At 37.5% G+C, this 72,089-nt stretch overlaps 3 protein-coding genes and 1 non-coding gene across 6 annotated transcripts; 2 read left to right on the top strand and 2 right to left on the bottom strand.

The window, feature by feature from the left end:
• Positions 1–7,255: 7,255 nt before the first annotated feature.
• LOC133804378 (uncharacterized) lies at positions 7,256–10,519 on the top strand. Its single transcript, XM_062242545.1, has 11 exons — positions 7,256–7,583; positions 7,850–7,907; positions 8,065–8,175; positions 8,369–8,506; positions 8,779–8,848; positions 8,930–8,985; positions 9,110–9,235; positions 9,340–9,479; positions 9,722–9,794; positions 9,886–9,960; positions 10,049–10,519. Exons 1-11 carry the CDS (start codon positions 7,447–7,449, stop codon positions 10,364–10,366), a joined length of 1,302 nt encoding a protein of 433 aa, XP_062098529.1. The 5' UTR covers positions 7,256–7,446; the 3' UTR covers positions 10,367–10,519.
• A 744-nt stretch (positions 10,520–11,263) lies between these two features.
• LOC133803896 (pentatricopeptide repeat-containing protein At5g42310, chloroplastic-like) lies at positions 11,264–14,530 on the bottom strand. Its single transcript, XM_062242042.1, has 5 exons — positions 12,621–14,530; positions 12,367–12,519; positions 12,015–12,086; positions 11,678–11,901; positions 11,264–11,522 (listed from the first exon to the last, which is right to left on the bottom strand). The coding sequence occupies exons 1-4, from the start codon at positions 14,379–14,381 to the stop codon at positions 11,794–11,796; spliced, it is 2,094 nt and encodes a 697-aa protein (XP_062098026.1). The 5' UTR covers positions 14,382–14,530; the 3' UTR covers positions 11,264–11,522; positions 11,678–11,793.
• A 28,331-nt stretch (positions 14,531–42,861) lies between these two features.
• On the bottom strand, positions 42,862–46,997 carry LOC133803874 (uncharacterized). Of its 3 annotated transcripts, XM_062242015.1 has the most exons (8): positions 46,551–46,997; positions 46,188–46,277; positions 45,970–46,050; positions 45,593–45,724; positions 45,069–45,287; positions 44,580–44,672; positions 44,142–44,299; positions 42,862–43,000 (listed from the first exon to the last, which is right to left on the bottom strand). In XM_062242015.1, the coding sequence occupies exons 1-8, from the start codon at positions 46,767–46,769 to the stop codon at positions 42,877–42,879; spliced, it is 1,116 nt and encodes a 371-aa protein (XP_062097999.1). In that variant the 5' UTR covers positions 46,770–46,997; the 3' UTR covers positions 42,862–42,876. The 3 variants fall into 3 exon arrangements, with proteins under 3 accessions (XP_062097999.1, XP_062098000.1, XP_062098001.1); XM_062242016.1 differs by lacking the exon at positions 42,862–43,000 and having other exon boundaries at positions 43,898–44,299; positions 46,551–46,996; XM_062242017.1 differs by lacking the exon at positions 42,862–43,000 and having other exon boundaries at positions 44,145–44,299; positions 44,556–44,672.
• An 11,436-nt stretch (positions 46,998–58,433) lies between these two features.
• Positions 58,434–58,540, top strand: LOC133807739 (small nucleolar RNA R71). Its single transcript, XR_009879636.1, has one exon. It is a non-coding gene; the product is annotated as a small nucleolar RNA R71 (small nucleolar RNA).
• Positions 58,541–72,089: the final 13,549 nt, after the last annotated feature.

Genomic DNA, 72,089 nt, shown 5'->3' with positions numbered 1-72,089 from the left:
GTTTCCAACGGTCGGATCACTATTCACCAACGATCATAACTGCTAGTTTTTGTCCTATAAATACTTGTTCCTTCAACCATTTACTTGCAACAACTTCTTCATCTCTTACCCTTTTAGATAAAATTCATCATTTAATCATGAATTTTCTTTATTGCTTATAACTTTAGTGATTGTTTGCTGTACTTTACATCATTCTATGGGTATTATACTAATGAAATGCTCATGGATATTATAGTTGCGTATTCATTAGTTATTATTCTACTTTACTTAATAGCTCAATTTATAATATTTGAATTCATATTAATATAACTAGTATAATCTTGTATAACAATTGAATTTATATTAATATAATTATTAAATATGTAGTCTTATATTATAGATTATTATAATAATGATATTTTATAATATTTGAATTTATATTAATATAATTAGTAAATATCTATTTTTAATTAGTTTTAAATGTATATTCCGTTAAATATTTAGAATATTCTGTTAAAGTTAACAAAACAAAAAAAATAGTTAAAACCAAGAATTTCTGTATCTACATACTTTTATATAAATATATATCTCTTCCATATAATAAGTGTGTAGATAATAGAAATTCTTGGTTTTAACGATTTTTTATTTTTTTTCGTTAACTTTAACGGAATATTCTTATATAACAGAATATTTTTATATTTAACGGTAGATTATAAACATGATTTAAACTTAAATCAAATTTAATAAATAAATAATTAAACAAATTAAAATAGGATATTTTTGAGATATTTTATAATGACAATTATTTAAAAATAATAAAACCATACGTTTTATAACTTAAATACAATTTAATTAAACTTAAACTTCACGTATTAAAATAATATCATATTAAACATATAACATAATATAATCTACTGAGCCACTAACAATGTTTGTTTTTCTTCGCAGATTCTTAGTATTTCAAGGAAGCTAGCTCATGGAGAGGTGACCATGAGAGTTGGAAGTGGACAGGAGATATCGGCAGCTGAAGTTGGAAAAACTCGCCAAGATTTTGATAATAATAAATTTATTGTGTTGGAAAATATTTATTTTATTCCTAGATTTACTAGAAATTTAGTTTCCTTATCAAAATTGCATGAACAAGGTTTTAATGTTTCTTTTAATAATAATTTGATTGTCATTTCGAAATATGGTTTTAACATTTGTTTTGCAAAGTATGAAGGTGGCCTTTACAGGTTAGAGTCCAATGTTGAGCATGTTTATAATTCTGAATTATTTAAAAATGCAAATCCTAGATCTATTAAAAGACAAAATACAAATTCTGATATTGAAACATATCTGTGGCATTTGAGATTGGGACATATCTTTTAATAAAAATTCCCAAATTCATCTATGCGGTCTCAATCTCATATTGGTATGAGAGAAACGAGATTGAGATAATGAACTTAAATAGTTCACAGTAAAATAAAGTTATGGAATCTTTAGATTAATTACTGCTAGTACGATTCACTAGTATTATGAATACATGTGACCTAGATTCAGGTTACTAGTGTAGTATGACACTTTAGTGGAGGTACTTTGCATGTTGAGAGTATGTAGAACTGGACCAGATGTGATTTAATAATACTTGTTTAAATACTGCTTTGTAGTATTATAAAACACATCAACTGATAATCATATACAAACTGATCTTAATCCTGAAGTTACTATGAACTCAGATTTATGTCAATTGATCATTTGATTCATGCGTTACAGTTTGTCAGAATGATCAGGCTAAGAACTATTGTTTTGGGGACTTAATGATGTATATGGCTGGGAACATAGCTAAATTGTGCTATTTTTCCAAACGGTTCCAAATCATTCCCAATTGATTTTGTAACCCCCAAGACACATTATTGGGGTTAAAATCATATCTCTAACAGTCATTTCACATATGGCTTTAAGAAATTCAACTCAAAATTGTGTAACAACAAATCTACACAATAATGGGCAATATTTGGAAGTTACGAATTTGTAACTGAATTTGTAACACCAAATATGTTACATATTTGGATATTCACATGTATGTAAATATTGTAACTCTCTTTTATATGTTACAATATGTGACACTCTTTGTCACATTTATTTAATCTAAAACATTATATTATAAAATAATATAACATTACATTGTATTATAAAATAATATAACATATAAAACGTTATCAACACGATTCTCTAATTATCATTGTTTTGTTTGTAGAATCAAAACTGATCATGAGTCTAGCCATCATCTTTCGTTGAATCTAAACTTGATATTCAGTCTTCAACCATCATACTGTGTTGGTATCAAAATTCATCTTCAAGTCTCTAGTCATCATAATTCATTGAGGTAAAAATATTTTTTCGCAAAGGTATGTTTATATGATTATCATACTATATGTTTTGATAGTAAAAAAAAATTGTATATGTGAGTTGTTATTTCACCAATGTGATATTATTAGATGTTTTAATGTCTTGTTATCATAAATATGATTATATTCATATATATGTGTTCTTACTATCTCACATATTTTATATTGATTTCACTATAGTATTCATTTTATAGTTAGTTATAATGTTTACATTAGAAATTGTAAAGTCCAATATCTATGACATGTTGAAAAGAAAAAGAAAAATATTTATTATAGATCTTTAATAAAATCTTGCAAATATCCTGAAGATTATGCTATTATCTCTTTTAATATGAAAATAGTTTTTATTTCTATAATAAAGAGAGAGAAAATATATTTTATTTTGAGGTTTTTTCTTAAATACATATTTTTTTCAGTTTTTTTTTTTACTTTTTTACAGTTCTTAATTTAAAAAAAAAACGGATTTAAGAAAAACAAATAACTGCATCAACTTAAAAACAACTTGAAAATAACACAAAAAAGACAAAAGACAATGAAACGAAATTAAGTATCTTATGTAAAAATATCTTTTATTTTTGTAATTATTATTGTTCAAGGTGAATTTCATCATTCATATATATTTTATTTTCATTTTATTTTCTTTTCTTCAATTTTTATACTTTTGAGATGGATATTTAATAATAAAGCAAAATTTTGTTTATTTTTATTATCAATCAATGGAGGGGCTGCATGCCTTATATTTTATCTAACCACTTTTTTTTTTTTTCAGTCTAACCCATTTTTTTAAGTTGTAAAACCCATTTTTGATATTATAATTTTTTGTAATGTCTTTTTGTAAAAAAAAATTACTACCAATATTTTTGTTTACTATTTTTATTCATTTTTTTATTATCTTTATTGAGTTTAATCATTTGAATAATAAAATTTACAGCTTAAGTACTCCTTACTAATTTATCACTTATTTTTTATTAAAAAAACTTTATAGTAAACAAATTCATTTACGTAAGGTTATAAATTAAAAACAATTATCACTTTACTATTTTGTATTTTATTTAAATTATTACTAATATATTTTATATTTTAAATAATGTAAAAATATTATTATATTTAACAAACAATGTAAAAATATCTGCTAATTAAACTCAATTTTAATTTATAACCTTTTAACACTATTTACAAGTTTTTCCGAACAAAAAAATATATATAATCCCTCAATATTCATATATTACTTTTATTTTATAATTTTGAGAATGGATATTTATACATTTAATAATAGACTCAATTTTTTTTTTTTTCTGTTTTATATATATACTAGGTCTAAATAAGGGGACACGTTTGTTTAGTTTTATTTAGAAAATTTATTAATTATTTTTATTGAGTTTTTATGATTATCATATAAATCTAAATTAAATAAACAATATTATATATAAATGAATGACATAAACATATAAAAAAAATTTAACTAAAACACTGTTTATGGTTTTTAAATAATACGATAACATTTTAGATCACAAACTACTATATTTAAGACACAAAACATTTATGATATTATTCAAATCACACTTCAATGATTAGAAAATAAACTTTTTTATTCCTGATAGAAGATTTAAAAAAAAAATACGATAAAATTTTAGATCACAAACTACCCTATTTAATATACAAAACATTCATAATATTATTCAAATCACACATCAATGATTGGAGAAGAAACATATTTATTATTGATAGAAGATAAATGTTATTCTAATTTCTTATTTAATTACACATCCATACTATTTATACACACACGATACTTATATATAATATATTTATTATTTATTATGTATTATATATTATATATTATTGTAATAATAATATATTATAACATGTAAATTTATACTAATATAATTATTAAATATCTAGTTTTGTATTAAATATTTTTATAATAATATTTAAATTTATATTAATATAATTACTAAATATTTATTCTAGTCAAATTTTATAAAAATTAGGATGAAATATTATATGTTATATATTATTATAATAATATTTTATAACATTTGAATTTATATTAATATAATTAATAAACATCTAATTATATTTTAAAATATTTTAATTTATATTAATATAATTAATAAATATTTATTTTTAATTGGCTTTAAAAGTATATTCCGTTAAATATTTGAAATATTTTGTTAAAGTTAACAAAAGAAACTGTTAAAACTAAGAATTTATGATATCTACACATTCTATATATTTTTATATAGAAGAGATAAAAGAAAGAAAAAAAAAAGCCTTCATAAATATTATTTTATCACATTTCATGTTTTTTTTAAAGTAATACCCAACATTTAATTCAAGAAAGATCCAAATCAATACAATAGCTACTTCATAAGCCAAAAGGACAAATTACAACCCCAAAAAAAGAGCAAATAGCATCAAAAATTACTAAAGTGGCATATAGAACGACAAACACACTAAAATTTATGATCGTCAACACAAATCACACCATATGAGATAGTAGGTAATGAAACAAACTAGATACTTACTACCAATCTCACATTGGAAAACAATCCAAAAAAAACCCTTCCCTAGGCTCTAATCCACAAACTTCATGAACACCGATGTCATACACCGCTAGACCACGAACCCCAGAGTAAGGAGTCTCTGAAACAAAGCCTAGATTTGGACACCGAGGAGGAAGGCGTCCATATTGCCGAAGCCGAGAAGAAGAAATGCCTAAATCACTACCACGAGATCCAACCCTCTCGGCTAAAACACGGGCGGTGCAAGAACTGGTAGCACTCCAGCCAAGAGGAAGAGAAAAGCTAAAAAAAGCTAAGCTAAGCTAAGGCTTTATGGGAATAGAAAAAGATTACGAAAAAAAAACATTCGTGTCAATGCAGTAATTTCTCTCTTCGTTTTGATAGTCTTGCAATACCTACGACCACAAATTAAGTATTACTTTTCAAAATGAGATATTAAATCCTATTTAGAAACTCAAAAAAGACAAAAGAAAATTATGTGAGATTCACCTTTCGTGGTATGAAGTAGTCTGATTTTTATTTTTGTAAAACAAGCTAAACAAAATTAAATGTTATATGATATTTTTAATAGAGTTTGCAAAAATATAGCTTTTTTTCAAAAAAAGTTAAACTATGATTTTTTTTTTAAAAAAATCACTTTTATGCGTTTAGTTTCTAATATTTTTGTATAAAAGTTTGTTTATGTCATAGTTTTACTCTTAATCAAGTTTTATTCATTTGGAAGGGTATGTTTATAATTTGATTATTTTTTTAGCTTATTTGATTTTTTTATATTAATTTTATATAACTATTTTTATATTAAAAATTTTCATGGTTGTTTTGCAAATTTTTTATTAATTTTTTTTTTTGTAATATGAGTTGTGTATATTATTTTTTTATTTATTATAAACATTTTTTTTTCTTTTTTTTAGATTGTACGTTTTTTTTCAAATCCTGAGTAAGGTAACCAGTTACTTAATTTATTTTTCACAATAAAAAAAAATCCTACAGCTAGGTTAAATAACATTTATCCAGAGAGGTAACCAGTTACTTGTTTGATTTTTCATAGTTATGTAAAAAATAGTCTTAGAGGTTAATAACATGTATCAGGAGGGGTAACCAGTTACCCTAAGAGGGGTGACGAGTCACTCATATTAGAAATGAAAATAAACATCAAATTTGAAGGAAAAAAAAGGAAGAGTAAGTACGATTTAGTAACATAGGTAACCAGTTATCATAAAGAATCTAAAAATATACACACATCAGAACGTGAAGATAACCAGTTACCTCCAGAAATATACACACAAAGAACGTGAAGGTAACCAGTTACCACAGATATGAAGATAGAAAAAAAAAATCTGACCAAGAACCAACCTCCTCCCTCGCCTCCGACTATCACCAGAACCCCCCATCCCCTGCGCGCAAAACCCCGTCGCAACCCCAGCCATCCCCGTCGTTTTGCGCAACTCCAAGCACCACGAATCGCACTCAGCCCAGATGCCACCCTTCACCCTCGCCTCTGACCACCACCAGCACATCCCTCGCCTTAGCCAATCCCCGTCGTTTTGGATTTGGGGGCTCGCGAATGGAATCGCGTAGAGATGCGCGGATTGGGGCTATGTTCGTCGATGGTGCGACTAGTGTTCTTGGCTGGGTTTCACGGAGGTGCACGCCTAAGGTAAATCCTAGGTGGTGAGGGTGGGTAGCCGGAGATGATGGTGGTGATGGTGAGGCAGGCGAGTGGAGGACAATGAGGTGGCGGCTAGGGCAAAATGAAAGAGAAGAGGTGGCTTGGCTAAAGACATGATATGGACTCAAGTTTCGGATGAGGAGTTTTTGCTATGTTAAATACCATAATACCCCTCCTTTTGCTCATGTTTTTTTTGTTTAATTTTGAGTTCCAATATGTGATTAGTTTTCTCATAAACTGAGTTTTTGTTAATTAAATTTTTCCATACAAATTACGGAAAATTTAATTCTCATATTTTTACACATTGATGGCTAAAAAGCCATATTTTTTTAAAAATTCCCAAACATAAATTATCTTCAGCCCATATCAAAGTTCCAATTCCAGTAACTGTCTTATAATTAATAGCAGCATCCACTTTCATATCATGGCTAGATATTTTTATGCAAAAAGAAGAAATAAAAAATAGAAAAGTGGCAATCGGAACATATGGTTTGTGGCCCAACAAGTAGGGGCCCATGGGCCTGTAATGGTCTGATTCCATTATCCAAAAGGGAAGAATAGTCAGTGAGAATGGGCCCAACCCAACCACAATCCCTTTCGTGGACCCCTCAGTTTGAAATAACTGGAGCTATCGAGACCGTTGAACGTGGAAACATCGAAGCACAGGAAGAGAGAGAAAGGTCCTCTCTCCAGACATCGAAGCATAAAGCCTGAAACTTGGAAAGAATGATGGAAAGCATACTAACTTCCACAACTAAATGGATCGACACGCCGTGGGGATACTGTAATGAACATGGAGATAGGACAAGTATAGAAACAATAGCATAAGCAACCAAAATTTCAAACCATAACCTTCTTTCTAGTTCTTCTTCGAGTCTCTGATATGGGTCGTCTCCGTTTTCTCCTATACGCTTCTGGGTTGTCTTTGGGTCTGTGTTTTTTGGTTTCCTTACAAGCTTTTTGGGTTGTCGATGCTAAACCCGATCTCACCCACATCAACCACGATCTCTACCATTCCAGGTAAATCTTATAATCAAAGCTTTGTTTTAACTTTATAATTTTTGCGGAGAGCGACCAATTTTGAGTGAATTGTTTTGATTCGGAAGCTTAATGTAATGTTGATTTCGCTTAGCACTACTTCGAATCTTGGAGTTCTCTATCAATGCTATCAAATTGATTTTACTGTTCTGTTCTGATTATTGTGTAGTCATTAAGCTTAACACAAATTTACTTTGGGTCTAGTTCTCAGGGAGGAACTGAGGTTCTAATATGGGATTTTTTTGCAGAGATGATTTGATGAAAGAGATAAAGGGTTTAGTGCATCGTCATCCAGACAAACTCAGTGTATGTTGTCTAATCTATAAATTGTATTTGAATTAGTAGCTATATATTTGAATCAGGTTCTAATTGTTTTTACCAAGAGAGTAGTCCAAAAAGTCTGAGATTCGAGTTCATCGTGGCCACCTACATAGCAATTCTAATTGTTCATATGCTAAAACAGTTAAAAACAGTTACATCTAGAAACAAAGGGTACCAGGCTGAGGTTGCAGTTGTGACATACGGCCGGAGAAGGGAGGAGAGTGATGAAAGATTAATGTATCGAATCCTTCTTGTAAGTATTCCAACAGTTCATTATCCATATATGTACGTGTGTGTATGTATATATATATATATATATATATATACTTAACGGACTCTAGAGAAATTGATAAGAATTTACATCTGGGGTTAGTTGTGGGTACTGTGTAGATAATCTCAGATTTGTATTGGCTGTTGTTTTTGACAGATGATTCCTTGTCTTCCAGAGTTTTGGACAGCATGGAAGGGAGCTTATTACATCTGAACTTGCATTGAGGATTCTCTCAGTCTTGAGTGGGGAACACTTTCTACCTAACATGGATTCAGACTTTTTAAATAGTACTCTTGATAAGCTCATTATTAAGGTAACTTCTCTTCTACTTTTATAACTTAGAAAAGTCTTTTCCCATACTTAGAATCTAGGTAGCTGCAATTTTTTTGTTTTAGTTCTCCCTGGTGATGTAAATTGTATGCCAAAAAATCGGCTGATATTTGATCATCCATTCTTTACAATGATAAGCAGAGGAAACATAAATCAATAAAGTAGCCTTTTGTTATAAATTGTAGCTATTTTAGTTTTGTATTTGTTTAAGTAACTTTGTTACTGTTTGAACTCTGATCTCTAATGATATATCAGGTAGTGCCGATGGAAAACATGAACGGTCGTGAACTAGTTGAATCGGGAGATCTTTGTGAGAGAAGAAACGGTGAGCTAGTTTGTTGTAGTCACAGTGAGAAATATTATTCTGTGGATGAATAGAATTTTGAGGTTTTCTTCTTTGTGGCAGGAAGAGGTGTTGATCTCAACCGAAATTGGAGCGTAGACTGGGGCAAAAAAGAAGAGGTCTGCTAAGCTTGTTGTATTTCTAAATCCTTTTTGTTTGCTTTGCTATTTCAAGACCTAGAATAAGCATTAGATCGTATGCTCAAAACCGTTTGATTTCATCTTTAATGTTTTACCATCATAGGATTTTGATCCATACGAGGAAAATCCTGGAATTGCACCATTTAGCGAGCCTGAAACTCAAATAATGCGGAAACTTGCCTTGTCATTTGATCCACATATATGGATTAATGTGCATTCCGGAATGGAGGTAACTGATTATGATTTATGTCTGTACTACCATCTGTTTTGTTTTCCATTTGTGTAAATATTGCATTATCACATCTCCAATTGCTTCTTTTTTCCTTCTTCCAGGCATTGTTTATGCCTTATGACCATAAAAACAGAACGCCTGATGGAGTCTTGTCAGAGCGAATGAAGTTGTTACTTGAGAAAGTGAACCTTCTTCATTGCCACCAACGTTGCATGATTGGGTCTGGTGGAGGCTCCGTTGGGTAATAATACTTGCCATTAGTAACAATCTTGATGGTTGGAGTAGCATTTCACCAATATTAGAGTACTGACTTAAAAGACTATTGAATATTCATTAATAAACGTAATTCATTATGTGGTTGGCCACATGTTGGCAATGCTGCATTGATAACAATAATAATCACAATGCATTCATTATTTTTGTGTCCTTGGTTCATTTTTAAGTTAGAACATAATGGGGGTTATCTTATGTCCCATATTATAGGTACCTGGCTCATGGAACAGCAACTGATTTTATGTATGACATTGTAAAGGTGCCCATGGCTTTTACCTTTGAGGTTTGTCAAGTTGTTTATCTTTTTAAATTTATTTAAATTTGGCACATTTCTCATTGAGCTGACCATCTTCATTCTTTTCGTCAACTGACAGATATACGGCGATGAAGCTGCTTCAACTAAAGATTGCTTTAAAATGTTTAATCCCACCGATTTCGGTACATTCAATGTATGCTCTACATTAAATCTCTAGACTTTTTGTTCTTTATTAGGAGTTGAGAAGAGGTTTAACAATGGGGATTGTTTTTGAGTTTCAGAGAGTTCTCAATGACTGGTCTGCAGCATTTTTCACAATCTTCAAATTAGGGCCACACCAGCTTGGTGAAGTCCCTTACAAGGCTTCTGCATCCAAATTGGAAAAGTGGGTATCTATAGATGAGTATCTTGACGGGTATTTAATGGAGAGGAGTAGTAGATATGGGAAGAAGAAGGAGGTCTTTGAGCTTGGGATGCAAGAGATAAGAACATATTTTAGGCTATTTTTGTTATCTTCTGTGCTTTTAATGTTCATGTTCTGTTCTAGAATATCTAAAGGCAAGTGTAGTAGACCAATTGTTTCTGCTATTCCTATCTGACATCATTTATATAGTGGTGGTCTAACATTCGATTTTTGAAAGAATGTGATTGGTTGTCTTTTTTTGTTGTTGTTGTTGTACACTACACACCACCACAGGAACAATTATTGGGCCGTTTGTGTAATTATTTATTTTTTAACCTTGGATCTAACATTTCAGCTTGTCACAACTAATTGTTCCAATCCTCTATTCCAATAGACAAATTTGAGCTTCTATGCTTTCTAGTATGCCTTATCAAAAGAATATGACAACCTTTAATTATTGAAAAAGTATGATTTTCTCCAAACATTGAACAATCCCATTAACAGCCTCCTCTCTCATGCTCTCTCTCTCTAAGATGGCACCACCTCTCCACGGTGGCAGAGCACCATCTCAATGTTGTCCCATTAACATCGTCCTCGTCATTAACATCGCCATTTTTCACCACTATTGAAGCACCATATCAAAGCACAATCATTTTTTTTTTTTAATTTAAAGATTCAAAATCAAATCTAAAACTTAGATTCCCAAAAATATTCACTTAAAACGTTATAAGATTTTGAAGATGTATCATTTATTAATTTTGCTTACATTCTTTTTTAGATCTATAATTTTGAAAATCTACATAATTTTGAATAAAATGATGCTTTAGCGATGCTCGGACAATTTTTTAATGTAAAAAACGATGCAACGATGATGCTTTTGAAGATCTACAAAATTTTGAATAAAACAATGCTTGGACGATTTTTTTTAATATAAAAAATGATGCTCCGACGATGCTTCTGCGATACTCTCATTTTTTCAATATATTGAAGAAATAAAACAATAGTCTAGCAATAGCGATGCTTTCGTGTTGCTCCCATAAAAACTTGATTTTTGACGCTAAAAAAAAGTTTTAAAATAACTATGAAATAGACATTGACAATAGGAAATTGTAATTATGTTTTGCTTTATAGTACAAGAATGAATGTTGTTTTCAATACAAAAAAAAGAGAAGTTATAAATAATAAATAGTGCATCATTATTATACATAAGAAAAATAATTTTACTTGCAAATCTACATAAACAAGCCAGAATTTGTGCAGGGTAGAGCTAAAGTTTTTCTAACTCATCTATAATTTTCCATCTTCATCTTCAGTTCCTTTCCAAGTTAACAAGCTGACCAGGTTATCATATCCTGAACAAGCATCAAACAAGAAAAGAGTTTCCTTTGTAATCTCAAAAAAAAAGGAGGGGGGGGTTAAGAAAGAACATGAAATCTCACGTTGTTATCCCATGAAATCTTGCCGAGAACATGAAATTTTATATGGTTATGCATATAAGCTAGCTTACCACGCACGGTGTATGTAATGGTTTCGGTTGATGTCCTTGTTATAGTTGACTAAAACAGATAACATATGTTATCCCACATAGTTGTATAGCTCAATTCTGCTGATTCTGCTCAATTGTTATTTCAGCGACTGTTTCATGTATTTAAGAGCAGATCGTAACATTTCTCTGGCTTTCCTATCAGGGTTGCACCCTGATGAAATCATTTCTTCAAACACAGCTGGAACCTGAAATTCAAGACCATGAAAATTGTTTTTACAATACAACATGCTAAAATGATCAAATAAACACAATGGCTAGCTACACTGTTACAAAGGAAAATAGAAGAACTCATCTTTACCTTATCAAATTTTTCAACACGAATCAAAGTTTTCATTAGGGTAGTATAAGTCACAACATCTGGTTTCAAGCCCTGCAGTTATAAAGAACCAAGTGAAGTTTTATCAAGGCAGTCAAACAAATTTGAACAATGAAAATGAATTTTTTTTTTGCTTTTGAAACGAGATCCCCGCTTAACCCTTCAATATTTGGGAACCAGAAAATTACAGTAATTGCTATGTAACTGTCCAGGATTCCTGGACTCGAACCTCACAAATTATGGAAACAAACTATATGCGTAACCATCTGAACTAATAAGAACAATGAAAATGAGCATGGAAAAAAAAATTGAACGATATTAAGCAATGAGTTACATTATCCTTCATGTATTGAAGTACGGCAAAGGCTTCAGCATCCCTTCTATCCTCACCAAATCCATTGATCAGTGAATTGAGAGCTAAAATACTGGGTTTTAGGCCGTCCCCTCTCATGCCCCTGAAGGCATTCAGTGCTTGCTCAGACAAACCCTGCCAAAAATTTACAATAAAGGTTAAAAATTCACCATATCACATCCAACACACACACACACACACATATATATATACATATCTAAAGGCTAGGAGCATACTCTCTGTGCATAAGCGTTGATCAAGGCATTATACATAGTTGAGGATGGTTTCAAGCCTGAAGACTTCATTACTTCTAAGCAGTCAACAGCATCATTGAATCTCCCCGACCTTCCATATATATCGACAAGTGTTGTGTAAGTAACTACATTTGGAAGAACACCCTGACTTTGCATCCTCCCCAACAAGCCATTGACATCACTCCATCTCTCTTGCTCTCCATAAGAGTTGATCAGAATGTTATATGTTGTGGCGCAAGGCAAGCAGCCACTCTCTTGCATTTCCTCGAACAGCTTCTCTGCTCTGTCATGGTGCCCCGCCTTGCAGTGAGAGTCTATGAGTGTATTCCAAGTAACGGTATCAGGCTTGATTCCCTCTGCAAGCATCCTTTCAAACGTAGCCATTGCGTGATCAAGGCAATTAAACTTGCCAAAAGTATCAATCATCACATTGTAAAAATGCCTATCTGGTTTCACACCACTACTCTCCATCTCCCTTAAAACTTGGAAGGTCTTTTGCCACTCCCCTCGATCGCGATAACTAGCTAAGATCCTACTGAAGACATAAGAATTAGGCTGCACATTGCTCGCTTCCATCTCTTTTAACACAATTCTGGCGCTTTCCCATCTACCCGCATTGGCGTATGCATCGATAAGAAGGCTGTAAGTGCGTTCATCTGGTGAAACTCCATTCTTTTCCATCTCTGAAACAATGGTCTCAGCGTCTTTCAAAGAACCTGCTTTTACATACCCTTTAAGGAGTGCATTATAAGCTCGAGTCCTTGGCTGCAATCCACCTTCTTTAATCTCCTCAAACAAAGCTTCAGCTTCCACTATCCTACCTGAGTTCCCCAAAGCTGATATAACAGCAGTCAATGTAGCTGTTTTGGCTACCAACCCTGTGGCCTGAACTACTGATAGAAAATGCATAGCCTGGTTAGGATCACCAGCTTTAGCAAAACCCACAATTATGTCATTCAATAGATGCCCATCAAGCTCAATCTTATCACACTCAATCTCCCTATAAAGCTTTTGCAAAATAGGGGAATCAATCTTGTTTTTGCGAGTTAGGGATTGGATTACCAAGCTGTAATTAACGAAATCCGAAGGAAACCCGTCTTGGCGCATCTTAGCTATTAAATTCAGTGCCTTTTCTAGGTCATCGTTCCGAGCACAAGCTCCAATTAGAGCGTTGTACGTTAATGGCGTCAGGTTTTGCCTCTGCGAAAGCAAGAAAGCCTCGTAGAGTTTCTCGGACCGACCCAACGCGTGGATGAGTATCGAGTAGAGAAGCTCGTAGGAGTAGCAGAGGTTGTGCTTTTGAAGCCATGAAACGACGGCGTATGCTAGACCAATAGACGAGGAATTTGAGCAAAGTGATTTGAGAAGACTATGCCAGACAGTGGCAGGCACTGCCCGGTAAGACTCGGCCAGCTGGAACTCCACCGGGTCAAGCGATGTCGGAGACTCCAAATCCGAACCCGAATCAGAATCAGCTGGGGTATCATTAAGGAAGTTCAATAGGGGAGAGAAATCATACCGGCCGTTACGAAACGGAACGGCGTCGTTTTGGTCGTCCGAGCGTCGTTTTGAAGAAGAGTAGTAGGGTTCACCGGAAGAGGCGGTGGTGGTTGCGAGTGCTGCGGCGGTGGTTGTGGTTGTAGTGGTCGTTGAGAGGAGTAGAGGTTGGAGTTGGAATATGTAATGGTGGTGGAATTGAATAGAAGGGAATCTTGCCGAGAGTGGTGGCGGCAGAAGAAGCATGATGTGAAAATAAGAGTGAGACTACTGAGACTGAGCTTTGGGAAAAGGAAAAAAAGAAGAGTTTATCGGTTTCGATTTTTGCTGAAGCAGAGTTCACTCGTTCAGGAATAGAAAGGAGATGGGCACAGATTTCTTGCTGTGAACTCGATCGCATCCAATCACACTGCCGATATTATGGGAGTTACTGCAGAAAAAAGATCCCAAAGTTTGTACTCTTTTTTTTTTTTTTTTTTTTTTGAAAAGTTAAAAACTTCCCATTTTTAGGGGTAGTTAACTAAAATTAGACATTAAATATATTTAGTTGAACTTTACACATTATTATCATGAGATTTCCCAAATTACCCTTATTTGAGCACATGATTCTAAGTATTGTTGTAATATGTATTATATGTGTCATATTATAGTTAAATTGGAAATACATTCTAATTGTAGTGTGTTTAAGGAGAAAAAAAAGCATGTAATTGAAGGGGTAAAATGGGTACATCAATTAAAAATTTGGGTACTAAAATAAAAGTTAAAAATAATAGGTAAAAATTAAAGTGGATCATTTAAAATAGGTACAGGATCTAATTTCCACTTTTTTTTTTTGTGTTTGGGCTGTTATTATGTTTGGATTGCACTACCAAATTTAACCATTAAATATTTTTTTACCCTTTAAAATTTTTTTTAATTTTTTAGTTCTTCTTTATAGGTAATTCTTTTTACAACACATTTTTTGTGACGGGCCTACACCTAGTAGTCATTTTCGACACGTAAATAATTATAATTTCAAAAAAAAAATTATAATGATGTACATTGTAGTATTTAAAATATTCTCTAAAATTTCAGAAAATTTAACAGACTTAAAATAAGGTTCAAACTATTTGTTGCATGTGTACTAATTTTTTTTTATACGAGTATAAAACAACTTGTTTGAACCCGGTTTTTGGTACTGTAAATTATTTGAAATGTTGCAGAATATTCTAAATAACTACAATATATAATGTATATTATTATATAAAAAATAAAATTATAACTATTGTACCGAAAATAGAAATGTGTTGTAAGTTTAGCATAAAAAGTTTGTTGTACCCAAGATTTTTCCCTTTTTTACACATGAAATGTTGAAAAAATTACATCAAAGAATGAGAAAATACAACCAAACAACACAATATTGCAAGAGTGAACTAAGAATAACCCTAGAGAAAATTGAAGATTACAAACTTCATAATTGTATCCCCGTTTCTTCCAAAGTGTACGAATCCACACTCTAAGTCCATGGGCCGATTTCCTAGGAGCCAAAGCCCAGATCAGGCCCATTCGGCGAAGGGATAACGTATATTGGCAGCCCAAGTCTTGGCAAGGCCCAAAGGGCATCCGAGAGAGTATGCTGGGACCATCGTCGGGGCAGGTTGTATAAACCCGAGACCGCGTACCGGGATGTCCCCTGAGGTACGGTAAAGGAGGTCGCGGCCCCCAAATTCGAGATTGGGACAGGATCTCCGTCGATAAACCCGGGTCTTGGTAAATGGAGGGGGACTTTGGTGAATGGACCTGGATTGGTTGGCCGAGTTTGGCGTGATAAAGTATCCCCGATACTGACATCGTCCCAAGAAGCGTGGGGTGTTGTCCCCATGAATAACCTACAGAGGAGGCTACCTCGGGATTGTACGCTGTTGGTTCAGAACTGCGCCGCCACTACTCTGACCGATCTCGTCCCCCAAATCTTCCTCGTAGCCCATAACACCCAGACTGAAACACCAGTTTGTCGCATGTCTTATAATAAGATCTTGTTTGGGCTGGCCCAATGGGCTTTGATTAATGTATGTTTCATATTTCAATCCTTTGTATTGGGCTCTTATTAGAGAAGCCAATGGTACTTACATCCTTATTAGGCCCGGACTAGCCCGGCCCAAGCCCAGTGCACTCGCGTGCCTATAAATACGAATAGTGGTGCACTGAGGAGAGGATCGGAGATTATGATTGTATGCAGTTACTCTGCTCAAACTTGCAGAAAACTCCATTGTTAAAAGCTCTCTAAGTTCTAATACTACTGTCTCGTGGACTAAGGCTCATTAACGCCCCAACCACGTAAAAACCTTGTTTACTTTTCTTAAATCCTTTCTTTTAAGCTCTCTAATATTTTATAATTCTAGTTTCCGCAAAACTCAGTAAACATTTTGGTGCTTTCATTGAGAGCCTGAGAAAGCTTGAGTTGATCTTGAACGTCTGCAGCAATGGTGAACACAAGACACACCACTTTCAACCCTACTAACCAAGAACAAGGCAATGGAGAGCCACTTCCTAGCCAACCTCTTCCTCGGAGCCAACCTGAGGACACACCTCATCAGATGTCCCAGCCTGACGAGTCGCAGAACTATGAAGGTGGAGCAGAATATGAGGAAGATTACTATGAGGAAGAGGAGGGAAATGAGGGGGAATACCACGATCTCAAAGCTGAGGATCCCGCGATCCCAAAAGAAGTAGACCCCAACTAGGAGGACCTGGAGGTGACCAAACTAAGACAACAAGTTCTGGAACAAGAGGCCAGGATTGCCAAACAAAAGGAAGCCACTCGACGGATGCAAGAGTCCCTCCATGCCCTGCAAGCTTTCATAGCCGCCCAAGGTTTGGCGGCTAGTCCTCCAGTTGTTCCGCCTCCAGGAACATAACCGCCCGCTCCGCAGGCTAGGAATGGCACGCCCGAAAACGCAAGGTCGATTCCTACCCCAGGAAAAGCTCCCGGACAGGGCCCGGTTAACTCGGCCTAAGAGAAAGGGAAGGCCAAAGCAAACTCCCAGAGGGAAGTCCCTCCCGTCCAGAAAACCGGGACCCGCTCCCTAGGAAAGAGAGGGTGCGTCCCGTCCCAAGACAGGACCACCCAATCAATCCGCGAGGGACGCCCCCACGGGGTACCAGGCCCCGGCCTACCCCAGGGCAGACCGAACGGAAACGGTCTTTCCACCCAAGCGCTTCCGTGAATAAGGGCCACCAAGGGTACCAGCATGATGACGAGCCGAACGCCTTTAACTCTAGGGACGATACATCCCGGGTAGACTTGTGCGACGGGCTGAATGCTCGAAATGAACAGGCCCGCAAGGAAAAGATCTGCCCCTGAGATGACGATTTGAGAAACAATCTCAACGACAGAAGGAACGAGAAAGCTCCCCTGGAAGATGGTACGGCCAGACAGTTCATGGAACAACTAGCCGCCTTAAAAAAGGTCACGGACCGCTTGGTCCGCAAGCAGGAGGGAGCAAACATTGATTCCGATGAGGAAGAAAAGGAGCCCTACGCCAAGCACATCCTAGATGTGGTGCTCCCCAAAGGGTTCAAAATGCCGAGTCTGCCCGCCTGCACTGGGATCACCGACCCCAGAGATCATCTGTCGCGCTACAATCGGTTAATGACCATAGCCCACGTCTACGACAATGGCAAGTGCCTCTGTTTTTCGATTACTCTAGGCGGACCTATAGAGGAATGGTGGAAGAGGCTCAAGCCGGGTTCCATCCAATCCTAGTCCGGACTGCAGTCGGCTTTCCGCAAACAGTTCGTGGCCGCCATGAGGATGGACATGCAGATCAGTGCTCTCGCCAACATCAAGCAGCTCCCCATGGAGACGTTGAGGGCCTACATCCAGCGTTTCACAGAGGAAGCCTCCAAAACCAATGTGGACGATGGGCAGCGCCTGGTGGCCCTACAATCAGGAATCCGGGCCGGGTCTCCCCTCTCGGACGACATGCAGCGCAGCAAGGCGGGCACCTTCGAGGAATTCATAAGGAGGGCCCAATGCTTTATCAACTGGGAGGAGGCCCAAATCCAGGCATTTGGATGGCAACCGGCACCTCAGCCAAATGCCCAAACCTTTCTGGGATACGGGGTGCAGTATCCGGCCCAACAGTACCTGACTCCCACAATAGTGCCAGGATCGGCAGCCGCACCTACGGTCTATGGCCCTGCATCTTCGGGATACTCCCCGGCCCAGACTACCCCTTTGCCTGGATACAGAATCGCGCCGATCGGGTACAGTGCCGCTCCCGTCGGGACCCAGCTGTCCCAGATGGGGGGAACTGAAGCAAGTGTGAATCCCTCCCGGGGAAAGAGATCCGGGAAGGGACAAAATCGGTCCGAACCCTCTAAGAAGGGCAAGAGGGGCTACGATCCCCAGTATTCAGAGTACATCAATCTAGTGGATACTAGGGAAAACATCTACCTGGCCACAGAAAGGGCGGTTCATTACCGGAAACCAGCCCCCTTGTTCAAAGAGGGAAAGAACCCAAGGGATACCAGCAAAAGGTGCGCGTACCATAAGGAGGCAGGCCACACAACCAAAGAATGTCGGCAGCTAAAGGACGAGATCAAAACTTGATCAAGCTGGGACATCTCCACCAGTGGATCAGGATGCCCGTGGGAGTTCCAGGACTGTCAACAGTCCCCGGACAGTCCACGATCTCGAGTCCACCTGGAGCATACCCAACTCCCCAAGGAGGATACGCAAAGGGCCTGGGATCACAGGCCCCTCAGGGGGCCCTTGCCGTGCAGGCGCTCGAGCCTGGAATGCCTTACCCGTCTGGGACCGCGCCCCTGCGAGTAGATGGTCACGTAGCCACCATCTCGGGCGGGCCCCATCTGGGAGGACCGTCCCGGAGTGATCAAAAGTGTTACCTTAGCGAACCTGACCACGATCAAGAGGTATGTGCCTTGGTCAAAGCACCGGATCAATGCCCAAAGTTGATGAACCTCCCCATCACCTTTCACGGAAGACGACGCCCGCAACGTCCATTTCCCACATCATGACCCTCTGGTCATTGATGCCCAAATTTCCAACAAGATGGTGTCCAGAGTGCTGGTGGATGACGGAAGCTCCGTCAACATCTTGTTCAAACCTGCCTTCATCGCAATTGGCTTGACCGAGGTGGATCTGGCCTCATGTCCAACCCAGATCTATGGCTTCAATGGGGATTCAATACTCTCGATGGGAAAAATCCAGTTGCCTGTGACACTGGGGAACGAGATGCAAAGCTCATTCAAATTTTGTATGTTTGTAGTGGTGGATTGCCCCACCGTTTACAACATCATTTTCGGTCGGCCCGCAATGTTCGACTTCGGGGCTATCACCTCCATCCGCCATCTATGCATGAAGTTCCCCTGCGATAACGAAGGAGTAGGAACCGTCCGGGAAGATCAGAAAAGCGCACGGAAATGTTACCACGTATCCGCCCGACCCGTTTACATGGTCCGCGAAGAACCTCATGAGGAAATCGCCGATCCAGTCCTTCCTTCTCCCCCGGCAAGACGGATTGTCCGGGAAGAGGACGAGCTGGACCCGCGAATAGGGGAGGACCACGTACTGGAACCCATGGAGGAGATTGAAGAGGTGTGCATCAGTGACACCGACCCGACCAAGGTAATCCAAGTCGGGAAGAACCTGAAGCAGAGGTCTGGACCGCCATCATTGCCTGGGTGAAGGAGAACCAGGATGTCCTGGAATGGTCTCATTCAGATATGACCGGGATCGACCGCAATATCATCTGCCACGCCTTGAATATCGACAAGGATGCGACCCCGGTCCGGCAGAAACAAAGACCCCTAGGGGCAGAAAGGGTGGAAGCCCTCAAGCTGGAAGTTGAAAAGTTATACTCAATCAACTTCATCCGAGAAGTTTTATATCCCGTGTGGCTAGCCAACCCAGTGCTGGTGCCTAAGCCAAACGGGACCTGGAGAACATGCATCGACTTCACGGATCTCAACAAAGCTTGCCCTAAAGATTGCTTCCCGCTCCCTCGGATCGATCAGATGGTGAACGCAACATCTGGATACGAGATCCTGAGTATCATGGATGCCTACTCAGGCTACAATGAGATCTCTATGCATGTAGCGGACCAGGAACATACCAGTTTCCAAACTGAAAAGGGGGGGTACTGCTACATCGTCATGTCCTTCGGACTCAAAAATGTCAGAGCCACCTATCAGCGGCTAGTAAACGGAATGTTCCGGGCCCAGCTGGGACGAAACATGGAGGTATACATCAACAACATTCTAGTCAAATCCAAGACCTCCAGCGAACATTCTGACGATTTGGCCGAAGCCTTCACGATCATTCGAAGGTACGAGATGAAGTTGAATCTCAAAAAATGCACCTTCGGCATAGCGTCCGGGAAGTTCCTGAGGTTCATAGTAAGTTACCGGGGAATAGAGGCCAATCCGGACAAAATCAAGGCACTGATTGAGATGCCCTCACCACGGAAGCACAAAGATGTTCAGAGCCTGACTGGGCGGATAACCGCTTTGAGCCGTTTTGTCTCGAAGGCCACGGACAAATGCATCCCGTTCTTCAACATCCTTCGGGGAAGCCAAAGGTTTGAATGGTCGGATGAATGCGAAGAGGCTTTCCAAAGGCTAAAAGAACATCTGGCCTGATCACCAATATTGGCGAAACTGGTGGAGGGAGAACCGCTGTACCTCTATTTGGCCGTGACCGAACAGGCCGTCAGCGCCGCGCTAGTACGGGAAGACGGGAAGGCCCAACTCCCGATCTATTACGTAAGCAAAAGGTTATTAGGTGTGGAATCATGATATCCACTAATCGAAAAGTTGACGTTTTGCCTACTAATCGCGTGTCGGAAGCATAGGCCTTATTTCCAGGCCCATACCATAAGAGTTCTGACCAGCCATCCTTTGCGACAAGTGTTGCAAAAACCTGAGTCATCGGGAAGACTCTTGAAGTGGGCCATGGAACTAAGTCAGTTCAACATTGCGTACATCCCTAGAATATCAATCAAAGGGCAGGCCCTAGCCGACTTCATTGCGGAATGCTCCGGGATCACTGAAGAGGACGATCCTGCGGATCCCGCAATGCCCTTGTGGAAGGTTTTCGTAGACGGAGCCTCGAATGAAAATGGAGCAGAGGCCGGAATCATCCTAGTGTCGCCACAGGGACACCAGTTACAAAACACCCTGCGTTTCCAGTTCAAGGCTTCCAACAACGAGGCCCAGCACGAGGCCATGTGTTAGGAAAATATGCATTTGCCTCAATGGAAATAAGTAAGAATAATTACAACTCTATGCAAAATATTACAATAGACAAGGATTGATTAAATAAAGTGTTACAACTCTATAACTGAAAATACAAATGAACAAAAGAAGAAGAAGAAGATGAAGAAGAGAATAGTAAAATACAACTCTAAGCAAAAGATTACAAATAAAGTAAAGTGTTTGAAACAAAAGAAAAGAAAAGATTACAACTCTTAAACAAGAAATACAAGTAAATAGAGAAGAAGAATATAAAGATGAAAAGCAATAGAATGAAAGAAAGGAACAAGAAACAAAAGATAAACAACTCTCACTCACACTACCAAAGTGAAGAGTGTTGGGGATCACCAACTTGAACAAGGTTTCAAACCTTTGTCCAAAAGCTTATTTTCTCCTAACTCAAGCACTAAGGGATCTCTCACAGATTATAGGAAATGCTTTCTGGAATTATCAAGCCTCAAGGTGTTTCTAGCCAAGTGCTCTAATGGATAGAAAATGTTGTGTCTTTCAAGTGAGCTATAGGCTCTTATTTATAGAGTTTAGAGACACCCTTTGAATTTCAAATTCTACCAACCCCCATGGCTATTACCAATGTTTAATTGGATTAATATGGAATTAAAAATGAGATTTGGGAGTTATTTGGGTTTTTGGAACCGTTTAACACATTTGGAAAAAACTGAAAAAATGGCTTGAAATGCACCTGTGGCCGCAGCCAGGGACATCAGTGGCCGTGGCCACTGCTCTCTGTCCCCCAGGCCGCGGTCACCATCATTCAGTGGCTGCGACCACAGCCTAGTTTCAGCACTTGAAAATGTGTTGTTTTTCCAAACGGTTCCAAACCCTCCCAAATGATTTTGTAACTCCAAAAACACATTATTGGGGTTAAAATCATATCCCTAACAGTCATTTCACATATGGCTTTATGAAATTCATCTCAATATTGTGTAACAACAAATTTACACAATAAAGGGTAATATTTGGAAGTTACAAATTTGTAACACCAAATATGTTACATTATTTGGATATATCTCATATATCTAAATATTGTAACTCTCTATTATATGTTACAATATGTGACACTCTTTGTCACATTTATTTAATCTAAAACATTATATTATAATATAATATAATATTACATTATATTATAGAATAATATAACATTCCCCCACTAGATTAAATAGTTATCTATTGTAACACTTATTTAATCAATCATTATATTTTGAAATATAACATATCCCCCACTTGATTAAATAAGAACTCTCTCTTATAGGAGTCATTGCATTAGTGCATAAAGCAAAGTGTTTTTCAACTTGAACTTTACTATAGTGTAATTATTAAAAAAATTGTCGAAAATTTGGTTGCACTAGGCATTGAACCATCTTTTCATGATAACAAATCGGTGATAACACACACACCTTTGCGATGTTCACTTGAGACCTCTATGTCTCGTTTTGCACCGTTAATGGCCATGTGCACTTTCCATTCATGGACGTTCTTGAGAATACTCACAATTCACATGAGAGGCAGCACCACCCCTAGGTCCATATAGGTAGAATTCTTACAGTATTTTGTTTCCAAAAATACTTGTCCTTACAAGACTGAATTCTATTAAAAAACCTTTCGGTTTTAATCCTCCTCTTGGTAACACACAAGTACTCAATATCTCAGATGGGACTTATTTTGAGTACAACTAATATTCACTTGATTGACTTGTTGTTACCTATTAAACCTAACACTAGTTGAATAACTAGTGTTAAGATAGGTTACCATCAATCGTGAATCTCTTTAGGGAGTTTAAGTCCCATCCCTTGAGATGATGCAGCCACTAAATCCCTCATTAGTGGCTTAGTGAAAGGCTCCGCCAGATTTTCACTTGTTCTCACATAGGATATTGAGATGACTCCTCTTTCAATCAATTCTCTTACATATCCATGTCTTAGACTAATATGTCTAGACTTCCCATTATACACTCCGCTGTATGCTCTAGCCAATGCCGCTTGGCTATCACAATGTATCGATATAGTAGATACATTCTCTTTGATTAGGGGAGTCTCCATCAACAGATCCCTTAACCAATCGGCCTCTTTACCGATAGCAGCTAGAGCTATGAACTCTGCTTAAATAGTGGAATGAGATATACAGGTTTGTTTCTTGGAACCCCAAGAAATTGCACCTCCGCCAAGTGTAAATACCCAACCAATTGTGGACAAGTTGTCCCCAAGATTGGATATCCAACTTGCATCTGTATATCCTTCTAATATCAGAGGAAATTTGGAGTAGTGAAGGCTTAGTCCTTTGGTTTTCTTGAGATAACCTAGGACTCTTCCAATTGCCTTCCAGTGATCCACACTTGGATTACTTGTAAACCTACTAAGTTTACTTACCGCAAATGCTATATCAGGTCTAGTACACTGGGCAGCGTACATTAGACTCCCTACAACACTAGCGTACTCCAATTGAGCCACCGCTCTTCCTTCATTCTTCTCTAGTTTTACACTATGATCGAATGGAGTATTGGCATCTTTAACCTTGAGATGTTTAAATTTGTTCAATACTTTCTCAACATAGTGGGCTTGCCCTAACGCAAAACCCCCACTATGTTTCTTTACTTTGATACCAAGTATGGTGTCAACTTCTCCAAGATCTTTCATCTTGAAGGTTGATGATAGAAACATTTTCGTTTCTTCTATCATTTTCATGTTATTACTTAGAATAAGCATGTCATCCACGTATAAGAAAACAATGATCACATATCCCTTACAAGTTTTGGAATACAAACACTTGTCTCCATTATTATGTCTAAACCCATTAGACATGATGGCTTGATCAAATTTCTCATGCCATTGTTTAGGAGCTTGTTTCAATCCATATAAGGATTTTGCAAGTCTACAAACTTTATGTTCATATTTTGGTAGGACAAACCCTTCGGGTTGTTCCATGTAGAACTCCTCATTGAGGTCACCATTAAGGAATGTTGTTTTGACATCTATTTGATGAACATACAAGTTGTATATAGAAGCTAAAGCGAACAAAATTCTTATAGAAGTTTTTCTTGCAACAGACGCATAAGTATCGAAATAATCGATACCCTCTTTTTGCCTAAACCCTTTAGCTACTAGTCTAGCTTTAAAGGTTTGGATAGTGCCGTCAGTGTGGTACTTTCTCCTAAATACCCACTTACACCCAATTGGCTTAGACCCCGGTGGGAGGTCTACCAATTCCCAAGTGTTATTGGAAAGAATGGAATCCATCTCATCGTTGATGGCTTTTTTCCAAAATGCACTATCTCTCGATTGCTTAGTGTTGTCCCTTGTTTTGGTCAACAACACGGAGTCAGATAAACGACAGGAAAATAGTACAAAGCTTGAGAAAACAATCTAATGGAAAGTAAAGAACACAAGGAATTATAGTGGTTTGGCCCCAGTGATTGGTAATGACCTGCATCCGCTTGATACTATTATTAATATTGAGCTTCAAAGGTGTGATCAAAGAACTAGGGTTCCTAAGTTTCACAGACCTTAGAAGGAGAAAACAATACAAACGATGGATAATAGTAATGTAATTCGGAAAAAGATCCAAAGATCCCCCCTTGAGCTATTTCTTGTATATTTATAGGTCAAGGATGGTTACATGAGTCAATTAGTCATATCTTTCCTTAATAGACGAATCTTCAGGTTATAATGAATAGATATTCTCGGATATCATTACAACTATACAGATTTTTACATAAATATACGGAGTATACGACCAGGCTGGTCGTATATAAAGCTTGAACTTCGCATATGGAAATATCTCTGGTTGATAGGCGAGCAACATCTCTGCCACATGTCGAAAATTCTTACCACGTCATCAACAACTATTTTTTGGATAAACACATAGATTCTCTATAAGTCTTAGGATCATCCTCAACGAGAAGTACAATAGGAATTTTCCTAATAACTTCCTCTCTATTTCCTTCTACCATGTAGAATGAAATTCGTTGAGAATCTATCTCATCCACTACTAGACTTATAAGCCTTTGACTTCTTCTAGGTTCAAAGGGTTGCTTTACATCCTTTTGAGAATTCTCCTCTTGAGAATCAACTTTGGATGTAGAAGCTTGAGAATTGTTCTCATATAACAAATTCTCCTTTAAAGATGTTGAAGCTTGAGAATTGTTGTCACGTAACATATTCTCAAAAAATTCAACTTCTCTAGATTCAATCAAAATATTAGACTCCAAGTCTAATAGCATATAAGCTTTACTATTGTTGGCATAACCAACAAAAGCACACTTTATGGCTCTTGAACCTAACTTTGTTCTATTAGGTTCGTTTTTCTTGCAATATGCAAGACACCCCCACACTTTGAAGTACCCTATGTTGGGTTTTCTTCCTTTCCATAACTCATATGGAGATATCTCATTTTTCTTCATCGGTATTCGATTAAGAATATGACAAGCGGTTAAAAGCGTTTCACCCCATAAGTTGAAGTTCAACTTAGAAAACACCAACATAGAATTTATCATATCTAGATAAGTCCTATTTTTCCTTTCGGCAACAACATTGTGTTATGGTGTATAAGGTGCAGTGCACTCATGAATTATACCATTTTCTTCACAAAATGTATTGAATTCATTAGAGAAGTACTCTCCTCCTCTATCACTTCTTAGCACCTTAATCTTTTTATTTAGTTGATTTTCAACTTCTAATTTATACAATTTAAAAGCATCAAAAGTTTCATCTTTATGCTTTAAAAGGAACACATAGGTATATCTACTAAAATCATCTATAAAAGTAAGAAAATACATTTTACCACCTCTAGTTAAAGCACCATTTAATTCACAAAGATCACTATGGATTAAATCTAGAAAATTAGATGATCTTTCTACACTAGGAAATGATTTCTTAATCATTTTTGTCTTAACACATGTTTCACATTTACCATAGTTTTTAATATTGCAAGCAATCATACCACATTTTACTACTCTTTTCATGGTTGAAAAACCTATATGCGATAGTCTAAGATGCCACAAAAATAAAGAATCATACTCAACAATATAGGCGGAATTAGCATTTTTATTGATAACATTGAAAGTTACATCATTGGTGCACAATTTAACCATTCCCTCACAAGAGTACCCTTTTCCCAAGAATACATTTGATTTGGTAAGTATAAGTTTACCGGACTCAAAAACGGATTTAATGCCGGGCTTGCCAAGCAAATCACCACTTACCAAGTTTCTACTCATTTCGGGAACATAAAGTACATTCACTAATGTAACTTTCTTGCCGGAGGTGAAGTAAACTTCAATAGTTCCTTTGCCAAGTACCTTGGATATGCCCTCATTGTCCATTTGTATCTCATGGTTGCCCTTTGACTCTTCAAAGGTCTTGAACAATGATTTGTCATAGGTGACATGGACGGTGGCGCATGTATCATACCACCACCCTTTCACCTTGCCTTAGACCGCATTCACCTCACTAAGGGTAGCAACTATGTTTTCCTCTTGAGTTGCGTTCACCTTAGGCCCTTGTTGGTCTTTTCTATGCCTACACTCTCTAGCATAGTGACCATTTTTCCCACACACAAAGCGAGGACCTTTCTCGCCCTTAAACTTGTTTGGGTTGGTTTTTGGACCCAAAGGTTTCTCGTTACCCTTTTGCCCTTTGTTTTTGGGATGTTTTGGTTGTGACACCACATTTGCTTTGGAAGTCTCTCCATTAGACCCCTCCACAAGTTTATCTCTACATATCGATTCCTCTTCGATTCGAATATGCTTTTGGATCTCCTCCAAAGAATAATCCTCATTTTTATGATGGATTCTTTTCCTATAGCTCTTCCAAGTTGGTGGTAATTTAGCCATTATAGCACCAACTTGAAAGGCCTCTGGAAGCTTAATCTTTAAAACTTTTAGTTTGTTAACAATTATTTGCAATTCATGAATTTGAGGAGAATAGATTTATCACCAAAAAAATTTGAAATCGAAGTATTGAGATATCAAAAACTTTTTGGTACCTTCCTCTTCCGCCTTAAAATTTTTCTCAAGTGCATCCCATATCTCCTTGGCCGATTTGGTTTCGGTGTAGAGGTCATAGAGCCTATCGAAAAGGGCATTGAGGATATGACCCCTACAAAGGAGTTTGTCTTCCTCCCTCTTCCTTCTATTCTCCACCTCCTCGGGAGTGTCCTTGTCGGATGGCGTTGGGAGAGGTTCTAGAGTGGATTCTAGAATGTAGGCGATTTTGAGAGTGGTCAAGAGGAATCTCACCTTGTCTTACCACCTAGTGAAATTGGATCCATCAAACCTATCCAACCTCACTAGGTCTTGATTCATGATTTTGATGGTCTCACCTTCCATTGAAACAAACAAAGGAATAAGCTTTTGAATGTTACGAAAATATGTATTTGCCTCAATGGAAATAGGTAAGATAATTACAACTCTAAACTAAATATTACAAATAAATGTTATTGATTAAAAAGTGTTACAACTCTATGACAAAAATTACATATAAATATAGAGAAAGAGGTAGAAGATGATAGAAATAAAAGATACAACTCCAAGACAAAAAGATACAAATAAACTAGAAGTAGTAGAATGAAAGATATAGATGAGATTACAACTCTAAAACAAAAGATACATATAAAAGAGTAAATATAGAATAATAGAAGAAATGAAAAGCAATAGAATAAAAGAACAATGAACTAAGAACTCTCACTGACACAACCAAAGTGAAGAGTGTTGGGGATCACTAACTTGAGCAAGGTTTGAAACCTTTGTCCAAAAGCTTATTTCCCCCTAACTCAAGCACTAAGGGATCTCTCACAGATATTGGAAATGCTTTCTGGAATAATCAAGCCTCAAGGTGTTTCTAGCCAAGTGCTCTAATGGATAGAAATGTAGTGTCTTACAAAAGAGCTATAGACTCATATTTATAGAGTTTAGAGACACCCTTTGAATTTCAAATTCCACCAACCCCCATGGTTGTTACCAATGTTTAATTGGATTAATATGGAATTAAAAATGAGATTTGGGAGTTATTTGGGTTTTATGAGCCGTTCAACAAAGATTGAAAAAACTGAAAAAATTGGTCAGTTTTTGGCCTGTGGCTGCGGCCACTAGTCTCTGTCCCTCAGGCCGCGGCCATCGACCAATTTCAGCACTTAAAAATGTGTTGTTTTTCCAAATGGTTCCAAACCCTCCCAAATGATTTTGTAACTCCCAAAACACATTATTGGGGTTAAAATCATATCTCTAACAGCCATTTCACATATGGCTTTATGAAATTCATCTCAATATTGTGTAACAACAAATTTACACAATAAAGGGTAATATTTGGAAGTTACAAATTTGTAACACCAAATATATTACATTATTTGGATATATCTCATATATCTTAATATTGTAACTCTCTATGACATGTTACAATATGTGACACTCTTTGTCACATTTATTTAATCTAAAACATTATATTATAATATAATATACTATTACATTATATTATAAAATAATATAACACTAAATATTGTAACTCTCTATTATATGGTACAGTATGTGACACTCTTTGTCACATTTATTTAATCTAAAATATTATATTATATTATAAAATAATATAACACCATGTTGGCCGGATTGCGCCTGGCTTGGGAGGTAGGGGCCACAAACCTAGAGATCTATAGCGATTCTCAGTTGGTTGTCAGACAGATCTCGGGAGAATACCAAAAAAAAGGGGAAAAGATGGTAGCTGATGTGACTCAGACGCAAGAGATGCTTCAAACTTTCAAGAAGCACTTCATCTGCCAAATCCCCAAGGAGCAAAACGTGTTTGCCGACACGTTGGAAAAACTGGCCACGGATGCTGAGGCAGAGCTTTTCGGTCTAGTCCTGATCAACCATCTCCCCGTACCAAGTATTCAAACCTCCACGATCAACGCTATAGACTAATCCACGTTCTGGATGGGACCCATCATCCAATACCTAACAACCGGGGGGTTGCCCACGGACAGGGCAGCAGCCAGGAAGCTTCAATACCAGGTCCATAGATACGTCATGATGGAGGAAAAGCTCTATCGTAGATGATTATCCATACCGTACCTCTAATGCGTGTACGAGACCGAAATGAGCGCAATCATGCATGAGGTGCACGAAGGCTTCTGCAGATATCATACAGCCGGACTCAGCTTGTCCAAGAAAATCCTGCGCCAAGGATATTTCTGGCCAACCATGAAGAAAGACTGTGTTGATTATGTCCATAAGTGTGAGCAATGGCAAAGGTACGCGAAGATCCCGCGAGCCCCTCCAACGGATATAACTCTAATGACAAGTCCCTGGCCCTTCGCGGTATGGGGAATCGACCTAGTAGGATCGCTCCTGACCGGGAAAGGTGGTGTGAAGTATGATATCGTGGTCGTTGACTACTATACCAAGTGGGTCGAAGCAGAGCCTATGAACACCATCACCTCAAAGAAGGCCTTGGACTTCGTCATCAACAACATCGTGTGCCGGTATGGGCTCCCCTACAAGATTGTGTCCGACAACGGGAAGCAATTTGACAGCATCCACTTCACGGACTTCTGTGAAAGACATGGTATCATTAAGAGCTTCTTCGCGGTCGCCAAACCTCAAGAAAACGGGCAAACAGAGGCCGTCAACAAAATCTTGAAGGGGACAATAAAGAAAAAGCTTCAAGCCTGCAAGAGCAAATGGCCAGAAGAGTTACCCCGCGTACTACGGGCGTACCGGACTACCGAACGAACGTCTACCGGACACACTCCTTACTCCATGGTGTACGGGTGCGAAGCCATCATCCCAGTGAAAATAGTTGTCCCATCCCATAGGAGGGATACGTATGATCCCGCCCAGAACCACGCCTTACTTCAGGAATCCTTGGATCTTATCGAAGAGATCCGGGAAGAATCGCAAGTTTAGTTGAAGATGTACCAAAGGCAAGATCGCTCGGCATTTTAACTCAAAAGTAAAAAGCCGAAGGTTTGAAACTGGCGACCTAGTCCTAAGGAGAGTCTTCCCTGCAACCCAAGATCCAGGAGTGAGGGTTCTGGGCCAGAATTGGGAGGAACCATACGAAATTCAACATAAAGTATGTCCAGGAACGTACCGCTTAAAGAGACTCGACGGAACTGAAGTCCCAAGGGCCTGGAACGCGGAACATCTCTGTAAGTACTATTAGTAGTCAGTAGAGCATGTTTCATCTTTATATTTTCTTTGTAAACAATGTTTGCCCCAGGGCAATTTCTTGAATAATAAAAATGACGTGTACAAAACGTCATAAAGAAATATTGTGAAACAATGAAAGCTCTCGTCCATCTCCATAAGTGAGTGACCCAAGACCAGTCTTGGCTCACTAAGAGGGGGGGTGTATCCATTCACACGAGCAAGTCCGAGAACAAAAACAAAACATGACACTAAATACTCTTGGTTCGAACCAACAGATAGAAATGGAAGCCCAACTGCTAATGAAAAGGCACAAAGCTAAGGCCTAGTCCCAACCCGGACCGACAAGGTCTGGGGGGTACAAACCAAGTAGGACGCAAGGCTAAGGTCTAGTCCCTACCCGGACCGACAAGGCCTGGGGGGTACAAACCAAGGTGGACGCAAGGCTCAGGCCTAGTCCTGACCCGGACATACGTGGTCCGGGGCAACAAACTATAGGACTTAAGGCTCAGGCCTAATCCAGGCCCAGACTTACACAGTCCGGGAGGTGAAATATCTAGTAGGACATGCGGGCCAGCCTAAGTCCTAACCCGGACATGCGTGACACTGGGATATAAAATACCTAAAAATTGGTTGACCAAGCGTGGTCCCAAATAACCAAATAACCATCCGCGTCATCTCTGCAATAGCACAGGACTATTGGAGCGCGAGTCCCAAGTATAAGTTGTCTAAAATTAGTCTTATAAACGGCCCAGGTCATGGGAACCTAACCCAGTTTTCAAAATAAGCTAATCAACTAATCTCTGATGGTCTAGACCGTCAAAACCTGAACACTAGAGTCGGGAAGAATAGATTTAGTGATAATTATCAACTCCCTAATGGCCCAGGTCGTTGGAACCTGAGCAACAGGGTTAAAACGAGTTGATAAGTTAAAATCTAAAAAGATCTCGGGCGGTTCGGGCTATTGGAGCCCGTATTATAAGACCAGAATAATCTAGTCCAGGCCTTCAAGACCCAAAGACAGGTGACCAGAAGAGACATTTCCTGCAACTTTTCCCCAACGGTCCCGACTGTTGGAATCGGGACCGAACATTCGAATCATTTACGCAAGGTGGTAAAAACACTTAGTAAAAATTTAACGAATGGAAACAAGAAAGCCTTATGCAAGAAATGAAGTAAATGTGAATATAAAAATGATCTCAGACGCATCCGCGTCCATAAAAGCGTTACAAAATTAGAAAAAAGAGAGAAAAACAAATAGAAGACCCGGGCCTAAGCTTAGCCGTGCCCTGATGCCTCCGGGTTGGCTCCGTCTGCCTCTTCCTCGTCCAAGGGTTCCGCGTTAGCTTTCTCCTTGGCCTCAAATTCAGCTCTTTTTGCAGCGGGGTCGGGGTAAAGCAGGAGGTTCATGCTCTTGTCTTGGAGCCAGACCATGTAGATGGCCTCGTCAAAGGTGAGCTCCAGCAAAGCGTCCGCCCGTTCTTTCTCACGACAGGTCTCATCGTGCGCCGTCACCTCCTGCCGAAACAGGTTGTTCAGTTCACGGACCCAGACTCAAGATCGGTGACCCTTTCCCGGTCCTGGGTAGACTGGGCTTTGGCCACCTCCTGCAAGGCCTTTACTCGGAGAAGCTCCGCCTCCAGACTGGCCACCAGCTTGCTATTCTCGGCCTCTCTCCGGGACATAGTCTCTTCAAGTTGAAACTTAGTCCAGGCAGCCTCTTTGCGGTCCGCTTTGGCCTGAGCCACCTCCTTGGCCAGGGCTTCCATAGTGGCTTCCCGCTGGTTCACGGCCGCCTCCAGCTCTAGTTGGCTCGTCTCCATTTTCATTGCAATCTTGGCCGCCAAGTTGGCATTCCGGTGAGCCAGTAGAGCGTTCTGGAATGTATTGAAGTTAGAAAAATCTGAAGAACTAAAAATGCAAGAAGAAAAAGGAGATGTAAACGGATAACTTACAGCAGTGGCCTGATGGCGGAGAGCCTGGGAGATGAATAGCATGTCCTAGTTGGCAATGGTGGCGTACCGCTTCAACTGGAGGTTGGACATAGTAGCCCCCACCTGATCCAGCAAGTCCGCAGTAAACAGAGCCGTGTCTTGCCCTAGTTTGGGACGAAACCCCGTCTCAGCAGCAAGCCGGTCCACGATTGGCTGGGAAACACTAAAAGCTGCCGGACGCTCCGAGAACTCGGCCTGACGACGAATCATCAGGGCCTGGTAAACCTCCTCCCTCTTCTCCCGGCCATTCTCCCACGTCCGGGACACTAGTTTGGACTGTTCCTCCCGCAAAATCGCCTCTCCCTCTTTGGGCAAAGCCGGATGGACGGGAAGTGCGGGTGTAACGACCTCCTTTCTTAACATACATATATATAGTATAAAAACAAAGTTTAACCTGAATACGACAATACTGAAATTCTGAATTTACAAAAAAAAACTTTATTAAACAATACATAAACTAATGTTCATAACTTCAAACCATACAATACCCACAACCAAATAAAAATTGTCTTACATACAAATCTTCATACTTTTATAAATAATTTTCATGGCGTTACTACACCTTAACGTAGAACTAGAGATGTATTCAACCGATAAATTGAAAAGCTTTGTGTAAATTACAAAGTTCATGAAATACTTTTAAAGCTTTATGTAATTTATAAAGTTCACAAAATACTTTTTATGAAATATAAATATAAAATCAAGTTTCTCGTTTATTTATAATATAGCATAGCAGAACTCCACTACCGTCAGGTTAGCCCCATATGTACAATCACGTTGGCTTCACGTATACTCATCAACAATTTATATTTGGGGCATCTTACCTACAACACAAACATTATGTGATGAGCTAAGGCTCAGTAAGCAGAATAACTACCTCATATGCATTAAAATAAACATGCAACATGTTATGTATTTTCTTTCTTTTACTTTCCTTTCATTTGGGCCCTAGAGGATGCTGCTAACGGCATTACATAGGGAATCACATTCCCACTTGAACATAAACATGATAATAGGAAACTTCTCCCTCATAAACATTCATTATATAGGGAAGTACGTCTCCCTTATTACATTTTGGGACATAGGTCTCCCAAGCAGCACCTCTACTTTAACTCTTTCAATAACTTATCTGTAAACATTAAGCATGCTTATGCATAATAATTATAACATACTTGAAAATAACTTACGCATAAATACAATATGGTAGAATAACATGTAAAGCATATAATTGCACATAAGACACATAAAAGACTTGTGTTGTAGATGAGGATTCTACTTACCTTGCGTCCTGATAAAACAACTGAAATTGTTAGCTTCCTAATAAAAACACAAACTATTAACTTACATAAAATCCATGATGTAATTTTAGTTTATAATTGTTATTATTCTATTTTTATTATTTTATTGTTTATTTTATGTCTAGGCGTATGGTCATACTATAATTGTCCATGGCAAGATCCCGGTCTAAAAGTCGTGGTCATGGTAATGGTCATACAGAAATGTCCAGGTCATAATATCAGTCCATAATAGTAGGGAATAAGGTCATATAATAAAAGTCCATAATAGTCAAAAGTGTGACCATAGCCTATATAAGTTTAGTATTATAAATATACGAAAAAAAATAGTTTATATTTCAATTTTGGCTTTGTAAATTATGACGACATGGTAAAATAATCTATATATAAACTTTGGTATTATAACGGCATGGTAAAATAATCTATATATAAATTTTGGCATTATAACGGCATGGTAACATAATCTATATATATAAATTTTGGCATTATAACAACATAGTAAAATATTCTATATATAAATTTTGGCATTATAACAGCATAGTAACATAATCTATATATATATTAATCTTGGCATTATAACGACATAGTAAAATATTCTATATATAAATTTTGACATTATAACGGCATAGTAAAATAATCTATATATAACTTTTGGCATTATAACGACATAGTAAAATAATCTATATATAAATTTTGGCATTATAACAGCATAGTAAAATAATCTGTATATATATATAATAACTAAATAACTGAAATGAAAGGCTCGGGAAAGAGCTTACCTAAAAGGTTTTCGTAGGCTAGCATTACGAACAGAAATTCGCCTGGATCTTCAAGGTTTAGAACTTTAAAAGGGTGTTAAGAAGATTTTTGGGTAGAGTGAGAGAAAGAAAATGAGGTTTTGTGATTCAAAATGAGTTTTGGAAGAGCTATTTATAGGAAAACTTTGGGTTACTATGCTAATAAAATATTTAAAATATCAAGCATAGTGGAATAATAAAATATTCAAAATATTAAGCATGGTGGTTTGCTAAAGTCATCATTGTATCACTATTGCATCATCATGTGGGAACCATGGGGTGGACCCCGCTGTGGGACCCATGTGGACCTACTGTGAGACCCTTGCGGACCCCACTGTGGGACCAACTAAGAATAGTACCCGGTGAATAGTAACAAAAAAATGAAAACTTCCCAATCTTCTTATATTTCTTAGTCCAACATTTTTTACTCACAAACTTTTCTGAAAAAGTTTCTCTAACATTCATTAATTAATTATTCTCATGTGTTAGCTACTTCAACAACTTAGAATTGTTAAAATCCCACAATAGAATACAACTATATCCCCAACGGTCAGGTTACTGTTTCCAACAGTCGGATCACTATTCACCAACGGTCATAACGGCTAGTTTTTGTCCTATAAATACTTGTTCCTTCAACTATTTACTTGCACAACTTCTTCATCTCTTAACCTTCTAGATAAAATTCATCATCAAATCATGAATTTCTCTTTATTGTTCATAACTTTAGTGATTGTTTGCTTGTATTTAGCATCATTCTATGGGTTTTATACTAATGAAATGCCCATGAATATTATAGTTGTGTATTCATTAGTTATTCTTCCACTTTACCAAATAGCTCTAGCCTTCAATTAGCATTGTAATGCACTCAAAAGTATGAATAAAAATATCTTCTCTTATTTTTCATAATTGTTATAATGCATTTGTAGAAAGAAGTGGGAGTTACAGTGGGCGCTTCCAGAAGCTCCTGGGCAGTGAGTTGATCTCCCCGGAGGATTCCTTGGCCGAGCCAGCGCCTTTGGTCTTGGCCCTCTTCGTCCCTTTCGCGGCCTCACCCGCGCCCGAGTCCGCGGTTAATTTCCCGAAACTCCGACTCACCAGCGATTCCTGCTCCAGGTCGATTACCGGAGGATGAGCAAGGAGGGCTGGGACAGTTTCAGGATGAACTGTCATGATTGGGACCGTGGCTGAGGCCTCCTCGGCGGAGTTAGGATCTGACACCGAGCTCCCAAGGATCGCGTCCGGAGCTTTCGGCTTGGGCGCACCTTTGGCGGCTTTTTTGGCCGAAGCCCTAGCCTTGGCAGCCCGGACCTCAAGGGCCTGCTTCATTTTCTCCACTGGATTGGACATGTCGGAGTCTTCTGAAATAAACACAGACAAAAAGGGAATTAGCAAAATAAACAAGTCAAGACAAATGAGTAATAACAAGACTAAAAGTACTCCGGGACAAACCCTTGTCTAGACCTCGGACTCGACTTAATTCTCCTAAGGCGAAGGAATGGATTCAGTCTCCCATGTCATCCGGGTATAGGAAGTTCCCATACTGAAGGAACCCGAAAGAGTACATGAGAGTTTCTGGATCTACGGTGATGGGAGACGAAGGTCTCATTTCTCCATCAGCCTCGAACAGGGGGCCTCGATAAGCTAGTCTATCCCTAACTAAGTCCCCAACGCGGGGAGCATAAATCAATAGCAAAGGTGAATTACCTCGCCCTGATACACTAGCACCAGGGGTCCCCATGTTTGGTTGGGCCTCGTCAAAGAGGGTTTCCAGCTCCTCGGAGGTGGCACTCTCCTTCTGCTGAGTATGGTCCCGCTTCTTTTTAGTCACGTCTGCTAGGGCCACGGCCTCTACAACCCTGATGTGCTCAAGGGCCAGCTCCTCCCTCAATGTGGGGTCTTTCTCGCATTGTATCACCCGGAGGCTGGGGGCCTTGATCGTGTGGTTGGCCGCCAACCACCCGACCACTCGGAGGTTCTCTGTGTTGACGTAGTCCCCTACGTCCAAATCTTTCGCGCTTAGCGCGGAGTAGAACTTCTTTCAGTCCAATATGAACTGGGTGAGGGGGGGTCTGGGCATAGGGTCCTGCCATCCAAGGCAATATATTGAGAATGAGGAATAAAAAGTGAAAACAAGAAACTAGGGAACGGGAAGCCACTTACCCACTAGCTGGAAGTCCAGCATCAGCGTGGGGTTCTTTTCCAAAAGAAACCCAGACGTCATGAACCAGTAATGTATGACATCCGGGGGGTGCTTCCATGTGCTGGTGGGAGCAGCGTAGTTGCCCCGCGGTTTCAATCTGTAAAAGCCGTCCAGGGTCTTGTCCTTAACGTTGACCTGCGGCTCCAGTTTGTAGAAGTACAGCACCTTTGTAGGAGACGGGTCCGGGATCTGCTTCGCTATGCAAAAGATGCGCTATCCCACAAGCAATCGTTATGCTTGAGGCAAGAGCTGGAATGGCGCAATCCCCACGAACTTGAGGAATTTCGCAAAGTAGTCATGAAGCGGGAGAGTGGCTCCCGCACTGATGTGTCCTATGCTCTAGGCCCCAAACTCACCCACGCCGGTGTGAGCTTTCTCTTCTTTTCTGGCCAGATGGTTATAGAACAGTCTGGGAGTCGACTCCACGCCCAAATGCTTCTCCAGGGCGTACAACATCCGATAATTTCGGAACAGGTTCTGCACCCCGTCCATCTCCCATCTGTTGCCATTGGAAGTCTTGGGTCCTAATAGAGCGATAGGGGCTGCTTGAACATGTTCTTCTGAATGGAGGGTAACGCCTGAAGTCATGGTTGATGATCTGGAAGCAAAATTGAACAAAACAAACAACCAAGCAGTCAACACCAAAACCCAAGAAGGTTGGTTAAGGCACGGGGGCTCTCATATGAACTGCTTGGAAGAGTCCCCTCCGGATCAGGTCTGGGATCACCAAGGAACCGCGGAACCCTGATCGAGAACGAATAAGAAGGGATCTAGCTGAAGTTCTCCTAAGCCGGCCTATTACCACTTGTCCGGGAACCGCCCAAACTTGAGGAGATCCGGGACAGTCCGGACTATTTTTTCCTAACCTATTCTAATGCACCTAGAGCCAGCCTAAACATAGGCGAGCTCTAACAACCTAAACAGACAATTTTGACGGTATGGAAAACGCAAGAAAATAAAAGCAAAAGTCAGGAAAACTTACCTGGGTCGTGCAAGGACATTAATGGACCTACTCGAGTGTTGGGTCACGGTTATCCAAAGGTGTGATCTGCGCCACCCCGATCCAACGGCCCAGAAGAAGAGCACCTCAAAGGTCGTCCCATCCAACGGTCCTCTTTGTCGCAGAGATAACAATGGGGACATTCGTGCGGATGGGACGCTTCATAAAACGAGCTGACATCTGACTCCCAGCACAGTAACCAATAGAATGTTTGCTGACCTTTCAAATTCGAGTGCCATCAATGCGCCAGTCGCAAAGGGACATGTACGCCCTAAAGTAAATGAACCGGGGCTCTGGTAAACGAACCCGGATCCTTGTAAACGATCTGGGCTTTTTGGATTCGGTCTAGGACATCGAAGCATGCTTTCAGTCCATGATCGTTCAGCAAGCAGTGTCCCCCATCCGCGGACCTGTCGCCTTGGAAACGAACCAAGAAGTGCTGATATGGTCCGGGAGGGAGACAAGCCTCCACCGCGCAAGCCCAAATGAAGGCTTGGGGGTAATTGTTATCCCCGTTTCTTCCAAAGTGTACGGATCCACACTCTAAGTCCATGGGCCGATTTCCTAGGAGCTAAGGCCCAGATCAGGCCCATTAGGTGAAGGGAAAACAGATATTTGCAGCCCAATGATTGGCAAGGCCCAAAGGGCATCCGGGAGAGTAAGCCGGGACCATCGTCGGGCAGGTTGTATAAACCCGGGACCGCGTACCAGGATGTCCCCTGAGGTACGGTAAAGGAGGTTGCGGCCCCCAAATCCGAGATTGGGCCGGGATCTCGGTGGATAAACCTGGGTCCTGGTAAACGGAGGGGGACTTTGGTAAACGGGCCTGGATTGGTTGGCCGAGTTTGGCGTGATAAAGTATCCCCAATACTGACATCGTCCCAAGAAGCGTGGGGTGTTGTCCCCACGAATAACCTACAGAGGAGGCTACCTCAGGATTGTACGCCGTTGGTTCATAACTGCGCCGCCACTGCTCTGACCGATCTTGTCCCCCAAATCTTCCTCGTAGCCCATAACACCCAGACTGAAACACTAGTTTGTCGCGTGTCTTATAATAAGATCTTGTTTGGGCTGGCCCAATGGGCTTTGATTAATGTATGTTTCATATTTCAATCCTTTGTATTGGGCTCCCATCAGAAAAGCCAATGATACTTACATCCTTATTGGGCCCGGACTAGCCCGGCCCAAGCCCAGTGCACTCGCGTGCCTATAAATACGAATAGTGGTGCACTGAGGAGAGGATCAAAGATTATGATTAATTGTATGCAGTTACTCTACTCAAACTTGCAGAAAACTCCATTGTTAAAAGCTCTCTAAGTTCTTATACTACTGTCTTGTGGACTAAGGCTCATTAACGCCCAAACCACGTAAAAACCTTGTTTACTTTTCTTATATCATTTCTTTTAAGCTCTCTAATCTTTTGTAATTCTAGTTTTCGAAAAACTCGGTAAACAATAATCAAAATATAAGTAAGGGAGTATAAGAAACCAAAGAAGAAAGAGAAGAATAAGAACAACAGAAATGCACAAACAAAAAAGAAAAAAAAAGGTCTCTAAGGACTTTGTCAAAAGACTATTTCCCCTTCACTTAGAACACTTGGGAAAACACTTTAGAAATAGTATTTATAGTGGAAAATAGTAGGTGAACTTAATGAGACAACACAATTCTTGATATAGTTAAACCCCTATAAGTGTGGAAATGTTTATGATATTGTATCCACTAGGGTGCACACAGGTCGGATTTTCATATTTCGGGTGCATCAAGTTCGGGTAGGAAAATAGGGTACCGAACCCGCTCCAAAGTTTTTGGTTTTTGGGGTGAGTACGGGTTTCGGGTGTCGGGTTTGGTCGGGTTGGGGGGGTCGGGTTTTGGGTGGGATTGGTCCAAAAATGGGCTTTGGGCCGAAAATGGGCCTTGGTAAAAAAAATTCAAAAATACCATTTTTTGACACTTTTTTATTTATTTTTTATTTTTCACATGTTTTTTTTAACTTTGTTTTTAGTTTGGTAATGTTGATTTTTTACAAATTGGGTCTTGGTAAATTTTTTTGAAAAATGCATTAATCTCTAAAGTCTAATTTTTTTTTTTAAATTATGTACTCGAACCCATGTGTCCTTAGTTTCAAAACCTAAACTCGATCCAAACCATGTCGGGTTCGGACCAGATTTCACCCGAATCCGACGGATTTTGCAAAAAATTGGATTTTTGGGTTGCGGGTCGGGCGGCTTTTACGAGTTTTTTCGGGTCAAATGTTCACCCCTAGTATCCACTAATTCAAGTTATGCTTTTGGTAAACACTCGGCATGGTGGTTGGATTGTTAAGAAGGCCAAGTTGGTGAAGTTTAGTGACGTTGACATTGTGCAATAACCTATTTGTTCAAAGCATTTCTCTCTTTGTGGCATAGTTGTACAAAGCTCATAACATCAGATTATATTATCACAAATAATAATCTATTTTGATATTGTGATATTGAGAACTAGAAATAATGACAATAAGGAGCTTTTAGTCACATTTTTGTCACAATCACGAATTGATATACCCGAAAAAGAAAATCAAGACAACATTACCCATAAAACGGTAAACAACCCAAACAAAAAAATTTGTTCATAATAATATAAAAATCATTGAAAATTAATATAAAATAACAAATACTCATAATTCAATTCCATAAAATGTGGAAAAAAAACATCATCTTCGAGCATACGAAATAAAGTGGATTTGTTGGTATTATCAAGGACCAAAAACATTGTATTAGGTCATAAAAACAAGTTACTTCGCTGAAAACTACTACCAAAACCAGTGAATCGAAGCTCTATACTCCAAAATCACATATGAATCAAATGAGAAAAGATAGTTCTTTTTATCACATTCCAACATTTCATTGGTGTTCAATAACTTTTGCTTTAATCCAACAAACTTGTTTTTACTAAGGTTGTAGTGTATTCTTGATACATGCAATATATAACGTATATAATATTAGTTGCCGGATAAATTTGTCATGATTAGACATTTCCAATACATGATCCAAATTATGTGTCAAAATTGACACAAAATATAAACAAATGTTATAGTTAGCATAACATTTAAATTTGTGTTTATCTTGATTTGGTATGCTTACTTTACATTTTTATGTGGATTTGATGTGTTATCTTAAAGTGTGTAAGAATAAGCTTAATTGATGATTTTGTGGCCAATTGAGAACTTCAAGCCGAATTTTGACAATTATTCCTTCACGTTGTAGAAAAACTCTTAGAAATAGAAGTTGTGGATCTTTCTCTTAACTTTCTAGAACTTTTAAATCGTTGTATTTGGAGTTCGAATAAAAAAGTTATGCATATTGTACCAAGTAAGGTCGAGACAGAAGGAAAAAACGTGAATATGGCCATGCATCGCCTGATGAGCTGCGATCCATTGCCACTTGCGCCACAAAAGTCGAGATTTTTTATATTTTGCACACGCTTTTCACCCAAATTCAACTATAAGTCGGTCAATGATGTTTGTAAAGGCTAGGGCGCGCCTAAAAGACTTATATAAGGGAAAGAAACACAATATTGAAGGGGAGAAACATATATTGGAGGCAACAAGAGAGCAAAATTCAAGAGTTTTTCATCATTCTTTTTCATCTTTTCTCTTCTTTTTGTTTTCTTAGAGTATTGACATTATATGGAGATTATGAACCACATCATGTGTGGCTAGTTTTCTTTATTGTTAGGGTTTAGAAAGATCTTTTATTATGATTCTTAATTTTATAATTTAATGCAAAGTTTAATTTATTCAATTATTGCTCTCTTGTGTTCTACTTTGATTAATGTATGCTTTTATCATATTTTTGTGAGTTTTCTTATTTGTTTATGATTTGAGTTTTTATTTAGATTGTGAAAATTATTACTTGAGAGATGAATATTTAAACAATCTGAGAGATGGTAGAACAACTTAGGTAGTGTGAGATCGAGAGATAAGTATATATCTAGGTAGTCGAGATAATTTAGGTTGTGAAATCGAGAGGTTGAATATTTAGAATGGTTTCTAGAGTGGAACTTAATAAATGTAGGGATAAATTGTCTTATAGAAATATAAGCTAGTTATCACTTATACATTATTTATGCGGCACTCAAGAAAGGGTATAAAGATAAAATAATGCTCTAACTTCTTGAGAATATTGAACTAAGTTAGGCACATTAAGTTTGAAACTTTAACAATTGTCAATATCTTGTGTTTTTCCAAACTAATTTAGTTTGACTTTTGTAATTTATATTTTTTTTCCAACATTCTAAATTTGATTGCTTTGATAAAATTAGGAATTATTATTCACTATATTTAGTTTATTTAATTGACTTTAGTCCTTGTGGGACGATATCGGTCGCTAGACCATTTTATTACTTGTTCGACTTGTGCACCTACAAACCTATATTGTTTATTTTTCGCAACACAATTCACAATAGCATTTTAAAATACAAATTGATATAAAGAGTAAACTATTATTAATGATAATTGAGAAATTAAATATTTGAAATATAATAAAAAGTAAAATTGTAACTAAAAAATATGTATTTTTTATAATAATAATAATAATGTATTGAAATCTATCATTAATGATTAATGACAACATTGTGATTAAAAAATATATGTATTATTATTATGTAACATTTAACTTATGTTATATTTTGTGTCAATTTTGGTACAACTATAAATATATTATTAGATATTTTTATTTTTTACATAAATGTTTTTTTTGTTGGCATTTTTTCATAAATGTTAAGATATAATTTTGCTGATAATTTTATGTAACATGGTAGTCCCACATTGGTCACAAATTAAAATTTACTTCATTATAAAACTATAAAATCCAACTCATTAAACAATACCCTTGTACATTTTTTAACTTTTGGAAACTTTTATTTTCTTTTTCTAAACAATAAATATACAAACAAAATAAAAAAAATATTAAATATTTTAACAATGTAAAACTTTAAGAAAGTCATTTAAAATTTTTTTTCTTTGAAAGCATTACTTTAAAAAAAATTAAGTAAATTGTTTAGTAGTATATTATGACATTGTATCTACTAATTCAGCTAATGCCTCTAGTATTGCTGAGAAGGCCAAGTTGGTGAAGTTTGGCGACCTCAACATTGTGCGACACTGGACCTTGTCAATCATGGGCAATAACGACCTAAAAACAAGCAATTATCTGTTAGCAATCCCACAGACAATTTATTGATCTGAACCCCTAAAATAGTCTATTCACGTGGACAATTACATCATCAAATCCAAAAACATGGTATAATATGTGTATTAAAGGGTATCGGATTAACTCGAAAAAAGAAAACAAAATATCAACGTCCCAAACTCAAAAATCATTGATAAACAAGATAGGAAAGAAAAATAGATATTTTCATCCTATTTTAACTTTTAATTGGTGTTTAATAGCTTTTATTTTAATCCACAATATATATATATATATTGTAAAATATAGGTTTCATGAGAAATTTGCCAAGAGGTGGAATTAAGTGTTTGAGAAACAAAGTTAGTAATATAATAGTCACACATTCGTTATAAACAAAAAATAATAATAAATTACTTCATTAGAGAATTATAAAACCCAACTCTATTTTAAGTAATTTTGGAAATCTTTTTTTCTTTCTTTAAAAGAATTACTCCTAAAAAGTTAGAATGGTATTAAATATAAAGTAGTAATTAGGTAAATTAGTGTTAGAGAGTAGATAAATTCTTTTGCTAGGAATTGAAGGATAGAACAAACAACAATTATCAATGTAGTGTGGTGTATTAGAAATTGAAGAACATGAGCCATCAAAATTAAGCAACGTGGCTTTAAATGTATGTATAATCACAATTGGTTGTTCTTATAAATGATGATGTCTTAATTTTATTATATAAAAAAAATTGGTAAATGTTCACGAATTAAATATTTTAGCAAAATAATCTTATGTATTATTAAATTACAAAAATATATTTACCCTTTCCCTTTCATTATGATATTTTAAATTTTAGAAACCTTAATAAAATGGTAACTCAAAAAATTCAATTAATTCCCTTGTAAAAAAAATAATAAATTAATTCTTATAGCATTTATATAAATTTCACCAAATTCTAGAATTCATCCAAGAGGGTAAGGTGTGCGGCATGCAAAAACTTTGCCCTCTACCCAACAATTGGTCATATATTAAGTCTGATCCTAAGCTAATTTTAAATTAGACAATCGCCACAAACCTGTCATAACAAAATTTTTAAATTCGCATATATATATATATATATATATTTATTTATATAAGCAGTCTCCCCCTTGTTCTTACAAATTTTCTCCTGGGGGCAACTCTTGAAGCTTCGGAGGAGTGCCAAGAACTCGCTCCATGTCAAAGCGAACTTCGATGTTACGCAGGCTGTACCCAACCACCATCAGCCAATAAAGCAGCTTCGCAAGTTCAGGCGCGGTCGTCTCTGTTAAGCTCGTCTGCAAACACAAACAGAACTGAGAATACTAATACTATGCTAAGAGTGATACAGAACATGAAGTTCAACTAGAATAAGTAGGAGTGATACTATGCTAATACTCTCCTAAACATGAAAATAAATTCATTTCATCAAGTTTACAACACTGTTTACCTAAGTTTTTGTAATATGTCTACTAGAAGAGAGTCCAACACTGGAACTTGAACCAAAAGTGAATATTAAGTATTCTTAAACATATATTAAGTATTCTCACTCACTATAAGAGAGTGAGAGCCTCAAACCTTCATTTGGGCAGGATCTGAAACAGCCAATAACCGCTTGATGAATGTATTCATTGCAAGCACAACATCTTCACCAGCACTACTTGTCAAGTCCTACAAGATTATAGACAAAATTGCCGGTGCATTAATGCCTCTTCCAACACTTACGAGTCGGAGTAATAGAAAACAGCACATGAAGTATGCAAATCATTATGATGCTGAAAAGTTATATCTACACTTCTAACCCACTTATCCAGTAAACAAAGATAAGGATTTTTTGACATTATAACAAGTTGTCATTGAACATATCAAAAATAATTTTTCTGTAGATTTCGAAACTACAAAAGAACTCGGAAATCATATTTTGTTCTTTTGAATTTCATAATGGTTAGTTTTCCTTTCCTAACACACTGCCAGCTAATGTCATCTATAAAAGGAACTTTAAAGTCCAGGAACAAGCATATTAGTTACAATGACACAACAATGAGGTATTTCATTTATGCTTTTTACCTTCAAATTTTGGGGCTCAAGAGACTTTAGATATTCCAACAATTCATTTTGTCCATTTGCAGATTTCCTGTCCACTTGGCGATTCAATTCCTCAATCTCTGCTTCAAGTAGCTCGATATATTTTTTAGCATCAATTCGCTCAGCGCCAGAAACATTATTCCACCGAATAACTTCACCCGACACATTCTTCTGCGTCCCAGGTGCATAATCTGGTGCATCCTGAACACCCACTGGGTCATGTTAATGCACCAACTAAAACCGAATCAGCCAAGAACTAAACTGATGTGAGATACTTTTTCAGTGAATGGGCATAATAAAGGTGTACCAAAGGGTACGGATGTAAGTAGCGTGAACTTTATACCACAATATAAATCACGGTCACAAATTAAGAATTAGATTTCATCAGAAGAAGAAACAAAATACTGGCAAAAACAAATATGCATGGATATCATAGGTGAAAAAGTCATTGTTTTAAGAAATAACATAAACACATCTCCTCAAAATTCACAGTAGCTGAATGGTACCTTCTTCTCTTGGACATCAGGAAGTGCAACCTGCTCCAAACTCTGCTGAAGTTCCAGCCGATATTGTGCATTCTTAAACATATATCCAGTCATCATAACGCTGTACATTAGCTGGGCAAGATTTTCAGCGACCTGGAATAGAAACCAAATGATTAAAATGAACTTGTCAACACTTTAAATCCAAGGACACACCCAAAGAGGGGTAGCTCAAACGGCCAGGTGTGTGGTTTGCTCTTGCTCCCACAAAACCTGAGGTTCAATTCCCCTTGATTACCCACGTAGTAATTGCTATAATTTTCCGGACTCAAAATATTGTAGAGGTAGGCGATGATACTATGCACAAAACAAAATCGTATTTGGCTTAGCAAAAGGTTTACCGTGGATACTGTTACTGCAAAGAACTGCGGGGGCAGTGTTCCTATCATGTTGGTTACTGTTTGGCGCATGGCATCAACTACCTAAAGGAGTTCCCATTAAACAAGTTTCAGTCCAGCTAAAAATCACATGAAATATGAATACCCTGAAAACTCTAGCTATGCATTAACAAGTACCCAATGCAATGCAGCAACATAGGATAAGACACTAAACTCAATACCTGTTGGGGTGCCCTTTTCACGAACACCTCCATGAATTCTGGTTGAACATTCTTTACATACTCCAGTAGTAGTTCTCTCCTGCCATTCGGCTGTAAATTTCATCCCAAACCACGTATAAACAGAGTCAGGGAAAATATTAATATATATTCTCATAATGTTTTTCTTTTCTTTTTTTCGTAACCTTTACTTGGATTCCATTAATGTCATTAGCTAATTCTTTGGTTCTAACTGGTGAAGTAGAATAAAAAATTACAATTTGGGTATTAACACTCAATACATTTGGGTCTTATTTCTACCAACGTTTCTTGGCTAAGCTGCCCATCCATAAGCACCCAAAAATGACATAGAAAATTCATAAATACCAGAGCTCCATTAGAAGGCTTGGAATCGCCATTAGGACTGGGAGTATCGCTCTTCGAAGAATCGTAAGCTTGGATTCTCAAACCCAATCTCCTTCCTGCATATTTTGTCTTTAACGGGAACCCAATCGAAGAATGCAAGTGAGGGAAACAAAACGAAGAAGAAGAAGAAGAAAGTGAATATTTTGGTAGAAAAGAGGGTTTTATAGTCAAAGAGTTCATCTGAGCTTGCTTGGTTGACTAATTGAATCGAATCTTCTACTGAAAATTATAATTAAGTCTACAAATATCCTATATCATCGCTAGAAGGACACAAAGCAAACACTAGGGTTTCCTGTTCGACGATTCCCAGGAAATCAGGGATGACGATGATGATAACGAGACAGAGCTCGCACGTGTGGTAGCTTCAGCTTAATCTTACAGTATCATTGGGAAAATAGTATTCCTTTTTTCTTTTGGAAGGGAAAATAGTATTCTAGTAATTTGCATTTTAGCTCAATGACTTGTTATTTTCAAAATAATAATAAGATTAATTAGTGAAAAAATATATTTTTTAATGTTATTTTTGTAAAATAATATATATATTTTTTACAATCTTTTGTAAAATGATATTTTAGATAGAGTGTTGAGTATCTTAAATTTAAATGGTATTTTTAGACAAAGTTATTTTGTAAAAAAATTATTGAGATTTAAAAAAAAAAGTTTAAAAAGATCATTGAAATTTTATTAAATGTAATAATTTAGAGTAAAATTATCTTAATAAAAAAATTAACTAAAATCAAATAGAAAATTAAGTTTAGCCTATTTCGTAAAATAAATTATTATGTTTGGTGTTTTTTTATTTAAATATTATGTTTGGTGTTTAGTTAAACATAAATGTTAAAATAGTATTTTTCCTTTCTTTCTATGGACAAACTATCTAGTTTAGCTTTCTCAAAAATAAAAAACTATCTAGTTTTAGAAATAATCTTACCATTTATAAAATATATAGTTAGAACTTTTAACCACAACGAATGCTTAAATTTTTTTTTTTTTTTTGTCTGGAATAATTTTATTATTATTATTTAAAATGAAGAGGATAGAAAGTATAAATTAGAAGAGAAATTTCCTCCGACGAACAAAATTCATTATCTAACCAAAGAACAAGCAAACATGTTGGAATATTAGACAAAAGAGTTTTCCTCTCGAAATAATTAATACCTTTTTTGATAGGCTAAATTATTGTTCAAAACCAAAAACAAGTGAAAAAAAATCATAAGAAACTTCAGCAAGCAAAAGACGAAGTCTTTGAGCACAGAAAAATCCAAAGAGTATCACAAAAACTTGACCTTAAAAAATTAATAAAACCCCAAAAGAACAAGTGATTCTCTCTAAAAGAGTAACAAAACACATGTATCACAAGCCAAACAAAGATAAAAAAAGTAAAGTTAAATAGAAAAACTTTTAGAATATAGAATATCCAACCAAAGGAATGTTTGCCCCTAAGTAAAATTTTAGAAATAGTTAAAATAAAAAAGCTTTTGGAGTTTAGGGTATCTAGACCCATTAAATATTAAGAGTAATAAAAAGTAACTACCAAATACAACCAAAATATTTATGGATGAGGAATTTTATACAAAAGACACTAAGTAATATTCTTGTATAAATAAGTAAAAACTTATATTTGAAGTCCATGAATCTGAAATTATCACTATTAGCCTGGAAAAAAAAAAAAAACCTAGAAAGTCACAAGATAAATCAATAAAAACATAAGATAAGCCTGCGAGTGCACAAAAAATTATATGAGAAGGCACAAGACAAGCCCGAGAAGGCAACAAGACTAGCCAATAATGGTATAGACTAGCCTAAGAAGGCACTAGTATAGATTAGCCTACGAAGACATTTGGTTGAATTAAAGCACAAGGTAGGCTAATCGAAAACAAAAAATGCAACGTCTGTTACAAGATAAAAATTACTAACATTCGAGAATTTATATATATATATATATATATATATATATAAAAGAGAGCATTGAGGTGGAGAGGTGAAAGCCTATATAAGCTATCTAACATGAGAGCAGGATACATCTTTTGAGATTTGCGAGCAACATAATGTGCAATCATAAATAGTGTAACTGTCTAGTCATTTCTATATTTATAGCATTTGTAATGGTCAATTAACTCTACCTATATTTATTGATATGGGAGTTACAACTAGAATTAATGTATTTGTAACACCTTTATGTGGCTATAAGAGAGTCACTTGATAATGAAAAGGAAGAGAGCAATCTTTCGACAATGGACATAAACTCTACTTGAGATGAACTAACTATAATCTCTGGTGTTATTCTATTTGGTTGCATTTTTCATTCCAATTCTTTGATTGCTTGCATTGTTCTTTGAGTGCTCTCACTGATCTCTGAATGCTCTCACAATTATTTGAGTATTCGCACAAATCAACAAGAAAAACATTGGTCAACATCATCAACTAAAAACAATAAGACAACATAAAAATTCAAAACCAAAATAAACAAGTTTTGATATTCATAGACTCAAATAGAATAAGGTATAAGTTTAACTTCAATAATAAAACTTTGATAGTTAAGACTTTTCTTTTTCTTTTCTATGAAAAAAGTAGATTTCATTGCTAAACTTTTGTTATGGCAATATTTTAGTAATAAAATTTTGAATTTAAAATATTTCGTGATGAAATACTAAAAAATCTTGTGTTGAATTATAGAATCCACTTATGTTGAACCAATTGTTAAGACTACTAGAATGACCATAGGAGAAGTACTTTCGTCACTGTGGAATTGTTTCATCAAATCCTAACAACTCAAGGATCCAGCTGTCATTTTATAAGTCAGTTGGTTACTCTTATTACTATATATATCAGTGGGCTTTCATTTGAAAAATGAGATACAGAATACAAGTCTAGAGAGTTGAGAGAAAAAGATCGTTGGGTGCTTAGAAAGAGTAGAGGGATTTTGTATTGGGCATAAACACAATTGTTATGAGAAAGTATTTTGTCTTGGGTGAGAGATTGTGAGATTGTAAGAAAGAGATTGTGAGAAACTCAGTAAGGAGTTTGGATAACAGAGGAGCTACTCAACTGTATTGTAAACTTTTGTTCTCTTCATATTGAAGAACCAAGATAGTGGATAACACTGGATGTAGGCCAATAATTTTGGCTGAACTAGTATAACTCTCTGTGTCCCTATACTTTTCTTGTTCTGTTTTGGTGCATAATATAAGTTGTGCTTGACAGGATCTTGACACTACAAATAAGAGTTTTCCTACAAATCAGAGCTAGGTTATACGATTCAAATAAGGAGCTCAAGATCCAAGAAGTTTCTGCAATAAGAATTCAAGAACAGGTTCAAGAAGGCATGACAACTATGGCCAAATTCGAGCTTGAGAAGTTTGATGGCACAAACGACTTTGCTCTGTGGAGAGAAAGCTTGAAAGGGATTCTGGTACATCAAAAAGTAGCCAAAGTCCTTGGAGACTAAAATAAATTGACAAAGAAACTCAAAGCTAAAGAAATTGCAGAAATGGAGGAGATGGCCTATTACACTATTATGAAGACAGCAAAGGGGCTTTGGGACAAGTTAGAAGAGCTATACATGAAGCCATCCATTTCAAACAAAATTAATCTTCTTGAACGATTATATGGGTTTAGAATGAATTCTACTCCATCATTAGATGATAATATTGACAAGCTCAATTAAATTATTGTAGGTCTTGCTAACATCAATCACAAGTAGTAGATGAAGAAAGTCAAGCCATTATTCTACTAAGGTCATTTCCAATAGCCTATCAAGAAGTCAAAGATGCCATTAAATATGGTAGAGATGTTATCACCCTTGAAGATGTACTCGGCGCTTTAAAATCCAAGGATTTTGAACTACAATTAGAGAAGGAAGCCAAAAGAGAAGAGGTGTACTTTGCTAGAGGAAGAACACCAAAGAGGAGCATCTCAAGACATCATTTTCCATCTCATTCACGCTCCAAGTCCAGAGGAAAAGATTCAAGAAAATGTTATTATTGTGGAAATCCAGGTCACATTCAAAGATTCTGCAATTAAATGAAGGGTCAGCAAGGTTCCAGACCAAGCCAAGACAACAAATCTTAGTACCACCATCGATTTCATCACAATAACCAGTCCCAACATGAATACAAATCGATGCATGATCAAGGATAGCAAAGAAATGACTCAGCAGCTATTGCTGAAAGCCATGAAGATTGTTCATCAGAGGGAGAATTATTTTCCATTTCTGAAAAGACTAATGTTAAACAATGGATCCTTGATTCAGGGTGCACTTATCATATGTGTCCAAATTTAGAGTCATTCTTTGATTACAAGGAAACTAATGGAGGTAGAGTACTGATGGGAAATGATTTTTCATGTAGGGTAATTGGCATTGGAAAGGTGGCAATTAAACAATTTAATGGAGAAGTAAAGGTGCTGAATGAAGTAAGACATATCCCAGAGTTGAGAAGAAATCTAATATCTCTTGGAGCTCTTGAGGAAGAGGGATATGGATACAAATCTTTGAATGGAAATCTGAAAATAACTAAAGGTTCACTGTTGGTCATGAAAGGAAAAAGAGAGAATGGCTTATATATTCTAGATGGAGAAACAATCCCAGTTGCTGAAGTAGACACAGTAAAAGGCCAAGAAAATGACATGAATCTATGGCATCAAAGACTCGGGCATATGAGCAAGCAAGGACTAAGGGAGCTGCATAAAAGAGGCACCATTGAAAAATTAAAGACGTGTGCACTACCGTTCTGTGAAGCATGTGTGTATGGGAAGCAGCACAAGAAAAAAATTTCAGTAGCCACACACAACACAAAGCAGATTTTAGAGTATGTCCTTGCTGACCTATGGGGACCGAGCAAAATATCTACACATTCAGGTAAACACTATTTTTTATCCATTGTAGATGATTTTAGTAGGTGTGTATGGACATATTTATTGAAAACTAAAGATGAGTGCCTAGGACACTTTATAATTTGGAAAAATAAGGTGGAAAATCAAACAAATTTGAAAATAAAGACACTTAGAACAAATAATGGTTTGGAGTTCATAAACAAAGAATTTGATAAGCTTTGTGAAGATTATGGAATAACTAGGCATAGAACGGTTGTTCAGGTCTAAGTAAGTTCTATTGGGGGGAAGCTTTAGCTACTGCTTGTTACTTAATAAATAGAAGTCCTAATCGATCCATAAATCTGAAAACACCATATGAAATGCAGTATGAAAAGTCACCTACCTTGAAACACTTAAAAGTATTTGGGTGTACAACTTATGCACACAAATCAAATGATAAACTTGATGCTAGATCAATAAAAGTTGTATTTCTTGGATACCCTTTAGGCACAAAAGGATATAGAATCTGTGTTAATCAAAATGGAAGGCCTAAGATAATAATTTCTAGAAATGTTGTATTTAATGAATCTGACTTTACTCACTTGAAAGCCGAGAATGGCAGTGATTTACATGATGCAAGTTCATTGAAGAAAGATGAAGACTTGACTGAATTTGAGATAGAATTGAAGAGTTTTGAGCCAAGAAAAGATCACACCAACACACAAGAACAGACAAGTACAAAAACCACTCAAAGCACAACAAGGCAGCAAAAAAATCTAACAAGTTATCAGTTAGCAAGGGATCGAACAAGAAGAGAAATACACCCTCCTATTAGGTATGTTGAAGCAGATTTAATAGCATATGCTTTGGCTATAATACAGCAAAGTGACATTCCTGAACCAACAAGTTTTGAAGAAGCAATAAAGGGGAAATTCAAGAAAGAATGGATGCAAGCTATGGAAGAAGAAATGAGTTCTCTCAACAAAAACAGACCTGGGATTTAGTGGTTAAACCAGAAAAACAGAAAATTATTGCATGTAAATGGATTTTTAAGGTGAAAGAAGGATTGACAAAAGATGAGCCTATGAGATTTAAGGCAAGACTAGTTGCAAAAGGCTTCACTCAGGTGGAAGGAACAGATTACACTGAAATTTACTCTCCAGTTGTAAAATACAAGACCATTAGACTGATGTTATCTATAGCAACTCAGCAAGATTTGGAGGTGGAGCAACTAGATGTTAAAACAGCTTTTTTAAATGGTTTTCTTGAAGAGGATGTGTATATGTATCAACCACCAGGTTTTCAAGTGGAACAAGGTAAACAAGAAATGGTATGCAAGCTCAAGAGGTCTTTGTATGGACTCAAGCAATCCCCAAGGAAATGGAACAAACGGTATACTGGTTATGTTCAGAATGTTGGTTTTACTAGATCAAAGTTTGATCATTGTTTGTATTACAAGAATTGGAGAGTCCACAGCCGTGTACCTGTTGTTATATGTAGATGACATGCTCATCTTAGGCAAGGACAAAACAGTGATAAAGAGGATCAAAGACAAGTTGAGAGAGGAGTTTGAAATGAAAGAGCTTGGACAAGTTCAGAAGATACTTGGCATAGAAGTTACAAGGTCAAGGAAAGATGGAAAGATGCACCTCAAACAATCAAAGTATATTGCCAGAATTTTACACAAGTTTAATAAGCAAGATTCAAAGAGTACTTCCATTCCTTTGGGAGGTCAATTCGCTTTATCAAAGGAACACAGTCCGGTTACAGCTGAAGAAAGAGAAGAAATGAACAAGGTGCCATATGCCATAGCATTAGGGTGTTTAATGTACATAATGGTGAGTACTCGTCATGATATTGCCTACGCCTTAAGTATACTTAGCAGGCTCATGTCCAATCTGGGCATAGAACATTGGAATGCACTCAAATGGCTGCTAAGATATTTGAGAGGAACTTTAGATTTTGGTCTCACCTATAGCAAGGTATCAGAAAAAAGTAATACTCAGAGGCTATGTTGATGCAGATTATGCCTCAAACAAGGACACAAGAAGGTCTACCACTTCCTATATGTTCTTCACAAATGAAGATTGCATATGCTGGAAATCACAACTCCAATCCGTAGTGGCACTATCTACAACTAAAGCTGAATTTTTGGCTACTACAGAAGCAATTAAGGAAGCAATTTGGCTTCAAGGAATATTGCAAGAGCTGAAACTAATCAAAGGAAAGGCAAAGGTCTACTCAGATAGTCAGTCGTCAATTCACTTGTGCAAGAACCCAGTATATCACGAAAAGACCAAACACATTAACCTTCAGCTATTTTGGATAAGGGAGAAGATTGAAGAAGAAGTGGTGGAACTAGAAAGGGTGCATACAGTAGACAACCCAGCCGGTATTGGGACTACGATTATGCTTGTAAGCAAGTATAAGCATTGCTTAAACTTACTTAATCTTAGTACCTAGATGGGATATTGATTCACTATCTTGAATATGGTTGAGAGCTCATTTTATTAGCATTTTTTATTTGAAGAAACAAGGTGGAATTTTGTGGGAATTGTTTCATCAAAAATCCTAACAACTCAAAGATCTACCTGTCATTTTATAAGTAAGTTGGTTAATCTTATTACTATATATATCAGCGAGCTCTCATTTGAAAAATGAGATACAAAATACAAGTCTAGAGAGTTGAGAGAAAAAGATCGTTGGGTGCTTAGAAAGAGTAGAGGGATTTTGTATTGGGCATAAACACAACTGTTATGAGAAAGTGTTTTGTCTTGGGTGAGAGATTGTGAGATTGTAAGAAAGAGATTGTGAGAAACTCAGTAAGGAGTTTGTATAACAGAGGAGCTACTAGACTGTATTGTAAACTTTTGTTCTCTTCATATTGAAGAACCAAGATAGTGGATAACACTGGATGTAGGCCAATAATTTTGGCTGAACCAGTATAACTCTTTGTGTCCCTATACTCTTCTTGTTCTGTTTTGGTGCATAATATATGTTTGACTAAATTGATGTGTATATATATATATATATCTTTGCCTCTTGTTATAAGTTGTGCTTGACAGTATCTTCACACTACAAATAAGAGTTTTCCTACAGCCACTATGGTCGTGAATAGATCATGTGATTAGCTAAACAAATATGATAATGTCAGATTAAAAAAAACAATTGAAACTTTTTAAATATATTTTTTTCTAGTAATTTTATTGGGGAATTTTATTCTTGGCTACTAGCTAATTTAAGATCTTCTTTGATATTAAAAATTGATTTTTTTTATAGTGTGCAATGTACATTTGTTTAGTTTTATATATAAAATTTATTAAGATTTTATAATTGTCATATAAATTTTAAATAAATAAATAATATTAGTGCTATTTGGTAACATTTAAAAAAATACTTTTTTATTTAATTAATTAAAATTTTGACAATTAAACATAAAATAGTGTTTGGTAACTCTATATTTATTTATTAATTTTAAAAAATTTAATTAAAATTCATTAAATTTTGAAAATAGAATTTTTTAACTTTCAAAAATTTTTAAACACTTTTCGACCTTTAGTTTTTTTTTTCTTCTCTTCTTCAAATCAACAACTTATTTTGTATTGTTAAACAAAAAATAAAAACAAAAATAGTTACCTAAAGTATTTTTATTTATTTTTAAATAAAGAAACAAAAATAAAAATAATATTTTCATTTTTGTATTTAAAAAATTCAAAAACTAAAATTTTACCAAACACAACCATTATATATAAAAGAATGAAACAAACATATTAAAAAAACAATTAATCCAAAACATTGTGATTGTTTTTTTAAAAAAACCTTATGAGCAAGTATCACTTAAATGGTTGATCACGATAGCAGAAGCCTTGGCAGAACCAAAGATGTTATTCTTTCATAAATTAGAGTTTAAGTAGTGGAATAGTTCATTTGAGCACTATTGAGAGTTCGGCTTGCATAATAGACAACAAAGGGTTTCCCCTCCCTTCGTTGTCCTAGCACAGCTCCCACAGCAAAGTTGCTGGCGTCACACATGATCTCGAAAGGAAGACTCCAATCGGGGGACTGAATGATGGGAGTGGAAGTGAGTGAATTGACAAGCGTTCGGAATGAGTCCTCGCACTTAGGCGTCCATTCAAAGTGGCATCTTTGGCTAGGAGGTTGCTTAGCGGACGGGCAATTATTGAAAATTTTTGTATGAACCTCCTATAGAAACCAGCATGACCAAGAAATGACCTAACGTCTTTGACAGTCTTAGGAGTCGGCAGGTTGGAGATAAGGTTGACTTTGGATTGATCAACCTCAATTCCTTTTTCAGAAACAATGTGGCCTAAGACTATGCCAGAAGAAACCATAAAGTGGCATTTCTCCCAATTGAGGACAAGTCCTTTCTCAATGCATCGTTTTAAAACAGCTTCAAGATGAAGAAGACATGTCTCAAAGGAGTTTCCAAAAACGGTTAGGTCATCCATGAATACTTCCATTGATTTTTCGATCATGTCACTAAAAATGCTCATCATGCATCTTTGGAAAGTAGCTGGTGCATTACACAAGCCAAATGGCATACGCCGGAAAGCAAAAGTGCCAAAAGGACAAGTGAAAGTGGTCTTATCTTGATCCTCTAATGCAATCTCAATTTGATAATAGCCAGAATAGCCATCAAGAGAGCAATAGAAAGGATGACCAGCTACACGTTCAAGGATTTGATCAATAAATGGGAGTGGAAAATGATCTTTGCGGGAGGCGGCATTTAATTTTCTATAATCAATGCACATGCGCCACCCCGTCACCGTTTTTGTGGGGACAAGGACCCCTTTTTCGTTTTGGATAACGGTGACACCAGATTTCTTGGGCACGACTTGAGTTGGACTGACCCATTTGCTATCTGCTACCGGGTAAATAATACCAGCGTATAACAATTTCAAAACTTCATTTTTTACAACTTCCTTCATCGTGGGGTTCAGTCGCCGCTGAGGGTCTCTTCGAGGGATGGATTCGTCCTCTAGATTGATTCGATGGAAGCAAATTAAAGGGCTAATACCTTTGATATCAGCACGCGTCCAACCTATCGCAGATTTATGCGTCCGCAGTAGCTCGAGTAACTACAATTCTTGAGAATTTTGAAGGTTGGATGAGATGATAACTGGAAAGGTTTCACCGTCTCCCAAGAAGGCATGTTTCAAACCCTCGGGAAGTTGGGTCAATTGAACAGTTGGAACCTCTTCGGCTGAAGTTTTCGGCTGTGCCCTCTCGCGAGGTAGCTTTTCAAAGCGAGGTTGCCAAAACTGAGTCCTTCTATGGCATGAGTCTATGCGATCTGATATTGCAAGAGTAGACTCAATAGAGCTGGGACTTTTGTTGTCTGACAGAAGGAGGAGTTCATCAAGATTATCAAAGTTGTTTCGCAATTGAACCTCCTCGGGAATTAAAGAGTCAATCATGAATGTTTGGTAGCATTCATCATCTTCTCGGGGTTGTTTCCCGATGTGGAAGATATTGACTTCAAGAGTCATGTTTCCAAACGATATCTTCATTAGACCATTCCGACAATTGATCAAAGCATTTGCAGTAGCAAGGAATGGTCTTCTAAGGATAATAGGAATTTTAGACTCCATGTTCACCACAGATTGGGTATCAAGAATAAGAAAATCCACCGGGTAATAGAATTTTTCAATTTAAACCAATACATCCTCAACGATACCCCTAGGATTTTTGGTGGAACGATCAACAAGCTATAGTACACGAGATGTTGGCTTCATTTCTCCAAGACCGAGTTGCGAGTATACAGAGTAGGGCATGAGATTGACACTCGCACTAAGATCAAGTAAGGCTTGGCTGACTTCATGGGTCCCAATTTGGCAAGAAATGGTGGGACAACCGGGATCTTTGTATTTCGGTGGTGCCTTTTGTTCAATCACCACACTCACTTGCTCGGTCAAGAAGGCTGTCTTCTTGACATGGTGCTTCCTTTTTGCAATGCAAAGATCCGTGATGATTTTGGCATAAGCGGGCACTTGTTTAATGATGTGAAGCAAATGAAGATTAATCTTCACTTGTGTCAAGTGCTTAAGGAGTTCAGCTCGGTTATCATGAAGTTTCCCAATAGGTTTCAAAGTCTAGGGAAATGGTATCTTTGGAGTGGCATTGAGTGGTGGATTTTTGGAAATGACTTTTGGAATACTGGGAGAGTTGGATTTTATGGGTGGGTCTTGCAGAGTTTTACCGCTTCTCATCGTGATGGCATTCACTTCCTTGACGTTTTGATCATTTGAATTTGAAGATTGGGCCATGTGTTGGCCTTGAACATTGAATTTCGGTTGGGAAGGAAGTTTGCCTTTTTCAGGAATGGCCAAGGATTCAGTCAATTTTGAGAATTGACATTTCATTTCCTTGATTTCTTCCATCATTTGGCGATTCAGTTTGGATTGTTCCTCCATGAATGCATGAAGAGTATTATTGAGATAATTTCGTTGTGGATGAGCATTGTATTAAGGTGCAGAATACACCTTTGATGGTTGAACTTGCTGCTCATTTCTCCATTGGCCTCCAGACGATTGAGCTTGGTTGGAATCCCTCCAACTGAAATTTGGGTGGTTTCTCCAACTAGGGTTGTACGTATGGGAGAATAGCTTGTTAAATGCCCCTAAGGCATTGCATTGCTCCTCATAAACCCCCCTCATTTCATTCAAAGCTAAGCAGTCCTTAGCTAAGTGCTCCGTCCCTCCACAAACAAAGCAAGGTTCTTGCGGTTCCGCTTGAGCGATCATGTGCGACTTTTGCCCATTTTTCGTCATTAAGACCTCAAACTGCTTTTTCAAAGCTTCGAGTTGGGCCTTAATACTATCCTCTTCTCGAAGTTGATAGATCCCAGATGGTTTGTGTCGGTTGGTGCTGTCAGTAGCACTTGGACCAGTCCAGGTGTGAGACTTTTTCGCAGTTTCTTCGAGATATTCACCATTGCATAGCATTTCTACAAATTGGCACTCACGACTCGTGAGGCCTTCATAGAAGTAACTGACCAAGCGCCAGTTCTCATAGCCATGGTGCGGGCACTGATTTAACAGATCTTTGAATCTTTCCCAGACTTGATAGAATGTTTCATTGTCTTTTTGGGAAAATGTGGAAATCTGTTGTTTTAGATTGTTGGTCTTATGGCTGGGGAAGTGTTTCAGAAAGAAAGATTTGGTCATCTCCTCCCATGTTCCAATCGACCTAGGTCTCAAAGAGTATAACCAGCTTTTGGCTTTGTCCTTCAAGGAGAAAGGGAAGAACTTCAGTTGCACAGCATCGGCATTTTCGGCTTGATTATAGAACGTGGCTACTACCTCCTCGAATTCTCTGATATGCACGTATGGGCTTTCGTTTTCCATTCCATGAAATGTAGGCAAGAGTTGAATCATGCCAGGTTTAAAGTCTAATGCGGGCATATTAGGAGGGAAGATAATGCATAAAGGCGTGGAAGTGCGAATAGGATGGAGGTAGTCATTGAGAGTTCTTGGTTGGATTTCATCATTGCGAGCCATTGCAAATGGGTTATTATCAGCAAAAGTTTGTGGAGAAGCTGGATTGGTGGAAGGAGTTCCGGTAGGAGTGGCAGATGAATTGGAAGAAGTGTCACTGGAAGTTTCGTGATGATTCATCCACCCTCGGAAATCAGAATTAGATGTATTTTATGTTTCTCTTTTTTTTTTTTTTTTTTTTTGATTGATTTTTTTTTTTTGTTAAACTTGTTACCAGGTAGAATTGGAGGTTTTCAGGTGATCTCCAACGCCTTACTAGAACTCCCCGAGGTTACTGAGTAAGTATGGTGGATCACAAGTCAACTTTTTCGACCAAACAACCTTTAAGCAAAGTGAAATTGCTTATTTTGACAAAACAAGCTTGGTTTTCTTATAGTAATAAGTTCAACAATGTAATAGTGCAAAGGTAGATGCTCGAAATGTTCCCAGGCCGATTAGGAAGGTTGCCAAGGTACCGCTTTAGACCCACACTTGCCTGGACAGAACTCCCCGAGGTTCCCAGGTAAGTGTGGAGGGTAACGCTATCACAAACCTTATTTAACAACCAATCTTTCTAGACAGAACAATATCGGTTTCTACCATTTGTAATATTACACAATTGTTCCCAATACTAAGAGTTTTATTATTGAAATTTTATGAACAATTTTATGCAATTTTATGTATTTTTAAAAAAAAAAACCTAAATCCTAAGGAAAACTAAGGCAAAGAAAGTAAAAGCCTAAACTAAGCAACACAATAAATAACACAAAAATAGAATAAAGAAAAGAGAATTAAAGTGAAGATAGAATAACAAGCTTAATCTTTTTTTTTATAATATGTATTAAACAAAAAAAATAGAATAGAAATTAAGAAAGAAAAATGGAGTAAGAATGAACTAAAAAGGAAAAAAAAAGTGATTATATAAATATATATATATGGTTTTTTTTTTTTAACAAAAGAAAAGAAATTTAAAAAGAAAGGAAATTTAAGATAAGAATAAATATATATAAATATATAAATGTTTTTTTTTTGGATTTTTTTTTTTATAGTTATGTATATATGTAACGACCCGAATTTGCTAATCGGGCTTAGGGCCTTGATTAGTGTGCTTGGAGGGTAATAAGTGATTTATTATGCTTTAATGTGTTAATGGGTGATTTAATGTGGATATATGATAGTGATGCATGTTTAGTGAGTTAAATGTGCATGTGGGCCTCGTCTGGATATTAGGGGCATGAATGTGATATATGTTGTATATATGTGGAATGTATGTGCAGCACGATCCGAGACAGTCCTGGGGAGTGGTTAGCCAGAGGGTCACAACGAGGTTGAGATTCCGACTCGGGGCGAGTCGAGGGGTAATTTGGGTACTAGATGTGTTATGGGATTATCGGGACATGAAAATAAATATTTGGAGATATATTCAAGGATAGAATGTCTAGGCGGGAATATTGGGGAAATTTACCATTTTGCCCTCGGGGACGTTTTGGTACCCCGAGCCTTGAGGTGACCATGTAGACTTAAGCTAAATAAAACAAAATAAAGGAATAGTTTAGAAGCTATAGGAACCGACCCACTCTCTTCTCTTTCAGCTAAGGATAGCATCTCTTACCATTTTCATCTCTCTCTTTCACTCTCTAAGAAACAACTCAAGGGAATTTGGTGTAAGTTAGTTTAAGCAAGGATTTGGGCTGAGGAAACTTGGGAGCTAGAAGCTTGGGGAATTGAGGATCAACTTCAAGGTTTGAGTTCAGCAAGAGGGTAAGTTTTAATTATAGGTTTATGTTTTAATTTGCTGCTGGTTTGTAAGAGTGCATGCTAGTTAAGTTTGATGTGTTCTTGAGTATTTTAGTTGGGTTTTTGTAGTAGACTTTGATGGATTTTGATGTTGTTACTGAGTTATTGTGGGCTGATATATAAGGGTTAAATATCTGGGTTAGATAGGTGAATTTTGGTGAGGATTGGCTTGAAGAAAAGGTAGGAAATTGATGAAGAATTCTGGGTTCGGTGAAGAGGGCCGCGGCCCTAGGATGGGCGCGCCGCGGCCCGTGTGCGTGTGCAGCCGAGGATGGCCGAGAGTTCATGCGCGCCGCGACCCGTGTGTGTTGCAGGGGTGTGCTGGCCTCTGTTTTGAGGCTAGCCGCGGCTCTTGAGGGTGGGGCCGCGGCCCTAAGTGCCAGGTTGAGTTTTTAAGGGTATTTTAGTCTTGGAAACTCAAGGGGTAAGGCTTGGGATGAATTATATCGTGGGGATTGATAGAATTCAAGGACCCAGAGGTTAGGGTTATGGCTCTAAGTTATTTATTGAATTATAATTTGATGGATGGACATTGTTAATGTGTTGTGACTAGGGTCTCGGCGAGGCTCACGTTGGAGGACTGTGCTCGGGGCATCGGTGCTCAGAAAGCTCGGAATTCAGGTAAGAGAACCCTATTCCCATAGAGCTTATGTGCAGGGCTGAGCCCAATGTGTTTGAGTGGATTGACATGCAGGGCTGAGCCCAATGTGTCTGAATGAATTGATATGCAGGGCCGAGCCCAATATGTTAGAACTGCTAAGCGTAGCTCTTTATCTGTTTACGCTAGAATTCTATACTTGTTGTTATATCATGTATAATAATATGTGAGTGATCGGCAAGAGCCGAGAACGGTGTAGACCGAGAACGGCAAGGGGCCGGGAGCAGCGCTGAGCACGTGGGGTGCGAGTTGCCAGGGCGAGTCCCCAGTAGGATTGTAACGACCCAAATTCGCTATTAAGGCTTAAGGGCCTTGACTAGTGTGCCTGGAGGGCATAATGGGAATTATGTGTGATTTTTATGTTTAAGATTCATGATTATGATTTTAAGCATGTTTTATGACTATGTGAATTATGTTATGTGATAATTATGATGTGTGAATTGTACCACGTGGGTGCTGTGATACCAATGTGATGCACGTGCCGAGACGGTCCTAGAAAACTAGATAATGGTAACTGGTGATTTGGTAACCTGCGTAACTGTTAGTAACCATAGAGAGTAACAGGTTTTATTGGGAAAGTGGTAGAATTGCAAAGCTGATGAAAGGACTAGTATGCCCTTTGAGGTTTAGTTAGGAAGGGGTATTAGTGGAAGGGTAGAATAGTCATTTGGTAGGATAAATGACCATTAGCTGAAGGGAAAAGATCATATACGTATAACACTTGGAGAAATGGGTTTATGCTGAAATTGGAGACCTAGAGGAAGAGCAAAACTAAGAAGAAGAAGGGAGAAGCTGATTTTAGCTTTTGGATGAAGAATTAAAGGTGATTGAAGTTGTCAAGCAAGCTTAGATCAAGAATGCTCAGAGGTAAGATTTTGATTATGATATATCTAAGTTCTAAGTCTGAAATTTTAGATAATGAATGTGAATTGAGGCAAGTTGGTGGCTGGTTTTATGTGATTTCAGAATTGGGAAAATCAAGGGGGAAGGAGGTTTAGAGCTGGAGGTTGGACTCATCACTCAAGGTAAGGTCTCTGTGTGTTTATTAGGCTTGTTTCTGTTAAGGTATAGGGAGTTTGGAGTGTGGTTTGTGTTTGAGTTCAAGCTGTTCTTAATTTTCTGGTTTGAGTTGTTAAGTGTGAAATTCAAGAGTGAATTCTAGGATTGAAGGTGTGAGTGAGCTTGGGCATGATGTTTTTGGGTTGTTGTGAGGTTTATTAAGGGTTTAGAGTTGGTTTTGGGACTTAGGATGGAGTTTGGGGTGATTTGGAGAGGTTGAAGCTCGGGAAAACGCGAAGGAAAAACCCAGAATTCTGGGCTGTGAAGGCGTGCCGCGGCACGGGTTTTGTGTGCTGCGGCGTGGAGTCCCTGACTGATGGGTGTCGCGGCACAAGAAAGTGGTGCCGCGGCACAAGGCCAATTTCAGGACATCAAGTTTGGCAATTTTAAGCCTTTGCTCCGGGGGTTCGGGGGATGTCTCCGGGGTATGGTTTTAAGGTTTTGGGGGTCCCGAGAGTGTGGGTTAGGTTCCGGGAAGGTAGCTTTGGATTGACTGGTGACAAAGGATGTTTCATTTGTGTTGTGATTAGGACTTTGGAGAGGCTCGGGGTAGAGGACCGTGCTCGCGGCTTCGTGGCATCAGAAACCAATGAATTGAAAGGTAAGAAAGCTGCACCTGAGTATGTGGTTAGGTTGGGACTAAGTGCTCCCTATGTATGTATGCACTGTTATGTGAATATGAATAATCATGTGGACACGATGGGACTAAGAGCTCCCTATATTTGTATATCATGTCGTGTGATGGTATTATTATGCCATAGGACATGCAATTACCGGCCTAAGGGTGTCGGGATCAATATTTGCGCATTGAGGCGCAGCTCGGCCACTGGGAGCTGAGGCAGCTTATTTATCACTGAGCTTGGTTGAGCTGGCCAGAGTCAGTGAGTATTACACTGGGGGCGGCCCTAATGAGCCGAAGACAGTGTGTTAAATAGAGGGTGCGACTAAGGGCGCCAACCCTGAATGTTATTTGATGGATATGACAATCTATTTGTTATGAACGTGAATATTGTGCTATGAATATAAATTGATTGACTGTCTGGATGACAAACTGTTATTACTGATTGGATAAATGTTATGAAATGTTGAATTCTTGGTTGAGCATTGTGAAATATTTGATAAGTGTTGCTTTCTTGCTGGGCCTTGGCTCACGGGTGCTACGTGGTGCAGGTAAAGGCAAGGGCAAGCTGGACCAAGCCCGAGGTGGAGAGCTCCAAGGTGGAATGTACATAGCTAGTTGTTCGATCACCACGATCGAGGAGTGGACCAGGACAGGGACTACCTAATTGCTTGTTTTGCCTTAGTATGGCTGGTTATTGTATCTGAGTCTTACAACTTCTATAAACGTCTTTAAACTGGTTTTATTTGGGATCCCGTGTAACCATATAACGTTTCTTAATGAAAAATGTGGCTTTTGATACCAAAACGCTTTTAACCCTAGTTCCTTTGTAGCTTCTGCAACACGATTTTAATTAAATGACTTGATTAGCAAGTCTGGCACTTTTTAAACACACAGTGTAACGGTCTTGGCTATCCAGGGCGTTACAAGGATACCTGGGATATCCTCACGGCATGGTCCGCGAACCCAGGGCTTGGTAAATGCCTGGGACGGCTAGGCCGTATGTGTTTAGCCATTGGTGGCAAGTCTACATGTTTGATTTATGTGTTGCATATGTTATCTGCTTGTGGGTTCTCTTGTTGGGCTTCGGCTCACAGATGCTCTGTGGTGCAGGTAAAGGGTACAGAGGTGATCAACCAACCATGAGTACAGCAGGCGTGAGGCGGCGTGTACATGTTTGGCCAGCCTGGCCGCCACGGCCAGAGGATTTTGGGAGATGTTTGTAAATAAACTCTGATTTTGTCGTCTAGTCGACTTGGTTTAATTAATATGTTGTAAACATTTCTAAACTGTATTTTGGGATCCCATGTGTAAACCTTTTATGATTTTCTATGGAAATTAATATTTTTAAGGTTTTCCCTCTGTTTACTGCTTAATTACACTGTCTGATCTAAAACCTCGATTAGTGAGATGAAAGCACGTTTTCAAACTCACTTAGTAACGGCTCTAAGGAGGTAGGGCGTTACAATATATATATATATGAATGTTTATAATATAAATATATTTTTTTTTTACTGAAAAAAAAAAGAATAAAAAAAAAAGAAAGAAAAGAAAAGATATATATATAAATAAAGGAATTTTTTTTTTTATGATTGTTTTTTTTTCTTTTTTTTTTGTTATAATAATAATAATTAATTAAAAATTAGTAAATAATAGAAACTATACTAACACAATATTTATTCTAACAAAAACACACATAAAGTTACTAATATTTTTGTAAAAATTTCACTAAACCTTTGAAAATTACCTCCCCGGCAACGGCGCCAAAATTTGTTTAACGTCCAAAATGTGACTACACTAAGCGGTAGTTGTAGTAAGATCGAGCGATCGATCCACAAGGAGGTAACCTAAAATCAAAAGGTTAGTAGAAAATAACACAAAAAGTTAGTAACAAGAAGTAAATAAAATTGTAAATGGAAAGAGGTTTGAGATTTTGGTATTGTATTTTTTATAAAGTGATGAAATGAGATAAGTGAAATAAATGTAAGATGTAATCAAGAGTTTGAGAAAATGAAAAGTTTCAAGAATCATCCATATGCTTGTTTAATTACTTGGTTACTTGATTTACAAAAATACACAAGTAAATAGTTTACATCCCAACATTTACTTGGAAAATCTAAATTTAAAGTCCATAGTTTTTCTAACAAAAGTTCATTTGAGTTATAAAGTTCTTTACTTTAAAAGCACAATGTTAATCTTATGAAAAATCTAAAAATGACAAAATACCCAAGGGCAATAATGCAATAGAAGATTAGACATAAAATTATGTATCAATATTACTTTTACTAATTAGAAGCACATAGAAAGAGCATGACTAATCCTATATACTATTAGCATAAGTAAATAAAGATAACAAAATAAAGATAGAGATAAAAGAACATAAATAACTCAAATATATTACATTAAGAACATAGTAAATCAAAGTAGCAAAATAACATCACTTGCATATGGAATCATCCCTAACCTTCCTAGGAAGATTAGGCCATTATGCTCATGATTCTCACAAAATTATAAGAAGAAACTATGAGAAGAAAGTGAGTGGAAAGTTTGCTATAGTTTCTTTACTCTAAAAATTACATACCAAATGTGAAGAAAGTGTCCCTATTTATAAATGGAGAAAATGACTAAAAAGAAATTAAACAACAAAACGGGGTTTACAAAATAAATCTGAAATATTAATAATAAAATATGATTTTGAAAAATCAAATCTTATTATTAATATTATCCTAGCTATTTTGGTGTATGGTCATTTTGCTCTTTTTCTAAAACACCAAAAAAATTGAGCTTTAAAGCTAAAAATGGGAGGTCCAAGGCCCAAAGAGCACACAAAATGGGCTGGTGGCAGCTGGAAGTGTTGACCTAGCCGCAGCTAATGGGAGCGCGCCACGTGGTGCGGCTGGCTACTGTTGAAGCAATTTGGAGGACAGGTGTCACGTTATTGCTTGAAGGCTGGGGGTCACATTATTGCTGGGGGTCACGTTATTGGGCCTGCTGGGCCTTTGGCAGATGATATTGATGGTAGAATTGGTCACGTGGTGGAATGCTGAAGGAAGTTGAATTGATGGGCATTGCTGAAGATGCTACGTGGCGCATGTGGACTGGCTGGCAGGAGTGATGCTGGGACACGTGGCACGAGGACAAGGCGCCACATGGCGCTGAAGTTGGAGAAAAAGGCCAGCAGGCCTGGGCTGAATTGGGGCAATTTTTTTCAATGTTCAAGTTGCAAAAATGCCAACTTTTCCTCATTTCTTCAATTTTATTTACTTCTTTCTTCTTTGTTTCCAAGTTCCAAAAATATCAATTAAATCCTACAAAATAAAACAAACTAAATTAAAATTAAATATTTTCATTTATAAATTTAATCATATTAATTTAATGAAAATATTAATTAAAACTTAATTTATTTTGACTATTAAAATCAATAAATGTGTATTTTTCACCACTAATCACTCAACAAGCTAGGCTCCTGACAATCCCATTCGGGCAACGTGCTCCAAAAACACACATATAGGTAAGCCTTTCGTTAGTGGGTCTGCTAACATGCTAGTGGTAGGCGTGTACTCAATAGAAATGAGGGACTCAGCGACTTTCTCTTTAACAAAATAGTACTTTATATCAATATGCTTTGAGCGAGAAGTACTCCTAGTGTTCTTAGAGAAAGCTACTGCTGCAGTGTTGTCACAATACAATTTCAACGGCCTCGAAATAGAGTCTACAACACTCAATGCTGAAATGAAATTCCGCAGCCATATTGCTTGACAAGTAGCCTCATAACACGCCTTATACTCTGTCTCCATCGTAGAAGAAGTTGTGAGTGTCTGTTTGACACTTTTCCAAGAAACTGCCCCTCCAGCCATCATATAAATGTAGCCTGAAGTGGACTTTTTATCATCCACGCATCCTACACAATCAGCATCACTGAACCCAACTATATCAAGAGTGTCAGCTCGCCGGTAAGTCAACATATGATCCTTAGTACCCTGAAGATACCTCATGACTTTCTTAGCTGCTTTCTATGGCTAAGTCCAGGATCACTTAAGTATCTATCCAACACGCCGACAACAAAAGCAATATCAGGGCGTGTGCATACTTAAGCATACATCAAGCTACCAACCAGTGATGCATAAGGAACGACTTTCATTTCATCTCTCTCTTTATCATTTTATGGACATTGAGCCTTTGAGAACTTGTCACCCTTCACTATTGGTGCCTTCCCAGGAGAACATGCATGCATATTGAATCTTTTCAAGATTCGATCAATGTATGTCTTCTGAGACAAACGAAGAATACCATTAGCCCTATCCCAAAGAATCTGAATCCCAAGCACGTAGAAAGCCTCACCAAGATCCTTCATATCAAAATGGCTAAACAAAAGTTGTTTTGTCTCAGACAACAGGTCAGAATTATTAGATGCAAGCAGGATGTCGTCAACATACAATACTAGAAAAATAAAACTGCTCCCACTGACCTTCATGTATATACATTGATCTACTACATTCTCCTTGAAGCCATTTGTAGTGACAATCATATCAAACTTGAGATATCACTGCCTTGATGCTTGTTTAATTCCATATATAGACTTCTTGAGCTTGCAAACCATGTGTTCTTTGCCAAACATCTCAAAACCAATAGGTTGAGTCATGTAAACATCTTCAAACAGATCTCCATTCAAGAAGGCGGTCTTCACATCCATTTGGTTGAGTTCTAGATCAAAATGAGCCATTATAGCAATAATGATTCGCAACGAGTCTTTGGTAGAAACAGGTGAAAGGTTTCTTTGAAATCAATACCTTCTCTCTGGCTATAGCCCTTAGCCACAAGTCTAGCCTTATACCTTTCCACTTGCCCATTCGAGTCACATTTGATCTTATACACCCATTTGCATCCAATGGGTTTGCAACCTTTGGGTAGTTCAACCAACTCCTAAACTTCATTTTGTGACATAGAACTTAATTCTTCTTTCATTGCATCCATCCACAACACAGATTTAGGACTACTCATGACTTCTTGATAAGTGACTGGCTCCGAATTATCTCCCACATCAAACTCATGTTCCTACAAATAGACAAGGTAGTCATCAGGAATAGCAGGCCTGCGGGCTCTCTGTGATCTTCTCACCACAACTTCATCATCCCCAACATCAAAATTTTCACCTTGTTCTTGATTTTGAGGTTCATCATGAGTTTCTACTCGAATCTGTTCAATCATAGGATCATCAATAGGAGCGGAAGCGACAGGTACAGGGACAAAAATGTGTTCTTCCCTGAAAATAATTTCTTTTGACCCTTGACTTGAACCAAATTCATCTTCAAAATTGACAGCTCTATCTGATTCTATCACTCTGGTGGTGTGAAAAGGACAATAGAACCTAGAACCCCTCGATCTAATAGTGTAACCTACAAAGTAGCCACTGATAGTTTTCGGATCAAGTTTCTTAGATTGTGGGTTATAGGGCCTTACTTCAGCTTTACATCCCCAAACATGAAAATGACGCAAACTCGGTTTCTTACCCGACCACAACTCGTATGGTGTCTTTGGGACAGACTTACTAGACACTTGATTCAAGATATAAGCAGCAGTCCTCAATGCCTCACCCCATAAAAATTCTGGCAAGCTAGAATGAATCAGCATACAACGCACCATGTCAAGAAGTGTGCGATTTCTCCTTTCAGGGATTCCATTCTATTGGGGTGTCCCTGGCATTGTATATCTTGCATCAATACCACATTCCTGTAAGTATTTGGCAAAAGGCCCGGGGTTCCTTCCCTTTTCATCATAACGTCCATAATACTCTCCACCTCTATCAGAGTTGACAGCTTTGATCATTTTCCCCTTTTGAAGCTCAACATTCATCTTGAAAATCTTAAAAGCATCCAAAGATTCATATTTTTCACGAATGAGCTCAACATGGCCATACCGGGAAAAGTCATCAATGAAGGTGATAAAGTATTTATAACCACCCATAGCAGGCGGAATAAAAGGCCCACAAATATCAGTATGAATAAGCTCCAATACATCTACGCACCTGTCTGACTTGCTCTTTCTAACCTTGGTAGTTAACTTTCCTTTAATACAATCAACGCAGGCAGTGAAATCTGAAAAATCCAGATCTTGAAGTACCCCATCTTTGATCAACCTTTCCATTCTGTCTCTAGAGATATGACCTAAACGTTTGTGCCATAACATAGAAGATTTCAAATCTAATCTTGCACGTTTAGAGCCAACAACAATATTAAGACAAGAAGTAGAAGAAACAGAAGCAACATCATGCAAATCAAGTTCATATAAATTTCCACATAAAGTTCCATTTCCAACCAAAAGAGAGTCACGATACAAAGTGAGTTTTCCAGTTCCAAAAAAAAGACTATAACCTAGCCTAACCAAAATAGATACAGAAATCAAATTCCTCCTAAAAGAGGGTATGTAAGCAACATCCTGTAACTCCAAAAAATGTCCTGTATTCAACTGTAATCTAACTGTCCCCAAAAATTAAACTTGGACTTTTGTATCGTCTCCCATGTACACATTCTGCTCTAGACTACTCGGTCTTCTTCGACTTGTCACTGCCTGCAAGGAATTCGTAACATGAATTGTGGCTCCAGTATCTAACCACCAATAATTTGATGGCACATTAATAATATTGGATTCTAAACAAACCATCACAAGACAGTTACCTTTCTTCTCTAGGTGAGCTTTGAGCTTTCTACAATCAGCTTTCTTGTGCCCAAAATTCTGACAAAAGTTGCACTTCCCTTTGAAAAACTCATTCTTATGACCATTAGAGGATGAGTTGGACTTAGGGCTGACAATTCGTGTAAACGTGTCAGATTCGTGTCGACACGATTATGACACGACACGATTAAGGTAAACACGAACACGACATGATTATTAAACGGGCAAACACGACACGAACACGATAACACGATTAAACATAACTAAATGAAAAAAATCATAAAACCTATGCAAATTATTCGTGTTATCGTGTATGACACGATTATGACATGACACAATTATGACACGACACGATTAAGGTAAACATGAACACGACACGATTATTAAATGTGTCAAAAACTCAAACACGAACACGACACAACTATTAAACTTGTCGTGTTCGTGTTTACCTTAATCGTGTCGTGTCGTGTCGTGTCATCGTGTCGTGACCCAAATTGCCACCCCTAGCTGGACTGTCCATTCCCTTTAGGACTAAGTGCCTTTTTCTTGGGAGGTTTTTGGTTACCAGAGTTATTGGAAGTGAACTTTCTCTTGTGAGGATTGTTTGGGTTCGTCACCATGGAGATACTTCTTGCCCTTCCCTTTCTCGTGTCCTCTTCTTCCTTGGCAAGAATAGAAGTCATCTCCTCAATAGTCCATTGCTCCTTTTGAGCATTGTAGCTTGATCTGATTGAATCAAACTGGGGAGGAATGGTTTCCATCACAAACCACACCATGTAATCCTCACCAAGATCCAACCCCATAGCCTTAAGCTTTTGGTAACAACCCATGAGCTTGTCGATATGAGCTCTAATATCACCTGTATCAGCGTAATTGGTGCGATGGAGCATGGTTAAGCACTCATTCTTCTCATTCTTTGAGAACTTTTTGTACTTCTTCTTAATGGCAGCAAGAAAATCCTTTGCATTTTCAGTCTGAGGAATACTATCACAAATGGATTCATCCATGTGATACCTCATAAGCATCAAACAACAACGATTGGAATGCTCCCAATCCTCATAGGATTTCTTGTCCTTTTCAGTGGCATCATCAGCGGGTTTAGGTGGTGCATCCATTCTCAAGGCCAAGTCCACTCTCATAAGAGTCAAGTTCATCATGAGAGATTCAACCCACTGCCTGTGGTTGGTTTCATTCAGTGTCAACATGGCAGAGGTTCTCGGAATGCTTGCAGCTGAATGAGAAACAAGAGCAATAACTATCAAATACATGTTATGATAAATCATGTCATTTGTGCTCTTTTCTCATCAATATATGATCGCAAAATAACAAATGATCATCATGTATGCTAGAGTTCTTAGACAAACACACAAAATAGAACTCATACACAGGTAAGAACAATCTATTAAACATTATAATCAAATACATTAATTTACTATCGAAAGGATAGATAAATTGTGATTCTTAATGTTTAATAAATTTTCTTCACCATATTAAGCATCCTTACCAAGCAATTATTATCGATAGGATAATTAATTACTTATACAGATCTTAATGTAATTTTGGAGGAAAAAACACAAAATTTAAATAAATAATTATTTAAATGTTCCTTTTTACTAAACAATTTACATGCTTATTCTTACGACAGGCAAGAAAATAAATAATAATTGTTGACAATATATAATAAGATTTATGCCACAAAAGATTAAATATAAATACAATTATGAATAAAAATTCATGGATTAATCTTGTGCATAATCATATACAAAATAGGGTATTAAAAGTTGAGTGAAATGGTGGGAAAATGGTCCAAAAAGGACCTTACACGCGCCCCCCCACGCCCAAAAATGCCTCTGGTTTTTTTTTATAATTTTTTAATGTCCATACGACATGTCGTTTATTGAAAACTACACGTCGTTTGTTGAAAACTACACGTCGTTTGTTGAAAAACTACACGTCGTTTTGAAAAACAAAGGGCAGCCCATTATCAGAAGAAAAGACACGTCATTTTTGTCTGACAGAGACAAAACGGCATGTTGTTTTGTGCCGTCCCTGACCTCCAAACAGGTCACGATTGACTCAGTTCACTCAGCGGGTCCGACCCGCCTGAAACCACCGTCTCCACCCATCATTTTGGCCACCGTCACTTAGGTTTTCTTCCCCTCTCCATCGCCAACGACCCTATCATCTCCATTCTACTCATCTCCCATCCAAAAAGGTCAAAATAACATGAAACCCGAAATGGGTTTCCTCCATTTTTGAGCTCCCAAAAAACTCAGTTTCAAAGCAATGCAACATGAATTTTTTGTCCAAAACATTGTCAAAACCCAGTACATATTATCAAAACCGATTTCCCACATTAACATAGCATTGATTTCGAAAATATTGTG

This window comes from Humulus lupulus, chromosome X, assembly GCF_963169125.1.
Source record: "Humulus lupulus chromosome X, drHumLupu1.1, whole genome shotgun sequence".
NCBI lineage: Eukaryota > Viridiplantae > Streptophyta > Magnoliopsida > Rosales > Cannabaceae > Humulus > Humulus lupulus.
This window is presented reverse-complemented; position numbering and strand designations above follow the sequence as displayed.

Bases quoted from the DNA above. Each gene is read 5' to 3' on its own strand.
- LOC133804378 (XM_062242545.1), top strand. From the start codon at position 7,447: ATGGGTCGTCTCCGTTTTCTCCTATACGCTTCTGGGTTGTCTTTGGGT. The intron at 7,908-8,064 runs GTATGTTGTCTA...ATGCTAAAACAG, and splicing joins GTCATCCAGACAAACTCAGT to TTAAAAACAGTTACATCTAG. The intron at 8,176-8,368 runs GTAAGTATTCCA...CTTGTCTTCCAG, and splicing joins TAATGTATCGAATCCTTCTT to AGTTTTGGACAGCATGGAAG.
- LOC133803896 (XM_062242042.1), bottom strand. From the start codon at position 14,381: ATGCTTCTTCTGCCGCCACCACTCTCGGCAAGATTCCCTTCTATTCAA. The intron at 12,520-12,620 runs GTATGCTCCTAG...AATTTTTGGCAG, and splicing joins TCAACGCTTATGCACAGAGA to GGTTTGTCTGAGCAAGCACT. The intron at 12,087-12,366 runs GTAACTCATTGC...TTATAACTGCAG, and splicing joins TTCAATACATGAAGGATAAT to GGCTTGAAACCAGATGTTGT.
- LOC133803874 (XM_062242015.1), bottom strand. From the start codon at position 46,769: ATGAACTCTTTGACTATAAAACCCTCTTTTCTACCAAAATATTCACTT. The intron at 46,278-46,550 runs GTATTTATGAAT...TGAAATTTACAG, and splicing joins AGCCTTCTAATGGAGCTCTG to CCGAATGGCAGGAGAGAACT. The intron at 44,673-45,068 runs GTAAAAAGCATA...ATAATCTTGTAG, and splicing joins TTGAGCCCCAAAATTTGAAG to GACTTGACAAGTAGTGCTGG.